This window comes from Juglans regia, chromosome 11 (assembly GCF_001411555.2).
Source record: "Juglans regia cultivar Chandler chromosome 11, Walnut 2.0, whole genome shotgun sequence".
Classification (NCBI taxonomy): domain Eukaryota; kingdom Viridiplantae; phylum Streptophyta; class Magnoliopsida; order Fagales; family Juglandaceae; genus Juglans; species Juglans regia.
In genome coordinates this window covers 22598695-22670783 of record NC_049911.1, presented here as the reverse complement: position 1 = coordinate 22670783, position 72089 = coordinate 22598695, and the positions used below count along the sequence as shown (strand labels likewise).

The 72089-nt window shown below is 38.3% G+C and overlaps 3 protein-coding genes across 6 annotated transcripts; 2 read left to right on the top strand and 1 right to left on the bottom strand.

The window, feature by feature from the left end:
• Window positions 1-17577: 17577 nt before the first annotated feature.
• Window positions 17578-43508, top strand: LOC109010917 (protein HUA2-LIKE 3). 3 transcript variants are annotated; one of them, XM_035695629.1, is made up of 17 exons: window positions 17645-18094; window positions 18653-18735; window positions 28248-30359; window positions 30527-30992; window positions 31828-31936; window positions 32036-32148; window positions 32355-32542; window positions 32623-33091; window positions 33199-33625; window positions 33745-33911; window positions 37331-37364; window positions 39360-39421; window positions 39528-39604; window positions 39724-39785; window positions 40314-40432; window positions 42938-43105; window positions 43197-43508. In XM_035695629.1, the coding sequence occupies exons 1-17, from the start codon at window positions 17972-17974 to the stop codon at window positions 43227-43229; spliced, it is 4812 nt and encodes a 1603-aa protein (XP_035551522.1). In that variant the 5' UTR covers window positions 17645-17971; the 3' UTR covers window positions 43230-43508. The 3 variants fall into 3 exon arrangements, with proteins under 3 accessions (XP_018847428.2, XP_018847427.2, XP_035551522.1); XM_018991882.2 differs by lacking the exons at window positions 37331-37364; window positions 39360-39421; window positions 39528-39604; ... (2 more) ...; window positions 42938-43105; window positions 43197-43508 and adding exons at window positions 35650-35699; window positions 35826-36206 and having other exon boundaries at window positions 17579-18094; window positions 33745-33924; XM_018991883.2 differs by lacking the exons at window positions 37331-37364; window positions 39360-39421; window positions 39528-39604; ... (2 more) ...; window positions 42938-43105; window positions 43197-43508 and adding an exon at window positions 34823-35608 and having other exon boundaries at window positions 17578-18094; window positions 33745-33924.
• A 5656-nt stretch (window positions 43509-49164) lies between these two features.
• On the top strand, window positions 49165-49816 carry LOC118349855. The gene has a single exon (XM_035695628.1). It carries the CDS (start codon window positions 49401-49403, stop codon window positions 49536-49538), a length of 138 nt encoding a protein of 45 aa, XP_035551521.1. The 5' UTR covers window positions 49165-49400; the 3' UTR covers window positions 49539-49816.
• A 920-nt stretch (window positions 49817-50736) lies between these two features.
• LOC109010916 lies at window positions 50737-67399 on the bottom strand. Of its 2 annotated transcripts, none has more exons than XM_018991879.2 (9): window positions 67273-67399; window positions 66622-66684; window positions 65841-65982; window positions 64765-65591; window positions 53315-53488; window positions 53089-53205; window positions 52270-52449; window positions 52135-52181; window positions 50737-51549 (listed from the first exon to the last, which is right to left on the bottom strand). In XM_018991879.2, the coding sequence occupies exons 2-9, from the start codon at window positions 66667-66669 to the stop codon at window positions 51099-51101; spliced, it is 1986 nt and encodes a 661-aa protein (XP_018847424.2). In that variant the 5' UTR covers window positions 66670-66684; window positions 67273-67399; the 3' UTR covers window positions 50737-51098. The 2 variants fall into 2 exon arrangements, with proteins under 2 accessions (XP_018847424.2, XP_018847425.2); XM_018991880.2 differs by having other exon boundaries at window positions 64765-65588.
• Window positions 67400-72089: the final 4690 nt, after the last annotated feature.

Here is a 72089-nt window from a genome sequence, read left to right as displayed (position 1 = left end):
TTACTGAATGGACTTACGTACGAACACCGTACCACCGTTCCGAACTACTGTTGTGGGCTCTAGACGTCACCGACCTAGGTCTGAACTTTCACCGGGGCCAAAGATAATTCCTTTTCCCTCTTCAGCCTGTCGTTACAAAATTGCCCTAACATTTGTCATATGCAATATGTATGGTTTTTTTCCTTTATGCAAAATCAATATATATTTAGATATTTAGTTATTTTGTTCAAGATCTAGCCCCAATTCTTAAAGAAAACAAATATCTTTAAAACTTACAAGTTTGGCATTAAGAATTTTCTAAACGATATTTTTATCTGCCTTCAATCCCATTTCAAACAATTTTATTTTTTCAAATTTTTTTGTTGAGTCAACATAAATGTTTTTATATTTTTTGGATGGTTTTCTACCTTCTCCATGTCCATAACTTCAAAGAGAAACACCATATATACAAAGTGTTTTTTTATTTATTTAATGGAAAATAGTTTTATTGCTAAAAAAAGCTTACAAAGATTCTTGCAAAATATTAGAGTGAATACACTCAGGAACATCTTCAATGTCAATTAAATCCCCTTGGAAATTAAGAGCATCCCTCGCCAGGTTGTGAGTTGCACCATTAGTTTTTCTCCTCGTATGTTTAACAGTCCATTGTGCATAAGAGTTAAGCATAGCCTACGTATCTTCAACTAATAGTCCAGCTGAACTCCAATCCTTCACGGCCTTATTGAAAAGATTAGCCACTTGCAATGCATCTCCCTCAAAAATAAACTGCCTAATCCCCATATCTTTACAAAATTAAGTAGTCATCTCCATTGCATAAGATTCAGCAACAAAAGCTTCGCATAGAGTGACCGCAAGGCTCTAAGGGAGCCTAAGACTTGGCCTTTTGCATCCTTAAGGACAACTCCAATCCCAATCATGCCTCTGATTTTATCAGTAGCTGCATCCCAGTTCACCTTGTACATATCCTCATGAGGTTTCTTTCATGACTGAGTCTGTGGTGCATTACTACTTTGTAATAAATGCCTCTCTAGATGGCTATGCCCTATGAAAAAGTTGTAGCTCCTCCCTGGCTCTTTGGATGAGTTTGTTAGGATGAAGGAATTCTTTGCCATGAGTAACATAATTCCTCCTCATCCATATCAGCCTGGTAATTAAAGTTGCTTCTTCTAGATCTTCCCTCTGCAATCTTTGGGCCAATTGTCTCCATATCTCAATAAAAGCATGACTTTGGAATGAAATCTTTTGAATTCTAATACCACCTTAACTCCAAACATCCTACAAAGCCACACAATTCCAAAGTACATGGCCTCCTGATTATGGGAAGGCTTTGCATATTGGGCACAAGTCATCATCTACAACCTTCCTTTTGAATAGATTGGAGAAGGTGGGGAGAGTATCTTTGCAGACTTCCCAGATAAACATCTTCACAGAATTTGGAACATTCAATCTCCAAATAGATCTCGAAGTACCATTATTAGATCTCCCTATAGAGGTTCCTACATCAAACCTAGTAGTGAGCTCTCTATGAAGATGGTAAGCATTTTTGACAAAAAATTGGCCATCCTTAGAGTAAAAACATACAAGTTTATCCTCTATTCCTCTTAAACTTATAGGGATTTTTTTTTTAATCAAATCAACTTCCTGAGGGGTAAAAGATTGTAGTAAAAGACTTTCACTCCACCACTACAAATCAGCATCAATAAGTTTTTCCACCTTAGCATCCTCTCCAAAATCTGAAATTGGAGACTGGATTCTATGATTGTAGGGAACTAGCAGCCACTTATCACTCCAAATCTTCACACTCTTGCTATTGCCAATTCTCCAATATAATCCCTTTTCCAACATACTCTTTCCTGCTACAATACTTTTCCATACATATGATAGTCCGTGGCCTAATCTTGATTCCAAGAAATCATATTTTGGAAAATATTTTTCTTTGAAAATTCATACACGGAGGGACTCTGGATGGTGCAATATTCTCCAAAATTGATTGGATAACATAGCAATGTAAAAGCTATTGAAGTCCCTAAATCCCAAACCACCAAACTCCTTAGACAGCCTCATTTGTTCCAAACTCACCCATTGGATCTTAGAATGGTCTTCATTATAACCCCACCAAAATCTCTTCATCATTCTATTCAATTTTTGGCAAATGGACTGAGGAAGTAGAAATATCCCCATGGTATAAGTGGAAATTGCTTGGAAGATTGCTTTGACAAGAATCTCTTTGCCTATAGTAGATAATAGTTTTGTCTTCCAATTGGTTATACGAGCCCATGTCCTATCCAGAAGAGAATGAAATGTAGGTGCTTTTTCCATACCAATAACGGAAGGAAGACCCAGGTATTTCTCAAAAGAGCCAGTGGATCTTACTCTTACAATTTGCAAAATGTTTTGTTGGATTTTTGGTGGGATATTCTTACTAAAGAACGAGGAAGTTTTCTCTTTGTTGAGCATCTGTTTTGAAGCCTTTTCATAAGTCTCCAAAATATGGAGGATACGACTCCATTCAAGAGAGACTGCTCTACAAAAGAGGAGGTTGTCATCCACAAATAATAGATGGTTGATACATAGAGAGCTTTTCCTAATAGGAACACCAGAAATGCTACCCTTAGCTTCTGCAATATTAAGAAGAGAAGTCAAAGCTTATGAGCACAAAATGAAGAGGTATGGGGAAAGGGGATACACCTGCCTCAAACCTCTAGTAGGAATAAATCTAGCATATGGTTCACCATTAATCAGAATCAAGTAAGAAATTAATGTAATTCATCTCATAAGAAGAGAAATCCACCTTTTATCAAATCTCAGTTTGCACATAACTTCTTCAAGAAATTTCCACTCAACACGATAATAAACTTTGTTCATATCATGTTTAAGCGCCATAAAACCTGATTGTCCATGCATTCGAGAGTTCATCAAGTGGAGGGTCTCATATGCCACCAAAATGTTGTCAATGATCAATCGACCTGGCACAAATACACTCTAATTGGAAGAGATGATCTCAGGAAGAATTTTCTTCAGCCTATTTGCAAAAACTTTAGTAACAACTTGTAAATCACATTGTAAAGACTGATAGGTCTAAAATCAATCACCTTCTTAGGCTACTTTGTCTTTGGAATCAGAGTAATAAAAGTGTCATTGACATTTTGGAGGGAGCCACCATTCTTTAGAAATCTCAACACAAATTGATAGACTTCATCTCCAACAACATCCCAGTTTGCTTAATAAAAATGGGCAAGGAAGGCATGAGGACCAAGAGAACTGAGAGGAGGCATTTGAAAAACAACTTCTTTAACTTCCATTTCATTGAACTCATGCAAGAGCTTAGAGCTCATTTATATTGTCACACAAGCCTTCAATCCATAAAGACAACTACATATTTCAAAAGGATTAGAGGTACTAAAGAGATCAGAGAAAAAACCTATGAAAATGTCCCCTATCATGGATTGATCTGTTATTGAGTGGCCCTGATCATCCACAATTTGTTTGATCGTATTTTCTGTTCTTCTCTTATTTGTATACACATGGTAATACTTTGTATTCTTGTCACCATGATGCAACCATCTTTGCTTGGCTCTTTGCTTCCATTTGAGTTCATCTTCCTCGAGATAGCTCTCCACTTTCCTTTGAAATTGCTGAATTATACTAATATGCTCACCATTTACTAAAGCCTATAAATCTGCAATTTCCTTCATTTTGTTTATAATAATTCCTTGCTTGTTTCTAGCAATAAAGGAGTTCCACTTCTTGAGAGCCTGTTTGCACTTAAAAAACTTGTCTCTGAACCTTAAGCAGCCTTGATCTCCATTAGAGGCCAACCTCCATGCCTCTCTGATAGTGTCTGAACAACCTTCTTTTAGCTGCCATGCAACTTACCATCTAAAGAGATAATGCCTTCTTCTATCTTTACAATTGTTGTAACTAGAGTTGTAGGTATTAGAAGTAACTATATGGAGGGGACAATGATCATATTTGATGGTAGGTAATACTGAACAGATTAAATTATTGAATTTTTGATGCCATTCAACGTTACCAGCAGCTCTATCAAGTCTTTCTTTGGTAAAGCCTTGATCTCTCCTATTATTGGACCAAGTAAATTGCTGGCCCATAGTATGAACATCACTTAGAGAATAGAATTCAAGTGCTTTCATAAAATTCTCTATTTGCTTGTAAGGCCGAGAAGTAGCTCCACATTTCTCATCTTGACATATTATCTCATTAAAATCCCCAGCACATCAGCCATGGAATCTCATTGAAGGATCCATCTACTTTCCCTTTTAGAAGTGTTTGGATGACCATATAATATAGTAAACTGCCAGGAAGAAACATGGTGCGCCTCTGTGATAATAGCATTAATATGCCATCTGGTATAACTAACAACCTGAACATCCAACATATGGTTCCACAAGAGAGCCAGACTTCCACTACAACCAATAAAACAACTATCAAAATTTAGTTTAACCCTTATATTCTCAATTCTACTTTTATTGCACTTGGTTTCCACTAAGAAAACCAAGTTGGGAGACTTTTCCTTTGTAAAAAAGAGTCAAAAGTCTAACTGTCCGAGGGTTTTCAAGCTCTCGATAGTGGTGGGGCTAGGATCTAGCCTCCACCATTAAACATTCAAGTCCACTTCCTGAAGAAAAAGAGTTCTTTCCTTTCTTTGGATTGGGGCATTCCACCAAGTTCATTAATGAGGCTTCCAAAGATGAGGTATATGAATTAGATGACATTCTTTTCCTTGATAAAGTTATGAGGCTATCAATCTGAGAATGTTCTTCTTTTGCCCTAGCTCTTCTCTTCCATTTACTGACCCTCGTTGGATTGCCATTAGATAGTACTTCACCTGTTGAAACCACTGGTAGCTTTTGCACCTTTTCACACGTGTTATCTAGAGAGTGAACTTCATCGAATTTGGCCTCATTAAGCTCCTGAAATTCTGGTGTCATACTTTCTAAATGAAAGCTGTCGCCTTGATTTTGATTTGTATCTAGAGAATCTTTGCCCAAAATGGGCTTAGCAGGATCCTTTGATTGTTCGATAGGATATCAAGTAGTTTCCTTTTCAGATAGTTGACTAGTTGTGTACTTCTTGTGTGCTAGATGGAAATTTTCCTTATTTATGACATTCTTAAAGGGTTATCCGACAATTCAGCCACCTTATCTGTGATAGAAAAATCCTTGCCATAATTTTTAGGGTCCCTTGACATGTCATCATCTTATTCCTACATTCAGTAGGGTTTGAATTGGCCTGTACGTTGTCCACTTTGCCTCCATGCTGCTTACCACTACTTGTGTTTTCTGAGAAAAGGGGCTCTAAGCCAAGCACCATATTGGTTTTGATCACCCAAATGCAAGGACATGTTTGTAGCAGCCTTCATACACCCAGATTCACCATGCTTTATAATTCCACATCTAAAACAAAAATTTGGTAACCTATCATACTTAAAGGATATCCAATATTGATTACCTTGAAGATTTAAGAGAGTCCTTCTCATTAGTGGATGTAATATCAAGTTCAACCTTGATTTTAAGGTATGGACCCCATCCAACACCATCTTCATCAACATCAACATCAACTTCCACCACAATCCCTATCTTATTACCAACTTGTACTCCTATCTCCCGAGTCATCCCACACAGAGGCAAATTATGAAGTTGAATCCACAATGTTTTTGTACTAAATATCAGATCTTTTGGCGATAAAGAACCATCAACATATTTCAAACAAAACAAGTTGCGATCAAAAGACCATGGCCTACCTCTTTAAACTCTCATTAAATCATGATCATTATGGAATTCAAGTAAAAGCAAATTGGCACCAACCTCTCAAAAATGAACCCCACCTTTTGGCTTCTAGATGCTCAGCATGGTAGTTCTAAAAGCTTCTTTGTTCACAGCCTTGTCCACCACCAACAGTCCAACCAGACAGAGTTTCCCTCACTTCATGATGACATCTTCGTTGGAGTTGTGTATGGTGACCTCTAGTAGTTCTTCATCTATCAACTTAAGGTTATCCCACTTGGCTATGATCTCCTCCGACATCTCTACATGCAACGTGATCAACAGTATTATTTGGTGTTCAACTACTAAACAATCTTCTCGACAAAAGCCAGAAGACCAAACTTGCCCAAAGCAAGAGAAAAACCTTCTTAGCAAGTGCTAGGAGACCCCAACAAGAAAATGAGATAGTACTTAATTGCACGATGCGGTTTTTGATATATACAAAGTTTTTGGTTGAAGATGAAAACTAATATTTGTAATTTGTGATCTTATACTATCCCGAGATGCATCATATTTACTAAGTTTATGAATACTTGTATACTGATTTTTATTTCTCGGATTTCATGTGCAATTTGTGTTTTGTACTATTGCATATAACAAAATATACAACGAAAAAAGCTATTACACTATTGTTACGTTTGGAACATGAAAGTAGCTGAACTCATCTGAGTTGAGTTCAAATTTAAGCCTAGCCCAACATCCAAACACACAACCACTAGATATCACTCAACTCAAGACCTCTTTACATATTAGACTCACAACTTTTTTCAACTCAAGACCTCTTTATACGCGAGATCCACAATCTTTTTCAATTTCTCATAAATACATCTAAACTCATATTAACATTCAAATATATCTAAACTTATCTTAGTTGGGCTCCACAAAACTAACTCTACCATCTCAACTTACTACTATTTATTAATAACTCAACTCATTTCAGCTCAGCTTAACATTCAAGCGTAACCTAAGCCTCGCAATTGCTTGAGACACTGTGGATCGATCCTTTACACAAGTAACCTGTGAGTAAAGTTGATAATAGGAGTGTAAACTTGGATGTGGATTCAGGCACTCAGCTATACCATAATCCATATTTGGGTTTATAATGCAGTTCAGATACCCAACCTTATCCGATTATAAAATTTCAGTATCTGGTTGCCTGGATTGTAATAAGATACCGAAATTTTCCAAAAAAAAAAAAAAAAATTAAATAGAGAGATACAAACATATAATAATGTCGTTTTAAATATCATAACAATGTCATTTCATCTATAAAGCATAATTTTTTAAAACAAATATGAAACTTGGAACTTGGTTATGGGTATTGGATATCAACCTGATACTCGCATTATATACTATACACACATCTAGATATAGACGGCTATGAAATTTGGATACCCACATGAATTTTCCAGGTAAATACTCATTTGGATGGATCCAATTTTTCGAGTTTCAGACCAAATAAAAAGAAAAACTAGTCCAAATGATGAGCCCAAATTGAGAAGTAAGTTCATAATAGGTCTAGAATATCTAGAGTTAGGGGTTGTTTGGATATTTAGATGATTTCATCTCATCTTATCACATCTCAACATCACTCAAACATACACTTTTTAATTTTTAATTTTTAACTTTTTCATCTAATAATTACCTAATCATTACAAAATTTTCAAGCTTTTAAATAAAACACAAAAAATAATTGAACTTTGTCAAATCCAAAAATAAAAATAATATTAAAAAACTATATTCTAACAATATTTTAACTTTATAATATTTTTATTCAACATTTTCTCTCTCATTTCTCAAAACTTCATAAAACATCATAAGTCAAATAATTTAACTACTATTCACAAACCATTTCACTAGTATTCATAGATTTCTCATCTCATTTCATTCTCCAAGCATCCCTTACTAAAAATTTCTCATCACGTACTCGATAAGATTTTGGGCTGATTCTTTGTTAATAAAGAGTTTTTTGTTTTTAGTTTTCATTACAAGTGACAGTTTATTATACCCATTGTATCATTGTGTCATATACACATTGTTAACGTCGTGTTTCGCACACCTTTGGGTTAGGTTCTGGCAATTGAGGCTTTCAGAAATGGACCTGCAAAAGATGGAGAGTAGTGCAACTTAGAAAGGGTGGCCTTGGGGCCAGGTAACCTCCGATGCCAAAGTCAGTAAATATTCTTGGAAGTTTGTAAATAAGTAAAAGAATCTAGGGATCAGAAGGATATCCTCGTACCTGAGATCTGCTATTTATACTATAAATCTGGGGGGACAGATCGTGTCTGCCCTCATGAAGTCCATGTCCTTTGTACTGTTCCCTATGTCAGAATCTTTAAATACGGCGTGGCTCTGCAACGGCATCATTAATGTGGCGTGTTGCCCGGGTAGTAGAGCCATTAATGCGGCGTGATTCTCCAACCTCTTTTTCTCAGACTGTCTTCTTGATGGTCCGTTGATATCTTTCCTGTTAGTAGATCAAATGTTTCTCGCACATTACACCTGCTATGTGGGCGGGTACTTGAGGGCTGGATACTATTTGAGGAGCCTTCAGATCAACGAGTTTCATCCCCTGTAGTACCATCACTCCTGCAGGTTGCATTCAGATGACTCTTCTCGTGGGTCGGGTTGGGGACTATTTGCCTTGGACTGGGCCTTTGGTCTTACTTCTTTTTCATCCACAGGCTTCTTGGGCTTAGTAGGGGAAAAATTCTCATACAGTTATCCCTTAATTCTCACCGGACGAGTACGATGGAAATTTCATCATTATTTGAACTTGCCTTATTACTAAGGCTGGGATCCCCTCATCGACCTATGCATTGCTCTGAAGTCCCCTCATCGACCTATGCATTGCTCTGAAGTCCGTGGAGGCTCTCGTCGGTTGGCAATCCTGGCAACATTTCCCATCATCCTTGATTGGCTTACCTTTTGATGATATCTTTTCAAGTTCATTAATATGAGGGTGTTAGGCGGCTCTGCGTGTTCTCGTCGCTTCATAGACTACATTCCCAAAATCTGAAGCGGGGCATACTTCCCCTTCTGCCAGGGTGTGTGAGAGACTAACCGTCACCTTCCTCCTATATAAAGTTGGATGGGGTGTGATTTTTGTCTGTTGCGTTGTAACTATCCTTCTATTTTAGTTTATTCGATTTTTCTTTCCTTTGTCCAACCTTTTTCACTATCTCATACATTGGTGGTGATGGCCTCCGAGAAATCTACTTAACCCAATGTTTTCGGTGTAGGTTCTATTGATACTGGGTCATTGTTTGGAGCTAGTGGATGGCACTTAAGCGTCACAATGCCAATGTTGGCTTCATTAGTCTCCAGGCATTTGGCTTCCTTGCCTAGAGTCAGTATTTTTTTAAGTTCCTTGTCCCAACAAAGGTGCCGTTGATGCGGAGGGTCATTCCACAAAGGTGATCCTATTTTCTTCCATGTTTTTGTGTGGCCTAAGGCTACCTTTCCCTCGTCCTATTCGTGACCTTCTGGACCACGTGGGCCTGGCCCAAACCCAATTGCACCCAAATGCCTGGAGACTAATGATATGCTGCAGCATTATCTGACGGCATGCTCTGCTGGAATCATACCCAGACGATGCGAATCTTACTGGCTATGAGTTCATTCTTACCAATAAGGTGCTATGGCAAAAGGGTAATGTCTGCAGCTTTTGGGTGACACGCGCCTTAGTCACCTTGGAGTTGAGGTACCGCAAGGTGAAAGACTGGTCTCCCAAATTCTTCTTCGTGTCTGGCTGGGGGTGGGAGTTCTTGGTAGGCAAGTGAACCGCCGCGAGTTTCCAATAAGAACGAATTAGGGAAAGGTCTTGGAGGAGAAGGTTGTGCGTCCGTCAACTACTTCTTATGAAGTGCAGTGTATTGCGATTATCCGAGAATGGGTACAGAATAACCCCGAAAGTGTCTTCTCCGAAGTCCTTCTTTCCGAGGAGAGTTTAAGGAGTTCTCTGCCTCCCCTTGGTCACCTTCCTTTCGATGATAGGGTGATCACAGACCGACCTCAAGTTATCCTTGCTTGGAAACACTCCCCAGACCTTCCCTTGTCGAACAAGGGGAAGAAACCTCGCCAAAGGGTGTCCGGATTGAGAGCATACCCTCTTCTAGGGCCTTGCCACCATGGGAGTTGGCCATCCTAGAGGCCAGGCGCCCTTTTGTTACGAAAACTCTGATGAAGGTGCCGGCAAGTGAGTCGACTGGTGACCCTCCCATGATGTCATTACCGGCTGTTACTGCTGAGGCGTCCGTGGACAAGGTCGAGATGGATGCCCTACTCCAGAGTCTTTTCACGACCACTATTCCTGACGAGGGGCAGCATTCTTCTTCCTGGATCATCCCTCTTTCTTCTCGTTCTGTCATTAGTAGTCATTCCCTCGAGGCCGTTGACGAGGGGGCGGTAACAGCAACTTCCAACAATTGCGCAGAGATACAGGGCCGAGCAGGAGGCAAATTCGTTTCAAATGTTATAGTCCATGAAGGTTCAAGGAGTCTGGTCACTAACCCGCTTGTCCAGACTGAGATCCTTGAGGGGGTGATTCTCCTCTAGATGTTATAGTCAGCGAGGGTCCTCATGGCGAGTCGCCCTTCCAGGCCGAGTGCCCAGCTGGGGATGATCCCCTTCTGAATGTCGTAATCAGCCATGCCCGGAGGGTTTGTGCGAAGGTCAAACTGCTCTTCTTGAAGTAGCCGTGAGATCATTTGAAGCCGAGGGCTCTGTAGAAGTTCTCCATCCTTTATCCCAGCTGGCAACGGAGGGGGGTCGTGAGAAGGCTAACTGTTTGTCTGGTTTCTTCCACGAGGTTTAGCCTTTTATTTCTTGTCTTTTCCTTTTTTCTTACCTTTGAGTCTTCATTTAGTGATTGTTGGACGTCAGTTCTTTTTGTTGCTAAGGCACTTCTCAGTTGGTGGCTTTTATCGTGGACGGTCAAAAGGCCGTTGTGCAAGAGAACTTGGGCTTTTGCTTGATGACTAGAACTTCCTTTGATTGTGCTCTCGGCGAAAGGGAAGAGAAGAAGTTGTTGGATGAGCGCAAAAGGGTGAGGAAGCTGGAGCGCCGCTGGAAGAAGCAAAAGAGGAAGGCAAAGGAGTATAAGGAATAATTGGAGCAGCTTAACCAAAGTCTTCAGGATGACTTATCCCAAGTGTGGGATGTCGCCCTTTCCTTAGTGATGCAGCTGAAGTTGTTCCCAGGAATTTGTGACTAAGTGTGGGGACTCGGGGTCGTCGAGGGCCGCAAGTTGATGTAGCCATTCCTCTTGGAGAGTCCAGAGTTGCGTTTGAGGTCTTTCACAAAGTACCTGCAGGGACTTGCGCTTGCCAAGATTCTTACCAGCACAACGGCCTTTAAAGCCAATCGCGACCTGGGAAGTAAAGAGATGCCCGATGTTTTCCCAGATCCAGTTGTTCCAGCACTGGTTGTTGCAGAGCCAAATAATCCTGCTCCTACTGCTACCAAGGCTAGCTTTCCCAGCGCTAAGACTTGACGATTTCATTGCTTTATTCTTCTTTTCTTTTTCTTTTGATTGCACACATGTACCTGCACTTTGTTGCCCAATGACTTGTATATATTAATTAGTAAAAATACCTTGTTATTTTTATTTTTTGTCTTTTTCTTTTCCAAGCATTCTTTTTTCTTTGTTTTGTTGACCGGCCTAGGCAAATTTTGTCGTAGGAGTCCGTAGGGCTCCTACCCATCCTGCTAGCCAGTCGTTCCCTTGCCCATAGTACGCTTATTTGTCTTTATTGGACAGTCATCCTCAGACACAACTCTTGAGTTTTATTGTCTATGCCTTCCTGATTTAGATGTACCCGCTTGCTTTAGCTACATCCCAAAATCCTTGTTATTTAGTCGGCTGCATTTTGTTGTTTTGATGATCATACTTGATCATGTGCTTTTCATCATTTCCTTCTTTCTTCTCATGTGACTGCAACTTGGGGTCGGGTTTGAGGACTCTGCGACCCACCTCGCTAGCACCCTGCTTAGACCTGTTGACCCATCTATCTGCTGGCTTTCTTGTTTATGCTATTTTGGCCAGCCTTTGCTACATGGTCGGTCTCTCAGGACCTTAAAGGCTTTGCCTTATGAAGCCGGAGTTTTCCCTCTTTGTCCTAGTTTCCTTCTCTCATCTTTCAGGTGCATTTTACCCCACTTTGCTGTTTTACTTTCCCGCTTCATCCTTCCTTTATTATACCATTTTTCGGTGGGGCTAATCCTTGACCCACCGCAGGGAGGCAAGACGGCCTCAGGCTAGATCCGCCTCCTTTTTCTGCATTAATGGGGACTTGTTCGGTCAGTTTGAAGCCATATCTGCCCTTCTTTTGTTTGGCCTTTCGTATTCCTCCTCCTCATCAAATATAGGCGTTATCATTACTCTTCTAGGGATAGTAGTCAGTATTGCAAACCAGAGCTTTTTGGCCCATATCGCGTCATACTTGTTGTTCTTCCTGTCGTCCCGTTATCGTCCCTGATTTTAATGCCTGTGCCTTTTGTTCTAGTATTCGGTATTCGAGAGGTTCATAGATTTGGCTGACTCCTGCTTGTTGACACTATGTAGCTTTTTGTGTGACGTCGTTTCATTTCTGGAGACTTTTTCTACTTCAGGTAGTCGAAAGACTAAGCCCCCACTCTGTTGGGGAGAGGTTGGGATGCCTCAAGTTAGCCCGCCCCTTTTGGTTCCCCAAGGAGGTAATTTCTTCGGATGGTTGCGGGGCCAATCCGCTCTTTGGCTATAATTGGAGTCAGGGTAAATATTCGGACCGCCCCAAGGGCTAACTCACTCTCCTCCGCGAGAGGGATAAGACAATCTTTATGCCTACCTTTCCCTATAGTATCCGGCATGAATGTAAGTCGTTCGGGCAGTTTACTACTGAACCCGCTCCCGCTCATTGACGTCATAGGTAAAGGTAACATTTTGAGCCAGCTTGGCTCTGGACCCACTCTTCGTTCGCAGCTGAGGTTGGGTTAAGTATTCGAGTCGCCGCAAGGGCTAAACCCGGTCTCCTTCGCGGGAGGGATAAGGCAACCTTTAGGCGTACCTTTCCCATAGTATCCTGCAGGGAGGTAAGTCATTCGGCCAATCTGTTACTGAACCTGCTCCTGCCTGTTGATGCTTACGAGAAAGGTAAAGTTTCTAATTTCGGGTAGCCGAGTACTAACCCGCACTTCATTGCGAGAGGGACTAGGCAACCTTAAGGCCTACATTTCTCTGTGTTTTCCCGCAGGGAGGTAAATTTGGATAGCTATAATAGTTGGCCGCTCTTTGCCAATAAGAGTCTAGGTAAGCTGTTCGGGTCGCCGAGGGGCGTGGCTCTTTCTCCATCGCAGGAGGGATAGAACATCATTCGGCCTAGCTCTCCCCCTATGACCCCACGAGAGGTACATTGTTCGAGCAGTTTGAAACTAAACCTGCTCCCGCTGGTTGATATCACAAGGAAAGTAAGTGTTGGGTCATGTTGGTACTAATCCCACTCTTAATTGCGGTGGAGGTCGGGGTAATTCATTATAGGAGCCATGAGGCTGACATTGCTCTCCTCTGAAGGGGGAATAAGACAACCCTTAGACCTACCTTTTCCCATTGTATCTCGCAGGAAGGCATGCTATTTGGGCAGTTTGTGACTGGACCCGCACACCTTGTTGACGTTGGCAAGGAAGGTAAGCCTTCGTCCTCAGCATGCCCGAAGGTTGACCCGCACTACGCCGCAGAAGGGATAAGGCAACATTTAAGCCTACCTTTCCGTATGGTGTCCTATGGGGAGGTAATCATTAATCTGTCGATGACCTTGTCGTCGTGTAGATTTTGTTAGTCGCAAATTGTCGTGTTGGCGCTTTGCCGATAATACGAAAATTTGAAGTAGGCATTTTGCATTGTACTGAAAAATCGCATTTTCATTAAATATAAAGAAATTTACATGTTAGATAAAGAGATATTACAAGATAGTAAGAAATAGAGTTTTCGGCCAAGGAGGCTGTCGTCCTTTCTTTCTTCTAGGGCCAGACATCCCTTCACTCCCCCTCGAGTTCAATAGAGTGAGTTCTAGACTTAGGCCTGCTAGGGCTCTTTCAGTTGTGCCCGGCCTATTCTTTCCCGGCATTTCTATCCAAGGCGGATCCACCATCCCTCTGTTTTAGCTCTTGGATGTAGCATTCTCTTGCAAGAACCTATTCGCCTTAGACTTCTCCTACCCTTTGGGGAGTTGGAAACTTCATTTTGAGGTAGTAGGTTGATGTGATGGCCCGCAAGTTGTTGAGGGTGGACCTCTTGATAATGGCGTTGTATGACAACGAGGTCTTGACTACTAGGAAGTCAACCATGACAGGGGCAGTGTAGGGGCTGCTACTAATGAGAACCGACAATGTGATGGTTCCTACATGCTGAACCATACTTTCGGAGAAACCTTTCAAAGGCATGGGGGTCGGTTGCAGTCGAACAGCATCTGTGTCCATTCTGGTGAAGGCTTCCCAAAATAGGATGTCTGCAAAACTCCCGTTGTCAATGAGGATGATGTGGGTGATGAAGTTGGCGACGAGCATAGTGACTACTAAAGCATCATAGTGGGGATACATAACATCTTCCTCGTCGTCCTCTACAAAAGAGATGACTGGGGTAGGGTGATGTTTGGCAGGACGATACTCGGCTGAGTATACCTTGTGATATCGGGCCTACTTGGCTTGTGCTTTCCTGCTTGAGGAGGTAACACCCCCACCCGCAAATCCTCCCACTATAGTTCGAATTTCTCCGATGGAGGCCCCTGCTGCGGCGGAGAATGAGGATGATCTTATTGTGGTTCTTGTATTGGTGGTCGCTGTTGAGGACTGTTTGCCTGCCTGTGCCCGTTGCCTCGATCCCTGCTCCTTTCTCTTGACTTTTCCCTTCTTCCTGCTCTAGTATTCGGGCCGATGAGCGTCATCTCCTGTCCTACTCCTCATACTCTCTCCTTCCTTGTTAGGAGAGGCTGTCCTCAATATTGTACAAGGTGGACCGATGGTACGTGCAATAGCGGCGCTCTACTCCTCGGTCATACCATGGTGAATGTCATGTGAATGGTGAATGGTGAATGGTGAATGTGGGCCGACCGTACCGTGGTCCTGGTCCCCTTACTGAGACTTCCTCCCATCGCTTTACTTGGGACTTTTTCTCCAGTTTCTCGTGGGGCTTAGCCTTGGTAAGGGCCTTCGTCCTTTTCTCCGCCCGCTCCCTTCAGTGGATCCGTTAATGCTCGAAGAGTGTCTTCTACGTTGATGAAGTTTTCGGGCTGGTCCATGAACTCTCACAATGTCACAGGAGTCCTTCTGGCCACCTCAACCATAAACTGAGATCGTGGCCAAACCCCTTCTAGAAGCGCCGTCAAGGTTATCTTTTCTTCTTAGTCTTCAGTGGTCATGTGCTCCTTGTTGAACCGGGATAAGTAGGACTTCAGGCTTTCATTCTCTGTTTGTTTGATGGTGAGGAGATACTCCGCTGACTTCGACTGGACATGAATTGGGTTAGGAATAGTCTGCCAGCTCGCCAAAACTGTCCATCGATTCGGGTGCCAGTGACCCAAACCATACACGTACCGGCCCCTTTAGGGTCAGTGGAAACACTTTACAGGCTACTTCTCCTAGGAAGTCATGTATCGTTATGTGAGCTCTAAAAGTTTCTAGGTGCTCAAGAAGGTCCATTCCTTCGTCATATATCTCTATTGTAGAGACTCTAAACTTTGGTGGTAAGGGCACCGTCATCACTTCCTCTATATAGGAAAGACCATTGCTTGTGAGCAATTGGTCCACAGTTGACGATGTACCCACTTTCCTCGCTATCTCCTTATACTTTCCTTTAAGGTTGTAAACCTCGTCCTGTATGTTCTTCTGCTCCTCTTCCTTACTTGGTCCAACTTGTATCTTCCGGGACCCTGCATGCTCACTGTCGCTAGACCTTGCTCTGTCGTCCTATTCTTGCCGAGGTTTTTTGAGTTCTTCATTTTCCTTGCGAAGTGTTTGCACTTTGCCAATTAACTTTGTTACCCACTCTTCCATAGTTTTTAGCCTTACTTCCATGACGTCACCCATGTTTCTCCTGAGTTGCTCGAAACGGGTTGTAGCAGGCATGAGAAAAACACGTAAGATCTATAACAATCTCACATACGGCGCCACTGTTAACATCGTGTTTAGCACACATTTTGGTCAGGTTCCGACAACTCAAGTGTTCAGAAATGGGCCTGCAAAAGATGGAGAGTAGTGCAACATGAAAAGAGCGGCCTTGGGACTGGGTAGCCTCTGATGCCAAAGTCAGTAAATATTCTTAGAAGTTTGTAAATAAGTAAAGGAGTCTAGGGATCAGAGGGATATCCTCGTACTTGAGATTTACTATTTATACTATAAGTCTAGGAGGACAGATCGTGCCTGCCCACATGAAGTCCGTGTCATTCGTACTGTTCCCTGTGTCAGAATCTTTAAATGCGGCGTGACTTTGCAACGACGTCATTAATGTGGCGTGTTGCTCGGGTAGTGGAGCCTTTAATGTGGCGTGGTTCTCCGACCTCCTTCTCTAAGACTGTCTTCTTGATGGTCTGTTGATATCTTTCCTATCAGTCGATCAAGGTTCCTTACACATTATGCCTGCTATGTGGGTGAGTACTTGAGGGCTGGACACTACTCGATGGGCCTTCAGATTAATGAGTCTCATCCCCTGTAGCACCATCCCTCCTGCAGGTTGTGTTTAGAGGACTCTTCCCGTGGGTCGGGTTGGGGACCATTTGCCTTGGACTGGACCTTTAGTCTTACTTCTCTTTCATCCACATGCTTCTTGGGCTTAGTAGGGGGAAATCCCCTTACATACATGTTATTGTTTTTTTTTTTTTTTTGGAAATAAAGAAGTTTTATAGTTTGACCTTTGGAAATTTATGGGATTAAGAAAAAAAAAACAATGATAGATATAGTTTTATGTACCATTTTACTCGTCATCTCTATATCACATACTATACATGATTTTATATTTTTATATTTTGTTCTTACTAAACTAAATGAATTCTTCTACTTACCATCATAGACCATACATTTGATAAGGGGAAAAAATCATGTGTAGTGTGTGATGTATAGATGATGAGTAGAATTTTTTTAGTTGTATAGTCTTACCATTAATTTTCTTTTAGTGGGTTCTAAAATTTTCAGACAGTTAGGCATTAATTGTAAAACTAATACATGACTTTTTACGCTTTTGCATTTCAAGATCCAAGTTTTAAACTTTTACAAATTCGATATCTAATTTCAAGAAACTCGTAATTAGATATCTTTGTTAATTTTCCATTAGAAATATGTTAGTCTTAATTAACTGAAACGTGACATCAATATCCACTTCAGCCACTCAAAGACTAATAGAAAATTGATGCAAGTACCTAATTATAAATTTTTAAAAGTTCATATGTCAATTTTGCAAAATTGAAAATTGAGGCATCGGACGGCAAAAACATAAAAACTCAAAGCACTGATTTTGCAATTAACTATTTTTTAAATGAGTTGCACGAAATAATTTTGTTAAAAAAAATGTTAATGTTTAGGAAGACTATATAATGGGCCTAAGCCCATGAGGATAAAGCAGAAAAGTTGGAGCTCAGACTGAGTTTAGAGTCAAAGCCCACCACAAGGGGCGGAAGGGCAGCACAGAACAGAACCTATCAGCTTTGGAATGATGATTCGTTGGTAAAAGTGGGTGACATGCACATGCACTCTGTATTGCCTTCCAGACAGTATCTAAAGCCGTAGATTCATACAAGGCCACACCCCCGCGCATGTTAGCCCACTCCTCTAAATCATTTGGAAATTACGCTCCCACCCAGCGTATACTAGCCTGCCCAGTGCCCACCACCTAACCAACTCATATCTTTCCGTGAATCCCCTTCTTCCACAACATCCAGTGATCCACCTCTCTCTCTCTCTCTCTCTCTCTCCTCCCTTCCTCCCTCTCTTTGTTTGTGCTAAATTAGGGTTTCCTGCGGAATCAGCCATTTCTTTCTCTCTTTATATCTCCCCCTTCTGAAACCCTCTGTGATATCAATGCCTGGAAATTTCTTCCTTGAGGATTCCGTACACGGTGCCAAACCGCTCCATTTCACGGGCTGTTTGGCCTTGTCTTTGGATATTTCGGTTCAGTCGGCTTCGACTCGCTTTCCCTGATTTATTGTTTAGGGTTCGAGTCCCCGATGCCGCCCAGCAGAAGGAAAGGGGTTAGCAAAGCCGCCGCAGCTGCTGCAGCGCGCCGGCAATGGAAGGTTGGCGATCTTGTGCTCGCCAAAGTCAAAGGGTTTCCTGCCTGGCCTGCTAAGGTATGCACTCTGCTTTATTTCTTTGAAAATTTTGGTTTTTTTTTTTTTTTTTGTAGTTTCGGATAGTAAGGTATGCTTTATTTTACTTATAGAGAAAAAGTAAGGTGTGCACTACCTTAGTAATGGCTTTGGATAGCATGTGGATATATTTTGTGATTTTTTATTTGCTTAATTATGTTCTACAGTTTGGGTATTCCCTTGTTTAGTAGTGTTGTGGATTTGAAGGACAAAGGTGTAAATTTGTGATGTTCATTGGGGTTCTATTCACGTGATCTTGGTATGAATATTTTGGAACTATTTTTAAGCTAAGATTTTTCTGGGTGAGTTGGTATCAGGCTCCGGTTCTGGTTTTATGCCAATATACATTTTTTTAAAGGTTAGTTTTATAATATACGAACTATCTAATCACTAATATTTGAAGTTAGAATAAATTTTGTATGTAAATTGTTTGATTTGGCTTGGGGTTCTTGAAGCTCACTTGAAACTTCTTTTGGAAGGCTTTAAGAATAGGGGCGGTGGTTATTTAATTTGGCTTATAAGGTTGATATCTGATCGCAGGTAGGAGAGCCAAAGAGATTGGGTTTCACAGCTGATTGGAAGAAAGTGGTTGTCCACTTCTTTGGCACCAAGCCGGAACAGATGTAAGTACTCTGGGCAATTGATATGATTTGATACATAGCTTTTGGATTTCTGGTAAGTTGTATTGTGGAATGCTTCTCTCCCTCTCCTCTTTTCCTTTTCAATCCGTGCTCTTTTCAATTCTGTATAGAAGGCATGAAAAGTTTTTCAGTTCCCCGCAATTGAAAGGAGTGGTTTCATCACATCTGAAGCTACCAATGGACTATATATATTTTCTGTATAGTGGGGGCATTATTGGTCCTTTGGATATCTACAAAGGAAGCTGTCCTCTAGTTGGTTTGTAGTGGTGTTGGCATGGTGAAAGGAGGTTGTCTTTCGTGCAGCAGATAAAAACATTGCTTTTTTCTACTTCTATAGTTGAGTACACAACTCATGCACACTGGATTGGAACCGCTCTTCTAATGTCAACCCTTCAATTTTGACTGTGTTAAGAATGGTTCTGATGCTTTCATGTATGTTGGTTGGAATATGGTTCCATTACTACTTTACTGATTATTGATCTCGTCGTTAACCTTTTGCTAGGGAATATCTTATATTGTGTTGTACTAGGTGAGTGTGCTCGTTGTGAAACTAATATGTTCTGATCTTTTGTTTCATAGAATAGGCTTTGCCATCACCCTCTATGCTGCGGCAGTTTTTTTGGTGGTTTGAATTCCCTGGAACTGCCCAGGAGCAGTTGGTTGATCCACAAAGCCAGTGGTAACTCCAGTAAAATTGTAACAAGCTTTTCTATGGATCTCTAATACAACAAAGTCTCTTGACATACATGCATCAATTTGGGGATTTTTTGCGTTCATATGAGAAGATTTGCTTGCACTTTGGAAATGAAGTCAGTCCATTTCATTTTTCTACAGGCTTTTGGAACCTTAAATCCTTTTTGCATAATAAAAACTTTCTGTGATTCTGTTCTGGTTTTGTTTTGGTGACCCGAATTCATCTAAAAACTTGTCATAATGATAAGCAGTATATGATGTCACTGTGTGGAAACTTGGGAAGTTATTTTATTAAATGTACAGAAGTATCAACTAAATTTTGAATTGCTATGAATAGCTTAGTTAAATCACCAAATGCAACCTGTTAATTGAAAATTCATATCTCCAAATACAATTTTGTTGTTGGACTATTGTGAATGAGATTCCCCTTGGGTCTTACTATTTTACTTATAAAAAAAAAAAAGACTTGTGAATGAGCTCAACTCCTCCTTCTAACTGGATGGAGGATGAAGACTTGGGTTTAAGATTTGCTTTCCAATCTCATAATGGGGTTTTTTTGGGTTAGAAACTTATTGACGTTTAAGAGCTGGTTATGGAGGTATGCCAAATGGAGGGAAGCTTTGTGGTTACTGGTGTTGGAAGCCAAATTTGGTAGTATATGAGGAAGGATTTTCAAATGAGGTTCAGCTCGTTGGGTTTGGAGTGTGGGTCAATATCAGAAGGGGTTGGGGATTTTTCTCATTTTGTTAGTGTTGAGGTGGGGGATGGGTTAAGAGTTAGATTTTAGTATGTTGTAGGAACAACCTTTGAAGGTCTCCCAGTTTTGTTTAGTTATTACTAGTTGTAAGGAGGCTTCATTAGTAGGACTTATGCAGATTTTTGCTAACAGACCACTGTGGAACATTACTTATATCAGATCACCACATGTTTGGGAGTTGAAGCAATTTCGTCATCACTGAGTATATTCTGTTAGGGTGAGCGGGCGGAGGATAAAATACTTGGATTCCTTCCAAAATTGAACATTTGAGGTCCTATCTTTTTTCGTTATGTGCACCCACCTGTGGGTAGCCCAAGTGGTAAGGGCAAACTTGTGTGCATGTGCCCCATGCCACATGTTCGATTCTAGCTGGGATCAAATTGCGATTTAAGTGGGAGGTCATGGCGGTGGGTTGCTGTGCTAGTCTTCTTGGGAGTTTAGGTTCCATTGGTGAGTCCTAAGAACTCTGTTGTGGGGTCATTCCCTTGTCATAAAAAAAAAAATATTATGTGCTCAACCCTTGAGTCAAAGTCTCATTCCCTTTGAAGGTAGCATTTTTAGGGTTGGATGGAAGCCCTCAGGAAGATTCCTATGGTGGATAATTTGAGAAATAGGCGACTTATAATAATGGGTTGACGTTGTATGTGCAAATGGATTATGAAAAGCACTAATTATCGTCTACTTTGCTGCAAGCCTGCAAGGTGGCTAGAGACTTATGGGTCATGCTGCAAAGGGTGATGGAGATGTTGATGTGTTGGAAAAACCTTTTTGGCAAGCCACGATAAGGATGGTTCCTTTGCGCTTAATGTGGTGCACTTGGTGGAGCGCAATGCTAGAACCTTTGATGCTAGAACCTTTGCCTTTGCCAAGTCTAGGAAAGAGATAGCCTCACATCTTGTACTCTTTTCCTTTTTGGTGCTTTTTATGCGTGCATTAGTAGCTTCCTTCCAATAGGTCCTAGAGTTATTAAAAAAGAAAAAAACATATGAGTTCTAATAATAATAAAAAAAGGAAGACCCTAGCTACCTTGTTTTAATTGAGATGGGGTACTTGTCCTATCTTATTAGGCCATAGCTGGGCCCATACTTGTCCTACCTAAATAAATGCCCAAATAAGTAAAGTTGCTTTTTATTTATTTATTTTTAATTAATAAGAATTTTATTATCAAGAATAGGCACAACCCAGTACATATGAAGTATACAAAGGAAATACCTACTACGCACTAGAAAGCAAGAAACTACGACAGAAGCAGATTCAGTACATTATCATCATTCTTTACAAAGATCCTAGCCCACAAACTCAAAAGTAGAAAAGAAAAATAACGAAGATCTTCAAAAGAACGCTCTTTGTTTTCAAAACATCTCTCATTCATTTCCAGCCATATACACTACATTAAACACAAAGGAATCATTCTCCATCTGGCAGCAGCACGTTTCCTTGCCTCGAAACCACGCCAACATGCAAGGAGATCTACAATTTCCTTAGGCATCACCCAATATAAACCTGTTCGACCAATAACCTCATTCCACAACGACTTTGCCACCTCACAATGTAAAAAATGATGATTTACATATTCACCATCCTTCTTGCACATGACACACCAATCAACTATACACAAACCACGTTTTCTAAAGTTATCCATGGTCAATACTTTCCCTAGAGCAACCACCCAATTGAAGAACGCCACCTTAGTAGGTACCTTCACCCGCCAAATGCTTTTTCAAGGGAATATGCAGCCAGAATGACAATTAAGCTCCTTATAATAAGAATTGACTGAAAACCTGAAATTTCCATCATGATTCCACAATAGCGTGTCCTCTCTTCCCTGCATCACTTTTGAGTTATAAATTCTTCCCAGAAAATCTAAAACAACATTCACTTCTTAGTCATTTCCATCTCTAATAAAGTCAACATTCCATATAATATTAGTATCTGTACATTGAAGGTAATCTGCCACAGCAACATTTTGATCCCTTGCAATTAGGGGTGTCAAATTGTGTTAACGGGTCTTGTTCGCGTCTTATCAGGACATGTATTTTTTACTATATGGGTCAATCCAAACACGACCCGTTAAGCTTATCGTGTCAAAATCTCAAACCGTAACACGACCTATTAACATAATGGGTTGACATGACATGATCCATTTTGACCAGTTAGTGAATATTGCTAAATAACCCGGCCCGGCCCGACCCGATTATGTAAATGGGTTGAATAGACCCAAAATTAATCCGTTTGACCTGATTAAGTTTAGCATAATTTTATATAAATGTTAAAATCACAATATCTATAAAAAATATAAAACTAACTACAAATCCAAAATTATAATCCAACAATTTTACTTTTAGGTATAAGGTTATAATTGTAATTTTAATTTTCTTAATTGGTCATAACGGGTCAAAATGGGTTGACCCGTTATCAACCTGTTAAGTAATTGTGTCTTAACGGGTCAATCCGTTTTGACCTGAACCCATTAAGACTAAATCTAAGTTCACTATTATCATGTCGTGTTCGTGTTGGGTTAACGGGGTGTATCACATATTGCCACCCTTACTTGCAATCCTGTAAAGGGATAGAAAATCTTATTTAAGAGCTGATTCCCCACACCAAATGTCATGCCAAAAGAGAATCTTCTTCCCTTCCTCCACCTTAAATTTAATATGTTTAGAAAACTCCCCCCAACCTTTCCTAGTACCCTTCCATAAACTCACCCCATACGCTTCTTTAACTTCATTAGAACACCAATCCCCCCACCCACTCCCATATTTAACAGCGACAACATTCTTCCATAAAGCATCTCTCTCTTCATGATATCTCCAAAGCCATTTTCCAAGGAGTGCTTTATTAAACAACCTCAAATTTCTCACCCCCAATCCTCCACAAGAAACCAGTTGACAAACCTTATTCTAACTAACCAAATGAAACTTATTTTCCTCTCCAATTCCTCCCCATAAGAAATTACGATAAATATTCTCAATTCCACTAGCAACCCTAGCCATTAAAGGGAAACGTGAAAGAAAATAAGAAGGAAGATTAGACAACGTACCCTTTATCAAAGTACTCTTTATCAAACTTTTCCATCCAGCCAACCTTATCTAAATCTTCTCAATAATCCCACCCCATATCAAAACAGATTTGTGAGGAGCCCCCAAGGGAAGACCAATATACTTCAGTGGCAGTGAAGGAATCTTACACCAAAATATTAGCCAAATCTGAAATATTACCTATGGCACCCACCGGTACAATTTCAGACTTGTTTAGGTTAATCTTGAGACCCGAGACAGTTTCACAACATAACAACATTGCTCTCAAAGATAAATTATGTTCTTGATTGGGCTCACTGAAAATCAATGTGTCATCAATGAAAAGAAGATGAGATAATTTCATGCTATTTCGTTCCTCATTGCCCACCTCAAAACCCAAAAAGTACCTTCCTTCTACCGCCACTTCCAACATTCTACTCAATGCATCCATGACAAGGGCAAAAAGAAAATGAGATAGCGGATCTCCTTGTCTCAAACCACATGAACTATTAAAAAATCCAACCGGAGTGCCATTCACCAAAATAGACAATCTCGATGTTGAAATGCAATGTCTGATCCATATACACTATTTCTCTCCAAAACCATATCTCCCAAGCAAAATACAAGAGAAAATCCCAACTAACATGGCTATACGCTTTTTCCATGTCCAATTTAATCAAAATTCTAGATTCATTAGATTTAATTATGCTGTCCACATACTCATTAGCAACTAATACCGAATCAAGAAATTGTCTCCCTCTTACAAAGGCATTTTGAGATTTTGATATAATATTTCCCAACACGCCACTCGTACAATTAGCTAACATCTTACTATCTTAGAGATTATCTTGTATACCCCATTCACCAAACTAATAGGCCGAAAATCCCGCATCTCCACAGCCCTTACCTTTTTGGGAATAAGTGCTATAAATGTAGCATTGAAATTTTTCTCAAATTTCATAAATGTATAAAATTAATGAAAAACCTTCATAATATCCTCCCGCACTATATCCCAACAAGATTGAAACAAAGCCATTGAAAAACCATCCGGACCCGGAGCCTTATCCCTTGCCATTCCTCTAACCACATTGAGAACTTCATCCTCTTCAAAAGCTCTCTCCAACCATTCTGCACTTGCCTGATCAATAGAGTCAAAAAACAGTCCATCAAGCTTTGGTCTCCATGAATATTCTTCTCTAGACAACTTCTCATAAAAATTGACAATGTGATCCTTTAATGACCTCTTGATCTGGAATGATGTTTTCACCATCATGAAGAACCTCAATTGCATTATTTCTTCGATGAAAGTTCGCCATACGGTGAAAAAATTTCATGCTTTTGTCACCTTCATTCAGCCAAAGGACTTGGGATTTCTATCTCCAAGAGATTTCCTCCATTAAAGTGATCTTCTCTAAATCATCCACCACCACTTTTTTTTCTCTCCAATTCCTCACTGGATAAGTCCCCCAACAGCTCCCTTTCCTCCAGACTTTGCAACTGCTGCATCAAAAGTTTCCTTTTATTTTCCGTGTTCCCAAACTCCTAAAGATTCCACTTCTTCAAATCTGTTTTTAATGCTTTAAGTTTACCAGCCAATACAAAGCTCGGAGTACCAGAAAAAGAGTACGAAGACCACCACATTCTCACCCTATCCACAAAACCCTCAGCCTCCAACCACATATTTTCAAATTTAAAATACCTTAGTCCTCTAAAAGTGCCCCCACTCTCCAACATAATAGGATAATGGTCAAAACACAATCTCGGTAACCCAAGAACCTGAAACTAGAAATCTGTCTAGCCTAGACCATGCCCTTCCATTGGACCACGTAAAATTTCCATCCACCGTCGGAAGATCGATTAAACAAAGCTCAAAAATCAGATCAGAAAAAGTATTCATGGCATGAGAGAAATAATTATCCTCCACTCGCTCACTAGGGAACCGAGTAATGTTAAAATCCCCTTCAAAACACCAAGGAACATTCCAACAGCAGTAAACACCCGCCATTTCATCCCATAAAATACTCCTACCATTATCCACGTTAGGACCATAAGTCTCCGCAAAAGCCCATTCAAATCCATCATCCACACATTTGAATCGACAAGCAACCAAAAACTCTCCCACATAATGATCTACAATCTCCACTAACCTCTTATCCCACATAATAATAATACCACCTGAAGCCCCTTTCGAAACTAATACAATCCATCCCACACATTGACAGCTCCGTAAACTGTTCACAAGTGTCTGATTAACCAACTTCAGCTTGGTTTCTTGAAAACAAATAACATCAGCACTCTGCTTTAGAATCATATTCTTTACCCGAAGACATTTTCTATAATCGTTCCGCCCCCTCACATTCCAAGGTAAAGTTGCGACTATGGTCATGCCAAAGGAGAGAGAGTTTCAACCTCTGGTTCCCTCTTACCGTTTTTTGCTATTTCTTGTTTTATAAAAAAAAAAAGGGTACTCTATATATAGATAGACATATGAGTGGGTCTTGAACCCAAGGTCTCACTGTCACTTTGATCATATGGGAGAAGGAGATGTCATTTTTCTAGGACCCCAGGTTCGCAATGTGACTTCTCATTCCTCTTCTTTTTTATGCTCAAAGTGACATTCTAGTAATTATTTTACTTCTTTCTTCTCATAATATCTTAGTTGCTAAATGCACAATTTTATGGAAAAAAAATCTTTCGAACTTTTAACATAGTTCTCCAAAATTGTCTGTTTAAAAATATGTAATGCATAAATTGAGGCACATAGGCTTCATTCTATTAATAAGGGTATTATGGGAAGTAATAACACATATAGGACAAGGACCAAGCTAGCCCTTCTTATGAAGGAACTATAAATTCCCAGGTGCTATGTAAGCTGGACTTTAGAGTAGGTCTATGATCACGTGAATTTGATATTTTTGCTGTATCTAGGAACGATGGTGTTGGTGGATTGCACACTGCATCTATATGACGCGATTCTTGGTTTTAATTAATGGTATCCCTTCCTGTTTTACAATTGTTCCCGTGGCTTGCAACAAGGGGACTTTTATCCCCTCCATTTTTTGTGGTGGTTATGGAAGCTTTGAGCAAAATGTTATGCGCAATGGTGGGTAGGGGGTGCTTATTTGCTTTTTCAGTGGGAAGAAGGAACACGAATGGATTGCAAGTGTCTCATCTTCTTTTTGCGTATGACACCGATATTTTGTAAGGATGACCAACAACAAATCCATCATTTACATTGTTTTTTTTTTTTTTTTTTGATGCGGTATCAGCTTTGAGGGTCAATTTGGTCAAGTTAGAACTAGTCCTGATTGGCAATGAGGTAGACATTTGGGCATTGGCAAGTATCCTTTGGTATAGGGTGACATCTTTGACCCTGAAGTACTTGAGTCTTCCCCTGGGGGCTTCATACAAGACAGTCGATTTGGGATGACATTATTGAGAAAATGGAAATGCAACTAATAGGTTGGAGACATCTTTATCTGTCAAAAGGGGTTTGGATCACTCTCATCAAGAGCTCTTATCGAGTCTATCCACTTATTTCTTGTTCTTATTCCCAATCCTAGTAGGTGTGCAAGGCATCTTGGAGAAGCTCTAGCTGGACTCTTTGGCTTGGAAGATACACAAACATCACCTAGTCAGGTTGCCCTTAATTTGGGCTCTAGCTCCTAGCAATGGTTTGGCAGTCAAAAACTTGTTCATGTTTGACAGGGCATTGTTGGGAAAGTGGCTATGGCATTATGTAATGGGAGAGGGGCTTTATGGTGATTAGTCGTGGAGGTAAAGTATCGAAGCATGTGCGGTGATTTGTGCACTAATGTGGTCAATGGGCCATTTGGAGTGGTGGTGCGGAAAAAAATTCCTCGAGGGTGGGGGGCTTTTTTATATGAGGTAGGTATATGTCAAGAATCAAGTTTTGGTAGGATGTGTGGTGTGGGGATCAGGCCCTTAAAGAAAATTTATCTAGATTTGCATAGTACCTCATCATGCAGGGAGGTCTCAATGGTTGATTTTTTTAGCTGACTAATGACTTCCCACAAGGGAATCTCCTTCATCATATTGGTGTTGGATTGGGAAGAATCCGGCAAGTGGACTCTGTCACTTCACTCCGCAAATCATTTTATCATGTCCTACATCTGCTGGTTATACAGTCCTTTCCCTTGAAAAGTATCTGGAGGAACAGGGCTCCCTCAAAAATGGCTTTCTTCATTTGCATGACGGCATAGGGTAGATCCTAACAATGGATAATATTAAGAAGTGACACATATTGGTGATGGATTTGTGTTGTATGTGCAAGAAGAGTGGAGAAATCGTAGATCATGTATTGCTTCACCATGAAGTGGCTATAGGACATTGTGGCAGCAATATTCCAGTTTCTTGGAGTGGAATGGGTGATGCTATGCCGTGTGGTAGAGCTAATGGCGGCTTGGGGGGGCTGTAGAGGTGAACCATAGGTTCAAAAGTTGGAAGGATGGCGTGTTTGTGTTTGTGTTTGATGTGGAGTATATGGAAGGATTGCAATGCCCGAAATTTCAAAGATTGATAAAGTACTTGAAACACTGCAAAATTGTTATTTTTTTAACATCTTTTGTGTTGTGTGGTCTTTACATGTTTACTATTCAGCTGGTGCAGGGAATATAAATATATAACCTTTTCTGAAATAATGTCATATTAATATGTCACCCCAACGTGGTATACTTGTAATAGTGACTTCTACTTTTTTTTTTGTAAGAAATGATGACTTCCACTTTTATTTGAGGTTTCTTTTCTTAGTTACTCTATATTGAGAGCTAATGCAATATGGATTCTGATATAGGAGTTTGTCATTGTAACTGTTGCCTCTTGCCTTGTATCTCTTTTTAACTTTTAGCATTTTCATTTGGTGGTGAGTTTACTTGTTTGCCTTGGACATCCATTATTTGGTGATTTTAAAACCTCTGATTTTTTTCATTCAGGTATCTTATACGAGTCTAATGTGAATTTAGGTAGTGACTTTCCATTATTCTAATGGATATTTTTTTATTCAGAGGCTTCTGCAATCCTGCTGATGTTGAAGCATTTACTGAAGAGAAGAAACAGTCTCTTCTGGTCAAACGGCAGGGCAGGAGTGCTGATTTTTTACGGGCCATACAGGAGATTATTGATAGTTATGAGAAGTTAAAGGAACAGGACCAACTCAACAATTTTAACTCCAATGATGATTTGACACCAGCAAAGAGCAGGGATTCAGTAGATTTATCGGCCAGGCACCTTGGAGAAAATGATCAGAAAGAAGCTTCTGAAGCAACTCTTAATTCAGAGTTAAAAACTTCGTATTCTACAATAGATAAAAATGAGCCAAGTCTTCCGGTTGAGGGTACCTTAGATGCAACACCCAACTTTGATATGCTTAATAAAGAAGCCTTGGGGGAGGAATCCGCTGATACCGCAGTGGTTACAGAAACACCTTTGTTGACTACTTACTATTCAAAAAAAAGATCTAGTCTCTCACAACCACGGAGCAGTGTCACACAAACAAAGGCTCAAAGGTCTAGAAGCTCATCAAGGCTGGAATCCCGTCGATCCCAAAGCTTCATGATGGCATGTAATGGAGGTGGCAAGAATGCTGGAGACATAATAGCCAATGTAATTCCAGATGGTTCTTTAAGAAGGAATAAGAGGATCAGGAAATCATCAGATGTGTCTGAGTCAGATGATGTTGATTCTGCTGCTTTTGTTTCAAATGGTAGCATTGAAGGAAATAGTTCTGAAATTGCCACAGTTGACTCTGATGCCTTCAGTCTAAATGAGGGTGGCACAATAGAGTCTGGTTGTAAACTTGAGCACTCTGACATGGTTGTTGAATGTTTGGATGGAGATTTTAAGTTGAGCAAAGCACTTGATCTTCAAATAAAGGCTGTTTTCATTAAGAAGAAAAGGAAACCAAACAGAAAACGAGTAACTAATAATACAGCTGGGCCTCCCGCTACATTGGACAAGGACATGGGTTTGGAGGTTTTGGCACAGAATGCCAGTCTAAATTCACAAAGTTATGAAAAATTGAATGAAAGATGTTTGAAGGAAGATGGAGATGAGCACCTACCTTTGGTGAAACGAGCAAGGGTGCGGATGGGAAAATCATCTTCTGTGGAGGAGCTCAGCTGCTGTTCACAAACAGAAGGGAGAACTATGGAGGAATTGACGGTTAATCGATCAGAGCAGATTGGCATTGCTGCGAAAGGTGAAAATAATAATCTTGCTGACGGGGACTCATGTTTAGTGAATGGAACTCTGGATAATGTATCATCACCTTCAGATCGTTGCAATCAACTTTTGGCAAATAGAACTCTGCCTTGGAAAGTTTGGAATGAACAATCATTTGGCTGCTCAGTGGATGGTGAAGCTGCTTTACCTCCATCTAAACGGCTTCATCGTGCTCTGGAAGCCATGTCAGCCAATGCTGCTGAAGAAGGTCGAGTATGTAATGAAGCATCACCTACCTTAAAGACTCTAGATAGCGGCTGTTATATCCCTCACATGGCTGGGGAAAGCAAAGTAGGGAATGGTCTGGATTTGCTGTGTATGGACTCTCACGGCAGTATTTCTACTCAAGTTGGTGGTTCTGGATTCGCTACAAGTCTAAATCCAATAATCTTGGAGGAAAATATTAAATCATCAATGGATATGGACTTCTGCAATCAGCCGGTTGATATTTATAAGACCCAAAAGGATAAATCTTCCAAGGATGTCTTCCCTGATGCTGGGGACCATGTTGATTTAGGGTCTTTTGGCACTCATGCTGTTAGAACTACAGTTCCAACACAAAGTCCAGGGTATTTGTCTCCAAATATTGGTGAAAGACAAGCTAATTCTGGTTTTAATGAGACTTCATCGGTTCCTTTGTCATCTCCAAAGAATGAAGGAGATACGGAAAATACGCAATCGAGCAATTGTAAAACCAAAATTTGTGATAAAGGTGTTGGTCCTTCAGAGAATACTGGGGTGAGTGCAGGCCCTATCTCCTGTTTTAAAGAGATTCTTAAAGCTTCACCTAGGAAGTGTTCCTTTGCACTTCAGTACAGGGCAGAGGTGGGTGCCAGTTGTGAGGATGATAAATGTTCGGAGCGTTCGCTGGATGAGAAACAGAAAGTAAACGGCATGTAAGCATATTTTTTATACCCTACCATATTAAAGATCACATGAGCTCTATATTTCTTCTTAGAACTAAATCTAAATACTATAGTAATTTCTGCTCTAATTACTTATAAAAAAAAAAGAAGTATTTTCTGCTCTAATTGTTCGTTGCTTTCGCACTTGTTTGTTTTAGGTGTGAGGTTGTTAAAGATGTCAAACATTATCATTCAAAGGAGCGTCCTAGTTCTAGTTCCTTTTCTGATGATCACCTTGGTGAAAAGGACATCTTGGGCATCAGGTCAAGTCCATCAACAACAGATGCGGGAGATTCTCTTGCACAAGCATCTTCTCTCCATACCTCAAATCATAACATGTCCACTACAGATAGTAGTACTTTTTTTCAAAATAATGGCAGCTGTACTCCTGATTTGCATCTGCATCTGCATCGCAAGAAAACTTTGTGTGCTTCACTTGTGGAAGAAGAAAAAATTGAGTCAGCGGCAACTCAAAGACCAAAATCTGTAGGCAATCATGGGGAGGCACATGTTGCTCTATCATCTTTTGAGGCAATGCTTGGAACATTGACAAGGACAAAGGAGAGCATTGGTCGGGCCACACGCATTGCTATTGACTGTGCAAAGTTCGGTGTGGCTGCTAAGGTAGGATGATGTTAAAGCTGTGGAATGCTCTAATTTAATTAGGAAGGGTATGAATTGAAGGATGTGTCCTTTGTTTTTTCCCCTTTTCCCTTTGAACTTTCCTGTCGGCTCTTGTTAAGCAATTGGCACTTTTTGTAAAGTGACAATTCTGTCAGGGATGAGGTAAATAATAAAATTCTTATATAATTGTTTCTGGGGTGTAAGAAGCTTATCATATGTGCTATGAGTATCTCCTTTTGAAATTTTATATGCGCAGTAATTGATCCAGTCAATCTTTTGCAGAGTTCTTCCTAGGTTGATTTTTGTTTTTTGGTTTTTTACAATTTTCACTTTTTGTTTCTTATGGTATAGTTTCTGGGGTGGATGACCCTTATCAATGTGTGCTGTGAGTACCTCCTTTTGAATTTTTATATGCACAGTTATTGAGCCAGTCACTCTTTTATGGAGTTCTTCGACTGAATTCTTTTTTTACAATATTTTTTTCCTTATTTTCTTTTGCTCTGAATTTTTCATGTGTAGGAAGAACTTCAGAAGGGTGAGTATATATGATATACCACGATTCTTGTTTATAGATTACTGACTAGTTGACAAGAACTGCAAATTTAGTATGATTATACACCATTCATAAAGCTTGCCAGTTTATTACACACTTTTACAATCATGCTTCTCCAGGCTGTAAAACGCATCTTATGTTATCTGAAGAGTTCTCTTGGCCCTGGCCTAACCCCCTGGATTGTCTTTCATTGCATTATTTTAAGTTGCAGTTGAAGTATAAACTGCTGTATGGACTGTGTTTCATTCGATCCATTGTTTACTTTTTTATTTTATAAATCAGGTGGTGGAAATCCTTGCTCGAAATTTAGAAACGGAATCAAGTTTACATCGGAGAGTGGACTTATTCTTCCTTGTAGATTCTATTACTCAATGTTCTCGAGGTTTGAAAGGTGATGCATCTATTGTTCTCTTATACTACAAGAAAACTAGTTAAATAGATGCAAACTGTGAGGGATTTGTTGACGTTAAAACGGAGTTTGAATTTTCAGGTGATGTTGGTGGTATCTACCCTTCTGCTATCCAAGCAGTGCTGCCACGCTTATTGTCAGCTGCTGCTCCTCCTGGAAATACGGCACACGAAAATCGTAAGCAGTGTCTTAGGGTAAGTGAAATTCTTTTTAAATAAGAATGACAAATTCATCTCAAATTGTGTCCTGATTTGCTTTATGGTTCATTTTTTTTTTGATAAGTAAGAAGATATTTTATTGATATAGAGATAGGCATAGCCCAAGTACACAGGAGGTATACATGTGATTACACCTATTTAGGATCTAGCATGCTACTTAGCTCTTCTCTTTTTTGGTTTAGGTTTTGAGACTTTGGTTAGAAAGGAAGATCCTTCCAGAATCCATTGTACGTCACCATATGCGGGAATTGGATTCCCTTAGCGATTCATCTTCTGCTGGTCCCTACTCTCGGCGCTCATCAAGGACCGAAAGAGCCTTAGATGATCCTGTTAGAGAAATGGAGGGTATGCTTGTTGACGAATATGGAAGGTTTGAATTTACTTGATATGTTTTCGTTTTATCTCATTTACTCTCAAAATACCTGTTTCAAGATTTTTTATGTTTTACAGCAATTCAAGCTTTCAGCTTCCTGGGTTTTGTATGCCCCGTATGCTCAAGGATGACCATGAAGGAAGTGATTCTGATGGAGAGAGTTTTGAAGCAGTCACGCCTGAGCATAATTTCGAATCTCGTGAAGAACATGAATCTATCCCTGCAATCAAAAAGCATAGACATATCTTGGAAGATGTTGATGGTGAGCTTGAAATGGAGGACGTGGCTCCCTCTTGTGAAGTGGAATCAAGTTCATCTTTTCAAGTTGCTGAAGTCAATGCTGTTCAGACTTTGCTTAATCAGTATGAACAGCATATTCCACTGCCCTTTGCTCCCCCACTTCCTCAAGATGTGCCACCTTCATCCCCACCACTACCATCATCCCCTCCACCTCCTCCTCCTCCGCCACCCCCTATCCCCCCTCCATCTTCTACGTCTGATACCTACACCAATGGTGTTGATTCCCAGCTTTACATGGATACACATGTGCGTCCCTGTTCTTGGTTGTTTTTTCTTTCTTTCTTTTGAGTGTTAATATAGAACTGAACTCATTATTTGCTCTTTACTTTTTTGATTTGGGTATGTTCATGAAGAATATCCGAGACAACTTAGTTCAATCTGTGGTTCAGAAGCCTGTTGCACCAAGAGTTGACCAAACAGTACATTACTGTTCTCCTGAATGTAGAGATCCTCAAATGCAGATGCCTGAGTCTGCCTCCTGCTCTTTCAGCAATTTTTCTGTACAACCAGTGAATAACGGTCACCAAACTAATGGTGATACCTTGCGTGATAAGGCCTACTCTTTACAACCACCTCAGCCTGCACCATCAAATCAGTTCTCTTATTCTCGGGGAGATCAGCGTGTAAGGCCTCGGAGGGATGTACCTCCGCCTTCCTACTCCAACAGATTCCACCATGTGCAGAATGTTGGTAGAGAAAACTCTTATAATAACCACGAGAGAATGAAACCGCCCCCATATGAGCTTCATGAGCGCTGGAGGTTTGCTGCACCCTTTTCAGGCAAGGTTCTTAAGTGCAGTTACTGAAAAAAGCAGAGCTCTGTGGGAATGTCATTTTTTGCTTGGGTATCTTTTAGTAAAATATTTTAATTAACATTTCATGCTTTTCCCTCCACCCAGGTGCAAGATATCCCGACAAAGGAAAAATGTCATATGCGCCTGCTCCATTTGATGGCCCTCCATGTGAGCCCACAAGATTACCATGCCAGGGATGGAGATTTCCCCCTCGCACAATGAATCACAGAAACTCCATAACTTTTAGACCCCCATTTGATGGTCCAATTCCAGTGGCAGGCAGAGGTATGTTGTTATTATATTTTTTGGAATTTATTTAATAGGGTAAGTGACAGTTAAACAATCATAGTTGCGTAGGTGGCAAAGGTTTAGGTTGGATGGGATTAGATGGGGACCATGCTTGGTTCAAATCTTGTCAGATAGAAGAATTTCTTGGAGGCGCTTTTTTCTTCTTTTCCTCCTTTGCCTCATCTGATTGCTTTACTCTCAACTAAAAGTAGAGAAGTAATTCTGGAAAAATGGAAATTTCTAAAGTAGTTATCCAAAAAGTAATGTTCAATGGTCTGCTGAAAATGGAGTTATTTGAAAATGAAAAGTAGTTGTTCTTGATGTTACATTTGGGCATGAAAGAAAAAACTAATCCCTACAAAATAAAAAGTAAGAGAAAAAACCAAGATTCTTCTACTTTATGAAAAATAAGAAATCTTCAATTTAAATCAAGTTATTGTTATTGTCAGTCCACCTGCTTATTTTCATATCTATTATTATTTTCCATTTTTCTCCCATCTATTTTCTTCTTCTTTCTCTTCTCTCTTTCCTTCTGTTAAAAGTGGACAGGACAATAGGTAGCCATAACCATTAACCACACACCCAAGATAAAAACCAAAAGCACTTAGAGCGCCATATATATGCCTTCTTTTTCTGATCCCCACCAGCATACCTAAAGTTGAACCTCTTTCCCTCCCTCATTCCTACTTTCATTCTGTCCTGTTCTTTCTTGTTCCTTAAGTTTCGTTGTCTTTTGATGATCTTCTGATAGAGTAGTATTAGAGTTTGGGTGTGGTCTTGTGGTTTTATAGCAAGGATTGGACTGTTATATTGGGTTTGTGTGTGAGAAAGGTTTTTTTTTTTTTTGTGTGGGGGGGTTGATTGCCACTGACGCTTGGGATGAATGCATGTGCAGTGGCTCAGTGAGAGCCAATTTTGGTGGAGAGGGGCAATGGCCAAGGACCTATCTAGTTTGGGGATGGAGATGGGGTATGAGGTGATTGGGTGAGGTGGGGATATTGGCTTTGCAAATGAGGAAACAGGCCAGGGAAGGGCGCCCGAGATCAGTTGTTATGTCTCTATTCAATAGATATCATTTTGCAGGCCCATTCCCCTGGCAGGAACTGCTCCTTTCCTTGAGCTCCCTGTTTAGTTCCTCCCAGTCATTGATGTGCCAGTGGGCCTCCATCATGCCCTGATTTTGTGTTTGCTGCCACAGCTTTGCATTCCCTGGAGAGATGCGTTGTTTCATAAGTCGTCGTGTTTTTGGCAGTGGAGTGCAGAAGTAAACAGTTTGTTAGTATCAAATTGTGTTAAGTTGTGTTGACAATACACACTCAACTCACTGTTTTCACCTGCTTCTGGTAATCTTCCTAGTGCAAAGCTAGCAGCAGAGATTGTGGTTTCCATGTCTGGCACTGGCACAGTGATTGAGGGTGGGCTGGGGGGAAGCAAGAAAGAAAGAAAGCCTCTTTTTATAAGCAGTGAAACCAAATGGGGCTTAGCTATTGGATTTAGTGTTTCTTAGAAGCTATTTGATTTAGTGTTTTTATATCTGTACCAGTGCTGTACTTGTAAAAAAAAATATGTGCCAGTGCTATCTCCATAATTGGATCATGAGTTTACTCAAATATTGTATTGCACTGCATGCAGGTTTTTTTTTATATTTTTTTTAATTTGTGCATCACATGTAGGTTACTAAATTCTAGTGTAAGGATATAGTCAGCGTGTCATTTGTTTCAGGTCCAAGCTTTTGGCGGCCAAGATGAAGTTTAATCTAGCTAATCGGACTGGTATGCCATTGTTATATCTACATCAAAAGATGGAAGTTTCCTTTCTCATTTCTCCCCAAAAGATATCATATGTGACCAATATTTGCTTGAATTGCTCACATTGTTGGTTTGTCTCATAACTGTTAGGTATGACCCGTTTTTTCATCTGGGTTATGCGGCTTGTTCAAAAGGATCAGTTCGGTATTTTATACCATTGTGTTTACGCAGCAAGGCAGAGATCTTCAGAAAAGGGTTTGGTACAGAAGAATGGCATGTTGGCATGCCCGATATGTATATATGTATTCTGTTCTCTCTTCTGCAAATGCAGAGTGGAAGACGTTCATGTTAGAGATTTTGGAGAGCTGTAACTATAGGCTGCTGTCATTTATCTTTTCCCCCTTCCTTTTCTTTTTAAATTTTCTAGTATAATTTATTTCCTGGAAGCCCTTCGTAGGGATTGTTATCAATATATATATATATATATATATATAAATATATTTCGGGGCCAGTTGTTGAAACATTTTTACTTTTCAATGCAATCATTTTTGGGTATTTCTGATTTCTCCTTCACTGCAATTAGTTCATACACGGTAGGCAACACATTTGTTTTCACAAAGAAAACAAATGAGATGAATTGAGATTAAAATTAAAAATTAAAAAAAAATATTGTTAGAATATATTTTTTTAATATTATTTTTGTTTTGAGATTTAAAAAAGTTGAATTGTTTATTTTATTTTGATAAGAATTTATAAAAGTTGTAATGATTAAATGAGTTGAGAGAAATTGTGAAAATAAACGAGGCCAAATTCTCAGTATTGGTTGGTTGTGATGTAGGCAACGAATTTTGTTAAGATTTTTTTTTCTGTATTTTTTTTTGGGGAAGACTACATTTAATTTTAATATTTTTTAGGAAAAATTATGTTTTGTATCTATCAACTATAAAGTGTCTCCACCATTTCTAGATTTGTAGCTTAATATACCAAATCCGGTAATTGGCTTATTAAATTATCAACTCTTGATAATTAACACTTGGTTAATATATTAAGAGCAATATTACGTATAGTCGTGGAGTGCGTAAGTCGTTCTGAAAAAGAGTAGGGTTTACTATTAAAAAATTAATTTATTTTTATGTAAGTTTCGTATTTATTCATTTTTTTAAAGCGACTGCACGACGTTTGTACACTCACGAATGTAAGTATAATTTTTCATATATTAATTAATAGAAAATAATAGGATTCGAGTATACCCATAATTAATATATACAAGAAATCACGCCAAACTCCAGTCTCTTTTGGAAGATAATTAGTTGATTTATTTCATCAAACAGGTTGTGCTCACTTATCTATAAACAATGGGAAGAACTCATATATTGGTTGACTCTTTATCTCCAAAATTACAAATCTAGCATTACACTTATCTCCAAAATTATTGATCCAATGCACACAAGTCCCATCTTGAAAATTGATCACAGACATGTTAGCACTTATCGGTTGTATTAACATAAGAGAAAAGAATAGTAGAAAAAGAATATATGCAGAGAGTCCGAGACGGGGAATATATATATATATATATATAGACCAATTCTATTTTTTATTTTATTTTATTTTATAAAAATATAAACTCCTCAATATTGACCATCTGTCATTTAGAGGTGTCAAATCGTGTTAACGGGTCGTATTCGTTTCGTGTCAAGACATATATATTATACTATATAGGTCAATCCTAACCCGACCCGTTAAGTTTATCGTGTCAAAATCTCAAATTCTAACACGACCTAATAATATAACGGGTATTGTCGTGTCAACCCGTTTTGACCTATTTATGTAAATAGATTGAAACAAACCCAAAATTAACTTCTTTAATCTAGTTAAGTTTATCATAATTTTATATAAATGTTAAAATCATAATATCTATAAAAAAATATAAAACTAATTACAAGTCTAAAATTACAATCTAAACAATAAAAATATCGAAATTAAAATCTCAACAATTTTATTTTTTAGGTATAAGGGTATAATTGTAATTTTAACTTTCTTAACGGGTCATAACGAGTTATAACGGGTTGACCCGTTATCAACCCCTTAAGCTATCGTGTCTTAACGGGTCAACCCGTTTTGACCCGAATCCGTTAAGGGTAAACCCTAACCCGCTTTTATCGTGTCGTGTTCGTATTGGGTTAATGGGTCGTGCACATATTGACATCCCTACTGTCACTAAACATTTATTATTAAAATCTTAGGAATTTTTGCAATATTTTGATACAAGGGCCTATTTAAAACTTCAATTAGATTAGACAAAAGCCAAGCACAAAATTGCTATATATAGGCCATAGCATTATCATGCGGTAAAGGCATGAAATGGCAGGGAACTGTTATCAATTTTTTTTTGAAATTTAAATTTTATAATTTTCAATATATCAATGACTGACACGTAAAAAAATAAAATTTTTTTATTATATATTTTTCTTAAGTAGAATTAGCATTTCTCTTTTGTATTTATTTGTTGTCACGTGGTGAGCGAAATGGTGCAGCCAGACTCTACCGATATAATTTCATTAAACGGTGCACACCTTCACAATTTTCAATTTGTTTTAAAGAAAAATTCTATTAATTATTCCTACATCACACACCACAAAAGATTTTTTTTTTATTTTTTAATTTTTTTCTTACTAAATACGTGATATATGAATGATGAGTAAAAAAATTCCTTTAATTAAGTAAGAATAAAAAAAATTATAAATTCATATTTTTTACTTAGTTCTCATATTTTTCCTACTTTTTTCATAAAGAATGGCAAGACTTGCATATTCTAGAATTATAGAAATTATTTTCTATTTTTTTATTCTTGAATTCAAATGCCTTTAATAGTAGTTGTGAATTATAATTCAAAAAAGTTGTTTAGTAGGGACCAGTTATGATAATAAATTCATAAGAGAAATGCTTTGATCACAAAAGAATTTCATAAAAATAAATCTATAAATTGACGTGATTTGATATGATAAGTTAAGTTATAAAGTTACTTTTATTATAAAGTAAATCTAACGTATCAAATTGATTAATGTTATATATGAATCTAATTTTGTAAAATATGTTTGTGTTTGTAGCACTTATTAATTCATAATATATTATTAAGTGATATAACTAAACTTAAATTAACTCATATAAACTTATTAGACTTTATATTTATTATTTTTATATAATTAATTTTAATTTACAATGATAATATATTAAGTATTAAAAAAAAGGAGAAACGTTAAATGTGTAAATCTTTATGAATATTGAATATAGTTATTAGTTATTTACATATATTCATTCATATGTGATCTATTTGTCTTGTTTCAGACAGACGATAATAAAAAGAAGGTTTTTTTTTTTTTAAATTTTTTTTATGAATTTGTGTTTTTTACTAGAAAAATCTAAAAATGGAATGCAAATGGCCCCGTGGGAACTGGGAAAGGATAGCTCCCGGGATTTTGAATTCAACCACCCGTAAGGTTCCAACACTACGAAAATCAAGCTCCTCAACGTAAGCAGGTGCTGTAACGTGAGGCACTCCCGAAGTCCCCCCCCTCTCAACCTCAGATCTTCTTCTGGTGCTCCAATCTCAGAAGGAAAATCCCGATAAATCGAATCAGCGTCAAATACATAAAACAAGAAAGGTCAAACTTTTCCATTCCAGAGACGCAAACATGGGTGCTTCTCAGTCAGTCACAGAGCAATCTATCCATGAATTCACTGTCAAGGTAACATTTTTACATCAGTTCTTTCACAAAACCCATCACCTTCTTGGTCTTTTCTCCCTATCCAACATAATCTTTCTCTGAAAATTTCTTTGTGGGAATTGGGCAGGACGCGAAGGGTAAGGACGTTGAACTCAGCATATACAAAGGGAAGGTCCTTCTTGTGGTTAACGTTGCATCCAAATGGTTCTTCACCTTCCCTTAATATCCTTCTTCTAATTTGGGTCCATATTTATTAAAATGCTGTACAGATTTATTTTTTTCCTTCTTTTTTAATTCTGGGTTGGTTGATTTTTTATAAACAGTGGGTTTACAGATTCGAATTACACCCAGTTGACTGAGCTTTACAGCGGATACAAGGACAAAGGTTTGTGCATATGTATTAATTTTTCAATTTCTCTAATATTTATATATAAGCATGCATCTATGGCCGTATGTACTTTTGTATTCTGTGTGGCCAGAGGAGCTTTGCGACCGCCCATTATTGATTTTACTGGATTTTCATATTTTTGTCAGGAATTATGAAAACTCCATGAAGAAGTCTTATTTAGTCTCGTTCTTTGTCAAAGACCCATGTCAGATTTTTCTTGTTACTGACTGCTATTCTTTGAGGTCTTATGAAATAGCCGCATTATGATATTGTTATAGAATTGCCTAAAATCTAATTTATTGGCATTTTTAAAGGAAGTATCTTGCGTGATCGCAGGTCTCAGATAATTTTGTTATGGTCATAGATAGTTGTTGTTATGGCTTATTTAATATATTCATTAGTGCTTAAGTTTTGTAGTGATCAACTAGGTGATCAGATTCGTGCATGAGACCTTAAGTTGAAAGTTTATTTTAGTTTTTTCTTTAAATTTGTGTATAGTTGACAATATCTTTCGGATGGTTGCAGGTTTGGAGATCTTGGCATTTCCATGCAATCAGTTTTTAAAACAAGAGCCTGGGACAAGTGAGGAGACGGAACAATTTGCATGCACAAGATACAAAGCTGAATATCCAATATTCCAAAAGGTAACTGGGTTTTCTTTTCCATTGTATAGTGCTCAATTCAACGACTCTCCATAATTACTTATAGATCAATTCCTAACACGGCCTGTGTGTGACTTAGCAACTGTCTACGGAAAGACTTCCCAATCCAATCCAATCCAATCCAATTTAAATATCTGATTCTGCCTAGTATTTAACTGATACGAGATTTTATGTACACCCATGAATGAGTTTAAAATGAAATCCAAATTCTGAGGTATCACATACAGACACAACTTGGATGCTCATGATGTTTGGAGTTCCTTTTTTATTAATTGCAAATTGAAGGGTTATTATCACTTTATTTTTTGGAACTCCATTTCAAAAGGATGAAATTTCATATTGCACCTCTGAACTACCTCTGTATTTTCATCTTGCACGTTGAACTATCACAACAGCCACTGGCAACTGGGATCCTAGATTACCAAATTTTGAAAATTTGCACCATTGGTAAGATCACACTAAGATCGTGCCACATCCTATTTGTCAGTAATCTTAACAATCAGATCTTAATCTGTGGACAGATTGTCAAGATTCGATAGTTTAGGGTGCAAAGTGAGAAAATGATGATAGTTTGGGGGTGCAAAATGTAGTTTCCCTTTCAAAAGATATGCTTTGTCATAAAGATACTTTTAACTTGTAAAAAAGAAAAAAACTTCTGCAGAAACTTATTCTCCTCTGTCATATGCTTTTATAAGTTCATGTGAATTATAAACCCCTAGGGGTTGGCTCAAGTGATAAAGGCCTTGGGCTTGGGGGTGTGCTCCCCCCAGATCTAAGGTTCAAATCTCCTTGGGTGCAAACAATCTCTAGGGACCATTGGACTGGGGGATTTTTCCCTTGAATTACCCGAGGTGCACTTACGAGAAACTCCTTGTCAAGGGCCTGTGCACCCCCGGGATTAGTCGGGACGCTATTCCTGGACACCTAGTGCCAAATAAAAAAAAATTTCATGTGAATTATTAATTTTGAAAGAGAATGACTTTAACTAATAAGAACTGACTTATAAAAAAAACTAATAAGAACTGAAAGTGACGGCTTCAGTGACAATTATTGTTTGAGATGGAATCATTGTTTTCCTATCGGTATGGACAGTTCAAAAGATATGTCTCTGGCATCCATACTATCTATCAGGTCATCCGCTTCTTATCATCTAGACCCTTGAAAATATCCTTTTTCCAAGGTTAATTATGTATAATTAGGAAAGAGAGATGCCTCTTTATACCCCCAAAAGTTGTGACGTTGAGATCAGGTTCCGTAGATACCGGTTGCTGTTTATATGCTAGAATTTATCGTAAGTGAGTCAGATCTCTTGCGTATTCTGTCTTGGGAGAGGCACATGCTACCTCAAAAGAGCTTTTTGTGGTGCATGATTATTCTGGATATCTGATTGATATTCTTGCACAAGACAATGAAATTACTCGGGTATTTTTTCTTTTTGATTATGCCAAAGAGTTTTTTTATTTTTTATTTTTATAAAGATTTGTGCCAAACAGATTTCTATCTAGCTTTGACCTTGATCACTTAGAAGTAGCAGTAGGTTTCGTAAATAGATGGGCCAGCTTAATGCCCTGGACCACAGTGGAGAGAACCTACTCCATTTGCTGATAAGATGGTGGCTGTATCTCCTCTTCGTAACATAATAGAAATCAGCAGGCGGTGATGATCAATTTACCTGCTTGGTATCTGCCTGCTGCACTGCATTGTGATGTTGGCTCAAGACCTGGCCCGTTGCATTTTGTTATTTCTTATTTTATTTTTTCGGGCAAGTACTGGCAGTTTGCATTGCAGTCTTCTGTCAAATATGATCATTTTGAGAGATGTATCTCTTCTTTCTGTTAGTACCAATTATGAAAAACTGTGCAAAGGGAGGTGTTCTGGAGACATTCCAATCGAAGAGTGATCGTCACTGTTTGCTGCCACAAAATATGGGTTACCCATGATGGAACAAAGGAGATGGTTACAGTTTTAATTGAAGTTGAAATGGGAAGGATAGCACTGTTCTTTTACTAACACAGACTCAATACGTTTTCTTGTTTCCTGAGTTATTTTAAAAATTATTCTCTCTCCCCGTTTCAAATTCAAGAGGGTGAAGGACCAGATGCATAGCTCAGTTTTATTCTTTTTTAGAAATTTCAAAACAATGACTGAGGGAACCACCAAAAATGGACTATATGATTGGACTCCCAAAACATGTTACAGATGCAGAACAAATTAGTTTTAAAAATGGCTTTTTGTATTACTTCATGGAGAAGAATGTAAGAGTTGGCATTTCATCAAAACTATTTTGTTTAACTTTCATTTATGCAATTGTGAAAGTTTATCATGCGATTTATGATCCTTGTTCACCCATGCTTATTAGATTAACTATTTTGCAATTTGTGATACTCACACCTTGGGTTCAGCTTTAATTTGGATTAACAATTCCATAATTTATGTATGCCTTGGATTCACTTGTTAACAGTGGATCTCACTGTCTTTTCCATCCAGGTTCGTTGCAATGGGCCAAATACAGTGCCTCTCTACAGGTTCCTCAAAGCAAGTAAAACTGGATTCATGGGGTCTAGGATAAAGTGGAATTTCACCAAGTTCTTGGTGGATAAGGAAGGTCATGTCATCGAACGCTATGGTCCAACCACTACTCCTTTGTCCTTTGAGGTATCTCTCTCTCTCTCTAACCCACACACCATTGTGTGCTTGCCATCAAGTATGCTCATTACCCTATTGTTTATTGGTATGTTTGACGCAGGCCGACATCAAGAAAGCGCTGGGAATTGCATGAGACTTAAGTAGTTGGTTCAGCTCGAATGAAGAAAGTTAATTATGGACATCAATAAATTAGCAAATGTACTATATTGGAGCCACCATCCTCTGCTGTTACCTTTTAGACATTCTCATGTCACATATCTGTATTTTCTTTTTGGTACCCCACTTCAGCTGTCTAGTTTTTATTGTAATTGCCAGGTTCTATGTTTTTGTATGGTTTGAATGGCATCAGAACTCTGTTCATTTGTTCAATGTAAGTGCAAATTATTGTGTTTGGAACAATGTTCATCAAGCATGTGCATTTGTCAAGGACTTTATTAGAGAGCTTGAACACAAGGCCCATCTCCACCTTGATAACAGGATCAGTATTCTCTAAGAAGTTCCACAGTAATGTTCAAAACAAACAACGTTGACCACGTTCTCTCTCTCCTTTTCAGCCATTCTTCTATATTCCTTCCCCGTCATCTTTATCTAGACTCCAGCTAGTACTGAAGGCTTTCCCTTCCTTCTTCACAAGGGAGGATGTAATGCTCGTATGCCTCTTTTCAAAAGCAGAATACAATCTTACCAATTCAAACTTGATTTATTAATGCCAAACAGCTCACATGGGTCGAAGCCTTTTGCACTTCATAAGACTAACCATCCTCATTACTGGACCAAAATAAAAAGAGTAATGGTACTTGTTATCTCAATTTTCATAATGTTCTCATCATCTCATGATGTAGTATTGGATGATTGGAGACTATTTATTATATTTCACTTGTAAACCTATTATCTAATGTCACATCATGGGATGATGAGAAAATGGGTGATGAATAGATTTTTTTAGATTTTTTCAAATAAAAAAAGGAAGATACTAATCACTGAAATGTCTTAAAAGTATTTTTTTTAAAAAGTTAAAGTATTTTTTGTATATTTAAAAAAAATACAAAAAATTAAACAAACACAATACTAGAAATTAAACAAACACACAAAAAAAAAAGGTATAAAAAATCGATACTCTCCCAGTGAGTTTATCATTTTCCAATAAAAAAAAGAAAACATAGAGGTGTTCATCAGAGTTTCAACCCGGGTTTGGGGTGGTCCGGGTCAGACCCGGGCCGAAACCCGGGTGAATCCAGGTTTTGAAAAACCCGGATTTTTGTTTTTTAACAAAAGCTTTTTTATTATTAATTGGACTTCAAATATTTTGTCTCCATTTAGAATTTCAAATCATATTCTCAATAGAAAACCAATATAATCTTTTAGTCTTACTTCTTAATACAACATAAACCTATAACACAATTAATTAACTTTTTAACTAAATGCATGTAAAAATAAAAAAATCAATATTCATCATGTAAAATGCATGCAACATACAAGATGCAATCAACTACATATTACATTGTTTGAACTAATTTGCTAAGAATATTACAAAATACGTAATTGCTTTAATCAAACTATATTACACAACAAATTGTTTGCAAAAAATAAGAAAATTTTCCAATAATTAACTCTTATTCCAACAATTACAGGATATTGATTTTGACAAACTCTCTTGGTTGAATCAGAAACTAGTATTTGATGCTGTTGCACGCCATATGAAAAAGGAACATTTGTTACAACCTGTATAAACTAGAAGCAATATAATAGATGTACATAAACTTGACAAAAATAAAACTCTAAAAAACTGAGTTTGATATGATTAGATATTTTTGGTGGTCTACAACTTGCCTGAGTTGCCTCTCCAGAATCAAAATTGATAAAGTTATTTCAGTTATGCAGAATGCTAGTTTTATATATTCAGATTCACATTCTCCATTAAACATATTTCGGAAACAAATATACTACAAAAATGAAAACTTACAGCTGCATGGTCAAGAAGTCCCCAAGAAATCATATTTTCAGATTTCATGTCTTGTTTGATCAAATTTCCACAGTGTTTATTTTAGGTGACAGATGGAATATACATCTGTCATCTAAAACTTATTTATTTATTTTTTGGAAAAAATATATTTTCTATTATCTAACGGACACACTTCTTAGTGTGCCTCCGAAACTATTAAAATTGACACATTGTACATTGGTGCAATTTAATTGTTTAGAATACTCATTGCAAAGCATGTGTGTACTGTTAGATATATAGTTGAAAGTGTATTTTTCTATTGTTTCTTTTCAATCTCTAGTTGTTTTTGGCCTTTAAAACTTGTCTACTCCATCATAAAGAAATCTTCCTCCCCGACAGCTTGGATTTTTATTGTTTCATCTAACAAAGTGCATTTAAGGTTGCACCAACACCACATCATCATTTCTCACACCATTTTGTACCTACATATAATGTGTTGCTAACACCTTCCCTTCTTGTTTCCTTCACACGTATGAATTCCATGATCATCACATGCACAACGTGTCCACCATAAAACCTTGTATTCGGAGATCACATCTCTCACAATCCATCAAACCCAGATTCTTATAGTAACGTTAGCTATACTCATGATAATTTTGGATAGTGCAAACGCTACACACTCATTTAGAAAAAAAGTGATATCTATTATTAAAAAATTAATTTTTTTATATAAATTTTATATTTATTTATTTATTTATTTATTTTCTATAACGAATGCAAGCACTTACGTACTCAAATTTCACAAAGAATACACCGGACTTACATGCCAATGATACCATTAAAAAAATATCATTTCCCAGATTATCTTATAAATGACTTCACATTGTCTCATTCTTCCACCACACAAACCTTATCCCTCTGATTTTTCCTCCATTGGGATAAAGGGTTCGCACGTGGGCTGGGCCCAGAAATAAAGAATTATTCATTGGGTGGGGTCCATGGACAGTGACTAGGAGCACACGTGTCGCAATCCAAACCCAATAACTTGAATAGGAGGTACCTCAGATTGGCCCAAGATGTCCACCTTGGAGGTCACAGAAGACTGAGTTGTGTTGCCCTAAAGATGAACAGATAGAGCTTTCAGGTTCAAAGAGATAAGATGCATGGAAATGACTTGGAACTGGTTTGTCACTGCCGGCAATGATAAGTGGCCGGCATGTCGGATTGACTTGGACAAGGTTTTGGTTCAGCTTAGCAGGACATGGTGCACGTGATCATGGAGTTTTGTGAGAATACAACTGGCCCTTTACTTTGGTTTCACTTTCACATAAGGTTATGGATTGATATCATGAATGATGTTTTCGCCAGTGATTAGCTAACGATATATACCTCTATAAACAGGAATGAGCTAATGTCATTTTGAAGGTTGCGGAAAATGGTGTTGGAGCTCAGGTCCTCATTTCTTGGTATTTTTTTTTAGATGAATCTCTTCCCTTGTATACTTTTTGTGTACCGGAGTTTCACACTCTTTACTTATTGATAAATGTCTTATCTTATTATTAGGAAAAAAAAGAAAGAATAAATACCTAAAAAAAAGGAAAGGATGTCTAGTAAGGTCTCGTTGTAACTTGGACTGAATTGAAATCAATTTAATTTTAAGTTGAATCTAACATTTAAATACACAACTCTCAAATTACTAAACTCATCTCAACTGATCAAAGCCTCTTTACATGTGGGATCCACATATTTTTCAACTTAATACCTCTTTACACGCGAGACCCACAATCTTTTTCAACTTCCATTAAATAAATCTAAATTCATCTTAACATCCATACACATTTATCCTTTTCTGGATGAATGGGATTGCGAGATTTAGTGGTGGAGTCAGATTCTCAAGTGATAGTGGGGTGGTTGGCTTCAGGGGTATATTAGTATTGGTTTTTATGGAATTTTTGGGAGGAAATTACAGAGCTTGTTTTTGAGCTTAATGTCAGGTTCCATCATATTTTTAGGGAAGTTAATATGACCATCGATTTCCTTGCTAAACAAGGGACTCAAGGACATAACAAGGATTTTTGTGGCGAGATTTCGTTACAAGGAAAATTTAGAGGTCTTATTCGTCTCGACAAACTGGGTCAGACGTTAATGGTTGTGGGGTCTTTTGGTGTTCGTTTGGTTGGGGTGAGGTTTTATTGGCATATGAGTTTATTTTTATTTTTTGGTTGATTTTGTAAATATTCAGGTGCTCTTTGAATTATTTTACACGGTATTCTTTCGCCATAAGTGAGGATTATTGAATAATATATGGGAATGGATCACACTATTGGACATCTGATCTCGTCTTTTTTAAAAAAAAAAAAAAAAATCTAAACACATCTTAGGTGAGTCTCATAAAACTCACTCTACCATCTTAACTCACTAATATTCATTAAAAACTCCACTTATCTCAATTTAGTTCAACATCTAAACGCAGTCTAAGAATGCCAAATTTCAGGTCTTCATATTGAAATATACGTGTGTAAACACAAGATGTTAAAATATGAAGTCTTATAACAAAAACAAAATAATGAATAGTTATTACTGTCTCAAACTTGTAGGATTATTTTTTGAAAAAAAAAATAAATAAATAAAGAGCATTCATATATGATATATCAAGATTTCACTTAGTTCGATCATAAAGATTGAAATTTGGAGGATTGGAATTTGGAGGATAATGATGATTGCACATCAGCTTTACTTTTCCTATTTAAATCTTATACAAAATATCTTCTTTTTTTAATAAAAGTTTTGTGAAAAGTTGAAAACCAGCTTCCCCCTTCCACACCAGACCCAACTGCCAGCTCATATAATCGAACAGCCAGGTTGGGGGGTTTTGACTAATTTTGATTGATTATTGGTTCTGTTTTATTTCGGCTCTCAAAGTTTAAAAAATACAAAGGATTGAACTTGGCTTGGTTTTCTATCTCGTCTTTGTAATGCTGGCCTTGTGATAATCTTTTTAATTATTTTCGTATTATTTAAATTACCAGTAAGTCCACTTTGACATCTATATCTGCATACCCTCACCACTTCTATAATATCGAGAAATGCAATTTTTTTTATTTTTTAAATATCAATGTAATTTATTATTCAGCAGTTACTCCTCTTGACATTTAATAAGAATTTTGATTTGAAAATAAAATGAATAGCGATCTCTGACAATTTAAAAGCATGTAATAAGCTAATAAATGGTTAAATGTAATTATATTTTGGAATAATCGACTGAGTAATACTACGTACAGTCGTGGAGTATGCAAGCATCGCGCAGTTGTTTTGAAAAAGAGTGGAGTCTACTATTAAAAAATTTATTTCTTTTCATGTGAGTCTGTATTTATTCATTTTTTTCAAAGCGACTGCACGACGATTGTATATTCACGACTGCAAATTTCATTTCTCTAATAGACTAGATTGGTTTGCGTACAGAATTTTCTCTTAAATCAAAATGCTCCAAAAAAAGAAGAAGAAGAAGAATGCAACATGTGGCCCCAACATGTTTCCACTAATTATATATATATATATATATTTATTTATATAAAATAATACCTACTTAAAGATGCCCATAAGTTTGGATGTAGAGGGAGGGGGTTGGAACTTGGAGTGGATAGGAGAGAGAATCTGTTTGGTAACATGTACTAATTTGCTAATCCTTTTATTTTCTTCTCCTTGCTAATGGGTGCCTCAATGCAAATTCATAATACTCAATGTTACTGTTTTGACTAAAAGTTATACTCATCGTTATTTTATCTAAATCATCATTATCTAACTTATCTTATCATATCTTATCGTAAAATCAAATGATTATAAAATTATTTATTATTATTATTTTTTGATGTCATATTAGAAGATGTTGCGAGGATGATATCTCTTTTAATTAAATATGATTAGTGTATGAATCATTGAATATATGGGATTTAAATGAAATCATGAAACAGGGTTGACACAGTTAATTTTTAAGAAAGAACTTGCGCTTGTTTTGAAAAAGGAGGGGGGGTGGGAATATATGCATGCGCGTATTGCATTTATGCAAGACAGGGGTGACCCTCCCTGAGCATAGGTTGATGGTAAGTCCTTATCAGGTGGGTTTGGCATGGGGACAAGCTAATAGCAATGCATTGTCATCTTACTTGGACACTGGGACAAAGCCCATTGGCTCAACCAGGTGCCAGCATTTGTCATCCACCACACATTGATTCTCTCTGTATCTTCCACTCCTTCCCTATATAAGGCTCAAGCCCCCATGAGCTCTTCAAACCACAATTCAACTTCACAACATTTCAAGTTACAGCACAAGACTCTTGTTCTTCATTCAACTGTAGCATCTACATGGCAGCTACCACCTTCTCCACGAGAAGTTTGAAGCTCCGATCATGGCACCGGTGTTCGAAGCAAGCTAGAGAGCAGCGGGCACGGCTTTATATCATATGGAGATGTGCTGTGATTCTCCTGTGTTGGCATGACTAAGCTGTTGGAGTTCAGTGAGAGCACCAGTTTGAAGCCTAGTTTTCAGTTCCTTGCTAAAAACTAGCTAGGTGGGAGCTCTTACACCAGGGAATTTTGGGTTATAGAACAGAGTTAAGGAGGATTGATGATGTAGTTTTTGTTAGCAGACAGAAATCAGATGGAACCGGGAAGGTCCGGTCGATGTATAATACACATGTACCATAGGGACAGCTGAATTAGTAACATGTTTTGGTTTTCATTTACTGATGTATATCATAGCTTTTTAGACTTTGCAGCAACCTTCCCAATCTAAAGCTAACCTTTAATCATATCTCAATGGAGGCATTAACCATCAAATATGCATTCAAGTCTGTTGTTCCATAAGCATGTCTGCCAGAGTTTTCCTCCAATTACCACATAATAGAAAGTGCTTCCTACACCTATGGGAGCAATTTTTTTTTTTAATATGAACCTTTGGACTAATGGAAGAAAACCTTTTTAATTCTTCCAGTACACTCTTTTATTAATTTATCCTTTACTTAGATAAAATCATCTTATAAACTTGACCGAGTCGGGCCGAGGAGGGACCAACTTTTCAACTATGAGAGTGAGGATTGCAGAAGAAGCTCCAGCTCCAAGCCCTCACAAAAATATTCCAAGTAAAAATCAGCTGGAGAAAGAATGGAAGAAAAATAAGAGCCAATGGCCTTTGGTCATATTGGCACCTAGCCTTGTATCTCACCGTGAAACTTTTAGGTAAAATAGGTAAATTTAGGATGCAAGTGAAAAACGTGCGTTGATTGCTGGTGAAAAATCTATTTTCCCAATGCAAAATCGAATGTATTTTTCACCTCCCAAAGATCAGGACTCCATGGAAGGGCATGGAGTAGCAAATTACAGTGCTTAACGAGGAAAAAAATGGGGGCAAACTACAAAGTCTAAAATGCCAAGTTCGAATAAGAGGACAATCTAAGAATTGATAGCAATACTATGATGGCATCTAACGCTTTTTGAGTGTGGAAACTTAGTATCGCCATACCCACTTCACAGAGGGCTGCGAAGGTTCTTGTGATTGCAGCACTGTCGAATAGGGATGAAGAGGAAGATTGCATTTGGTGCTGGAGAGTTTTATAGGATATTCAAACTTCAAACACCAACTCAAAAGAATCGATTCTCACCACTGAAACTAGCGAATGGACATCCTCAACAGGCACTCATTATTATTATTATTATTTTATTGGCACCAACTAATTCCGGAGGTGCACAGACCCTCGGCAAAGAATTTTTTGCAAGTACATCTCGGATAATTCAACAGGAAAATCCTCAAATCGGATAGCCCCTAAAGATTGTTTGCACATAAGGAGATTTGAACCTTAGCAGGCACTCTTATAAAGTTCTCTTGATTGTTGTTTTTCACTCTACAAACAAAATCTAAAGGCAGTAATCGACAACGAATTCAAGGTATGCAAGATTGTACACAATCCGCAATGGCAGTAATACTAAAAGCCTAATCAGCGATTGAAATGAAAACCGGTTGACAGCTATCTGCCACACTCGACTTGTAAAGAACTTTTCTGAGATTTATTCTGTTGTATTCGCAATATATGCAACTTGGCTGTCCAATTCTGCATCTTTGTCGAAGAAATCCCACCCATCATCCAAAAGAGCTTGGTGATCAGTTCTGGCACTTTCCTCTTCATGTCTGCTTTCTGTTGATAGGCTGTGAACAGAGGGTGTGGGGCTCAATTTTTCCTCAGGATCCAAAAAAGGTGGCACACTTTTGAGAGATGAGGTTGAAGAAGCTAAGCTGCGATCGGGAACCAAATCAGATGCTATGCTTTTCATGGACGAGCCTGAAGAAGCTAAGCTACACCGGGGAAGCAAATCAGATGTCATGCCTTTCACAGATGCGCCTGAAGTAGCTAAGATGCAACTAGTCTGGCTTGAGGAAACAGATTTACTTAATGGAACACGGTCATCAAACTTCTCTTTCAACAGCCTCACATCCTGACATATAACAGATATTTCTCCTCTGCACAAAGGAAAAGAACACAACAGTTAAATTCTTGAATATCTCACAGGTCAACAACACTGCAGATATATGAAACCATGATACATAAAATAGGAAACTCCACACCCCCCCCCCAAAAAAAAATGTCAATAAGAAAAATGGGAATTGGAAACTGGGAAAATAAAATGCATAATAGTAACTAAATTCAGGGTTCAGCTAAGTTGATAGTGCAGAGGAAAAACATTCATGGCCCTAGAGAAAAAACAGTATTCAATAACAAAGACTCTCATTTGTCATTCTGCATGTAATAGAGTGTGGACTGAGTATGGCCTCAGAATAATGAGTGCATTGATATCTTTTCTTTGACAAAACATTTCCAATAACAATTTGAAAAAAAAAACAAAACCCAAGAGCTGCACGCCACACCAGTTTGTGTTAGTGGAGGAGGGAACAAGGATTAATGTTTCAAATATTTAGCACAATGATTAGTAAGGATGGGGATGGAGGTCCACTATCTGTCTGAAAAGTGAAGTGCCGATCCAAATTTCATTTTTTATTTTTTATGGTCTGAGCCAAGGTTCATTGGAAAGAAATAGACACACTTACTGCAATATATCAACAACCCGACCTCGGTCCATCAGAAATTCGCGTAACTGCAACAAAGCACAATTGATTGTGTCATAAATCATTTTCTCTTTACTTGAAGAAGAGAACCGTGGTGAGTCAGAAAAAAGAAGCTACCCTGGAATTTTCCTCTGCCTCCTGTTCTAGCACCTTGGACTCCTGAACAACCTTCTCCATGATTGCTTCTTCAGCATCAAGATCATTTTGAGCAGACTCTTCTTTTTCAAGCCTTTCCCGCTCAGCTGCCTTCCTCAACTCTTCTGCCATGGCCAGTCGTGTTTGTAGAGCTTGGTGCATCTGGATGGGGAAAAAATCATTTTTTAATGTCATTACATCTAGTTTTACCCTTTGTACAATCTGACGTAGACTCATCATCATTCAGCAATAATCTAGTTGAAATCAATTCTATCTTTCTAATAGCGTAAGATCAAACCTTATTAATGATTATGCAATTGCTGGTGAAAGAAGACAGGATTCACAACTTCCTTCGGAGAGTGCAAACCAAAATCAATAATTTTGTGTTAGGCTAAGGATACAGAGTAATCTTTCATTTCTTGGCCGTTACTGACTTCTAAAAGAATCCTTCAGCAATTATGAGATAATGTATTTTGCAAACTTCTCATGACAGCTTCATTTTTTTTTTTTTGGTTTAAAAAAATATTGACAAGTAACTTCTCATGACATTTTAAGCATAAGATACGATTCAAGGATAAATAGTTAAAAAGGGAGAGTCATAGGTATTTTAATTTCCCCCTTTGAGGGAAAATCAGAAGAGTGGTATTTAAGGTGTTCCTGGCGGGCCAAAGACATGGTAGATAGGCAATAATATTATAGTTCAACAGATAGTTACATAATAAGCAAACACCACTATATTAGTGACCATCAACTCGTTGTAAAACAAAGCACAGTATTTGGAATTAACAAATTGTTAAATACCTCATCAAGAATCGCAAGGGATTTATCCCTTTCATCAGATAAGCAGAGCAGGCGAGATTGAAGCTCTCTCACTTCAGTTGCTAAAATTGCCTTTTCTCCATAAACTTCTCCCGCATGCTGCAAAGGTAGCAACTTAGGCTCAGATTTCATTGTTATTAACTAACAATGTATCAATTCAAAAAGTCAGTAATTCTAAATACTATGTTTTCATTCTGTATTTTACAACCATGTTATTCGCTTCCTTAGCATGTGCCAACATCTGTTTCATTTCTTCCACCTTGACCAGAATATCCAACCCTCCCCTACAAGCTTCCTCTTTGGCTTGCGCTGCAGCCTTCTCCTGAAGTTCCACTTCTCTCATCATATTGATCACTCTCTCCATAGCCAAAAACAAGGTTTTCTGCAACAATGATAAGTGATTCGTATCCTTCAATTTAAATAATCTTATAACATACAGGATAGCAATAAAAATGTCATCAGTTATATCTTACTCAACATCCCTGTATGCATTGAATAGAACTACATTGGTTATGGGTTAAGTCTGTATCAACAAGCATAAAACTACTGAGAACCCTGCCTGTTTAAAACATGCTGAAAGATCACCAAACCAGAAGCACTAACTTGGTCAGAGTAGACCTAAGTCACATCATGCATCATTTCCTCTTCACAATATCAAAATCAAATTGCAATAACCACCCAAATAAAAAGTATGATCATATTCTAATTTTAAGGCAGCTCAGCTGGTTAGAGCAAAGGACTGAAAATCCTATATGAGTCAATGAAAGTCCAAGGACCCTCCACAGTGAACACAAATAGCCTTCCCCTTTTGTTGTAAAGAGAAAAGAAAGCAATTTAAGGACTCGACGAGAAGCCTCAACTACTGGCCAAAAATTGTAATTGCACAAAAAGTTCTCTCCCTGAAGCTGGCGAGTACAGGCAGTGAAACACAAATAGCCTTCTCCCCTTTTGTTGTGAAGAGATAAGAAAATAATTTGAGGAATGCTACTATGCTGCCCCAGGTGGCGACTTGTGGTTTATTAAAAAAATTAAAAACACAAATATAAAAGGGGTAGAGGGAACTTAGGGTTTTAGTTTTTCTCTTTTTGTGTTTTCGGATGCCATTTTGTTTTGAATATATTTTTTTTGTTTTTTCAATAAACCACAAGGAAGTTTTTTTTCCAAGTTTTTTTTTTCCTCTCTCCTCCTTTTTCTCTCCGTACACTTTTCTGTTTTTCGTTTGTTTGGTTGGTGATGCTGTTCATGGGAGGTTGAGTGAGTGATTATTGCAAGTATGAGTAGGAATACGAGCATGTTGAATGCTGTTGTTATTGATCATAAGTTCTTTGAGGTAGTTAGGGATAAGTGATGGGTGACCATTACAGAAAGGGGGTGGAAGTTGATGAGAAGTCTTCACTTGGAGTTAGCCTCAGCCTGGTGGTTCACTAAAGCTTTGGAGGACTGCTTGAAGGTGGGAAGAATGGAGTTTAAAATTCAGCTCACAGAGAAGGGGACAGGGGCTTCATAGCCCAAAGGTGTGCTAACTCCCAAGGGGCATTCATGTCATTGGTGGAGTTCAAGCAAGGGGGGGTTAGGGAAACAATATTCTCATTCCTGAAGGGAGAGATGGGAGGGGGTGGAGGAAATTGTGGAGGTTTTGAGGGAGGCAAGCAGAGAAGGCCGTGTAGCTGGGTCGACTCCTCCAATGGTGGTAGCGACATCGGCAGCTCAACCCCCGAAATCGTATTTGGAGGCTCTCAAAAAACCGAGGGCCTTGGACCCATCCCGTCAACCTGTCAGACTGAGAGGAGCTGCGCCGTTGCAGTCTGGAGATGCCGTTGCTTCAGTAGAGGTCTAGAGCTTGGAGGGGGCTAGTAGTGGAACTATTGGTCTTAATAAGGAAAGTCTCCTGCTGGTTGTGATGGAGATGCAGAGGAAAATAGAAGACTTGCAAGCAAATTTATGTGTTTTGAAATGGTGCGTTGAAGAAGATGCAGGGGTGGAGGTGGTTAATGATGAGCTCTATCAGAGTCGTGGCTATGAGATAATGATGGTCCCAGAGACTTAATCTCGCACTAGTAATGATGTGGTTGAATGGGAGGGTAGGAACTTTTTTTTTTTGGGGGGGGCGGGGGGCGCTTCCTAATCTGTAGTGAGCTTCCAGTGAAGGGGAGCCTATCTCTTTAAACCGTTTGCTACCAAATGAATCGAATGTTTCGGATTGGGTGTTTCAAAAGGTGAAAGAAATGCAACACTGGATAAGTATGGAATGTGTGGGTTATGAAGAGCAGTTTTTGGCTTTACTAATTGCCATTGAAGCAGGTCATACACAATCAAAGAAATCAGGGTCGAAAAAACAACGGGAGCTCAAGCACCTAACTTGGTCATTGAATTATGAAGGAAGCTCAAGACGTGAAAGATCCAAAGGCAAGGGGCATGCTTATTCTTTATGGAGCCAAAAATTGTGTCTTAGAATGTCTGCGGGTTAAATGAATCTGTAGTGGGCTACCAGTGAAGGGGAGCCTATCTCGTTGAACCGTTTGCTACCAAATGAATCGAATGTTTCGGATTGGGTGTTTCAAAAGGTGAAAGAAATGCAACATTGGATAAGTATGGAATGTGTGGGTTATGAAGAGCAGTTTTTGGCTTTACTAACTGCCATTGAAGCAGGTCATACACAATCAAAGAAATCAGGGTCGAAAAAACAACGGGAGCTCAAACACCTAACTTGGTCATTGAATTATGAAGAAAGCCCAAGCCGTGAAAGATCCAAAGGCAAGGAGCATGCTTATTCTTTATTGAGCCAAAAATTGTGTCTTAGAATGTCTGCGGGTTAAATGAGGCGAATAAGCAACTTCGTATAAAAAATTTGTTGCAAGAGTGGAGGGCGGACATAGTATGTTTACAAGAAACTAAGCTGAAAAATATTTCTAGAAGGTTAATTCGAAGTGTTTGGAGTTGTACTTATGCGGATTGGGCCTATCTAGCATCGAATAGGGCTTCGGGTGGAATCCTAGTGATGTGGGATAAAATAGTTGTTGAGAAAATGGAGTTTGTGGGGGAGTATATAGTGGCATGCTCTTTTAAAAGTGTGGCATATAATTTTGTGTGGGCTTTTGCAGGATTATATGGTCCAAATGTAGACAACAATAGACGTTTCTTATGGGAGAAACTTGCTGGGTTACGTAGCTGATGGGAGCTGCCTTGGTGTATAGGAGGGGATTTTAATGTCATCAGAGATTCCCTAGTGAATGATCTGGTGAGAGTAGGATGTGCCCAACAAGGACAGAGTTCTCAGATTGTATCTTTGACTTAAACCTGCTGGATATTTCTCTATTGGGGGGTTCCTTTACTTGGTCAAATAATCAAACATGGTCCTGATTGGACAGATTCCTAATCTCACCGGAGTGGGAGGTGCACTATCCGGAGGTGTGCCAAAAGAGGCTTCCACGTCTTTGCTCGGATCATTTTCCTATATTGTTGGATTGTGGTGGCATTCGAAGCGGGGCGTCGATACTTCAAGTTTGAAAACATGTGGTTGAAAAGTGAAGGCTTTGTGGATAAGGTTAGGCAATGGTGGTCTTCTTACCAGTTTTACGGTAACCCCTCATACATCCTAGCCTGTAAGTTAAAAGCTTTGAAAAATGACCTTAAGCTTTTAATCAGGCACTACTTGGGAAATGACTTTGGAGATACAATTTGGAACCGGAAGCCCTATGGAAACTAGTGGTTGATTGCAAACATGGTAGGTTATGGGGGGGTTGGTGTACCAGAGAGGGGAATGGGTCCTATGAGGTGGGAGTTTGGAAGCACATAAGACGTGGGTGTGGGGGGTTTACTCGTCATACTAAATTTATGGTAAGGGAGGATACTCATATAAAATTTTGGAGGGACATTTGGTGTGAGGAGGAGGCTCTAGCGGACGCTTTCCCATCCGTTTTCCGAGTGACATGTGATTAAGAAGCTTCGGTGGCGAATCTCATGGTTAATTCAAGGGACCAAGTCCATTGGAATGTCACCTTTAGTAGAGCAACTCAAGATTGGGAAATAAACAGTTTTGAGGCTTTTTTCAGCCGAGTGTACTCTTCGAGGATGTCTGGACTGCGTGAAGATAAGCTGTGGTGGACACTTGCAGGTAAGGGTACCTTCTTAATTCGTTCCTTCTAAGTCCCTTACTTTGCTTCCAAACACTCATTTCCCTTGGAGAAGATTGTAGAGGAATAAGTCGCCTCCCAAAGCACTATTTTTCACTTGGACAGCGGCCTTGGATAAGATTCTAACTACTGATAATTTGCGGAAGCACCGGATAATTATTCCATAATGGTGTTGTATGTACAAGAAAACTGGTGAGACAGTGGATCATCTTTTGTTAGATTGTGAGACAGCTAGAGCTCTGTGGAGCGACGTGTTCACTCGAATAGGGTTAATTTGGGTGATGCCTGCTACAGTGGTCGAGTTATTGGCTAGTTGGGTAATGCCGGGTGGTACTCCACAAATCAAAACTGTGTGGAAGATGGTTCTTATCTGCATTATGTGGTGCATACGGCGAGAGCGTAATGAGCAGACATTTGAAGATAAGGAGCGGACAATAGAGGAACTTAGAACTTTATTTTTCCGCACCTTATTTCTTTGGGCTATTGCTGTAGATTTTAATGGGCTAACTGTACATGATTTTCTTGTTTATTTTATAGCAAACTAGATAGGTTTTATCTCTTGTATACCACCTTGTGTACTTGGGCTTTGCCTGTTCTTATTTTTTTTTTTTGACAAGTAAGGAATTTATTGATTGAAAGAACCTAGTCAACACCCATGTACACAGGAAGTATACAAAATGGACTCCTAATCACATTCTAGAAAGCTGAAAAGAAAATAAGAACTCGTGAACATTCCCTCCCTTTAGTACAATAGCAGCCAACCATTGAACTAAAGAAAACACAAAAAAATTCCATAATTCCCCCACATTTCTCTCCTTGTTGTTGAAGCATCTCTCATTCCGTTCCATCCATATACACCACAATAAACACAAAGGAACCATCTTCCATGTTGCTTCTAGTTGAGGACAATGATGTTGCCTCTTCCAACATGCTAAAAGTTCTGACACGCTCTTAGGCATGACCCAGGACAGGCCGGCTCGACTGAAAATACCCGCCCATAACTCCCTTGCCACCTCACAATGCAAGAAAAGGTGCTCAATTGATTCGCCATTACTCTTACACATGTAACACCACTCCATCACGATCATACCACGTTTCCTCAAATTGTCAGCCGTCAAAATCTTTCCCAAAGCAACAGTCCAAATAAAAAAAGAGACTTTTGGTGGTACGGGAGCTCTCCAAATACCTTTCCAGGGAAACCGAATGGGCTGATGAGCTGCCAACACTTTATAGAAGGACTTAACAGAAAAAATTTTGTGCCTTGAATGTTTCCACAGCATTCTATCCCACCCATTTTCTCCTAACTTCTTGGAATATAAAAGGCTGTAAAAACCTGCTATTTCATCCACTTCCCAGTCTTGCGCATTTCTAGATAAGATCAAATTCCACAGAACACTCCCATTGTTAGTGCACAATACATCAGAGACAGCGGCCTGCTGGTTTTCAGCCAATCAGAAAACAGTTGGAAAAACAGTAAATAGAGCACTCTCACCACACCATACATCAAACCAAAAACTAATTCTAGTCCCCACTCCCACCTCAAAACTAGTGTGCTTTACGAACTCCTCCCACCCCTTTCTGATAAATTTCCATAGGCTTACACCAAAGGAACCCCTACCCTCCGTGGAACGCCAACCCCCCCAATCACAACCATACTTCCGAACAATAACCAATCTCCACAAAGAATCCTCTTCCATTTGAAATCTCCATAACCACTTCCCCAAGAGAGCTTTATTAAAAACAGATAGACTACACACCCCCAAACCTCCCAACTCCTTCGGACGACACACCTGCTGCCAACTCACTAGATGAAATTTATGTTCTTCCCCCATACCACCCCACAAGAAATCCCTAAACAATTTCTCCATCCTATTGGCCACTCCCATCGGTAAAGGGAACAAAGATAGAAAATAAGTAGGGAGATTGGATAGAGTGCTTTTGATGAGGGTAAGTCTCCCCCCTTTCGATAAGTATAGCCGTTTCCAACCTGCCAATTTTTTTCCTACCTTCTCTACAACTCTGTCCCATATGTATTTAGCCTTGAAAGAGGCTCCTAAAGGGAGGCCCAGGTATTTCATCAGAAGAGAAGCCACTTTGCACCCCAACAAACTTGCTAGCTGATTGATATTGTCCACCACTCCTACTGGGACCAACTCCGACTTTCCCAAATTCACCTTGAGACCCGAGACAGCTTCAAAACACAAAAGAACAGCCCTTAAAGCTTGCAACTGTCCACTCTCAGCATCACATAGGATTAAAGTATCATCTGCATACAATAAATGAGAAATGGAAAAAGCACCTGAGGTAGAGTTACCCACTGAAAAACCAGCCATAAAACCTCCCCTAACCGCGGCCTCCACCATATGACTCAAGGCCTCCATCACTACAACAAAGAGAAAAGTAGATAACGGGTCCCCTTGTCTCAAGCCCCTCGAACTCGAGAAGAAACCACAGGGTTGCCCGTTTACTAAAACTGAAAACCGAGCGGATGATACACAATGTTTCACCCAACCGCACCACCTTATTAATACTATTGTTTACTTATCAAACAAAAAATGACCATAAGTTTTGGAATGCACAATCCTTTGGAGATATAGGGGAGCAAAAAAAATTCATGGTGGAGGAGTTGCAACAGTTTGAGCGGATACTTGAAGCTAGAGCCATTTTACCGAAAGAGCTATTGTGCAAGACAGAGTTGGTTTCAGAATTAGAAAGAAAACTATCCTTAGAGGAGATTTCTTGGCACAAGAAGTCGAGAGCATTGTGGCTAAAAGAAGGGGATCGGAGTACTAAGTTCTTACATAGAGTTGCTAACTCTCATAGAAGAACACACACCATCGAAATGCTGAACATTAATGGTATGGGGTGTAAGGAGGCCCCTTTGATTCGTGATCATGTGGTGGATTTCTATGAACTACTTACAGAACGTGAGAGATGGAGGCCAAAACTGGATGGTCTTGTTTTTGACACTATTGAGCCCCAGGAAGCCTCTTGGTTGGAGAGGCCTTTTGAAGATGAGGAAGTGTCTGACGTAGTCAGACGTATGGATAAAGATAAAGTTCCAGGTCCAGTTGGCTTCTCGATGGGCTTTTTCAAATCTTGTTGGGAGGTGGTGAAAGTGGACATTATGAATGTGTTTCAAGAAGTATCCTTGGTTGGAAAGTTTGAGAAATGCCTAAATGCTACTTTTATTTCGTTGATCCCAAAGAAGATTGGAGCGTTGGAGGTTAAGGATTTTCGACTTATTAGCCTTGTGAATGAGGTGTATAAAATTCTTTCCAAGGTTCTTGCTAACAGATTTGGGCGGTTTTGGGCAATATCATTTCGAAGCCACAAAATGCATTTGTTAAGGGGCGAAAAATTTAGGATTCAGTCCTTATAGTGAACGAGGGCCTGGATAGCAGATTAAAGGCTAGCTCCATAGGGATTATTTGCAAGTTAGAAATTGAGAAGGCATATGATCATGTAAATTGGGATTTCCTCTTGTATTTGTTGGGGAGATGCGACTTTGGGGCTAGGTGGTGTACTTGGATTAGTTGGTGCATTTCTACAGTCAGATTCTCAGTATTGATTAATGGCTGCCCTATCGGCTTTTTCAGCAGCTCTTGAGGTCTAAGACAAGGAGATCCTTTGTCCCCACTTCTCTTTGTTATCATTATGGAGACCTTGAGTAGGATGATATCGGCGGTGGTTACGCATGGGTTTGTGGCTGGATTTCTGATTGGTGATCCCAACAGAGGCATTATTACTTTGTTTCATTTACTTTTTTGCAAACGACACGCTCCTATTCTGTGAGGCAAATCAAAACCAATTGAGGGCATTGAAGGCTTTGTTATTATGCTTCGAAACAGGGTCAGGCTTGAAAGTTAATTTTGACAAGTCAAAGTTAGTGCCAATGGGGAACGTGAGTAAAACTAGGCAGCTAGCTAGTATTCTTGGGTGCAAGGTAGCTTCTCTTCCATTAACTACTTGGGCTTGCCGTTGGGGGCTGCTGCAAGGGCCTCATCCATATGAGATTCAGTCATAGAGAAGATAGAAAGGAAATTGGCAGGGTGGAAGAGATTGTATTTGTCGAAAGGTGGCCAGTTGACTCTTATCAAGAGTACCATTTCTAACTTACTTACGTACTTCTTATCTTTGTTCCAAATACCTGCCAGTGTAGTGGCTCGGATCGATAATCTGTATCGTGATTTCTTATGGAGTGGGATAGGGGATGAATTCAAATTTCACCTGGTTAGCTCGGATAAGGTGTGTAGACCAATCTCGCCAGGTGGTTTGGATATTAAAAATCTGAGAACATTTAATCGGGCCTTGCTTGGGAAGTGGCTATGGAGGTATAACATGGAGATAAAAGCCATATGGAAACTAGTGATTGATTGTAAATATGGAAGCATATGGGAGGCGAGAGGCGCTAATTCTGTGAGAATATATAGATACAAAGCGGTGTAGAGGATTTAGGCTCCCATTAGGAGGGGGTAGGGGGATTTTAGTAGCTATTCTGAATTGGTGTTGGGGAGGGGTTCTCGCATTAAGTTTTGGAGGGACATATGGGTGGGAATGAGGCCCTAAAGGATGCTTTTCCAGCTATTTTCCGAGTGGCACGCAACCAGGAAGCTTCAATAGAGGACCTTATGCTTCTATCAGGGGTCCAAGTGCAGTGGAACGTCACGTTTAGTAGAGCGGCGCAAGATTGGGAAGTGGACATCTTTGATGCTTTTCTCAGCCTTCTTTATTCTGTGAAGCCGAATAGACAGCAAGTTGATAGGATGTGGTGGACTCCCGCGGGTAAGGGCATTTTCTCAGCTCGATCATTTTATAATTCCCTTTCCCAGGCCACAAATATTTAGTTCACATGGAGGAGAATTTGAAGAAATAAGGCGCCTCCGAAAGCGGTTGTCTTTACATGGACAGCAGCATTGGGGAAGATTCTGACTACCGACAATCTGAGGAAACGTCGGATAGTTATACTAGACTGGTGTTACATGTGCAAGAGATCTAGCGAGACAGTGGAACGCCTCTTGCTACACTGCGAGACAACTAGAGCCTTGTGGGTGGAAGTCTTTAGCTGTATAGAGTTATCCTTTGTTATGCCTGCAACTGTGGTAGATCTATTGACCAGCTGGACACTTTCAAGAGGAGTTCAACAAATCAAGGTAGTGTGAAAAATGATCTCGATCTGTATGATATGGTATATATGGCAAGAGCACAATGATCGGACTTTCGAAAACAAGGAGCGGTCTCTGGAGGAACTTAGAACTCTATTTTTCCGTACTTTATTTCTATGGGCCATTACTTTAGATTTTAATGGCCTGAATTTTCATGACTTTCTAGTTTCCCTTACTTCGACCTAGATAGGTCTTATCTCCTGTATACCATCTTGTGTACTTGAGCTTTGCCTATCTCCATTATTATTTATTATTGATTACTTATAAAAAAAAAACCACATGTCATCAAGCGTTGTACCACGTCAATGGGGCAAAGTGAGTGGTATAACTTGGGCAATACAGTAGCAACTCTCAAATAACTTAAGGACTCGAGGAGAAGCCCTAACTATTGGCCAAAAATTGTAATTGCTCATAAAGTTAACTCCCTGAAGCTAGAGAGTACAGGAGAGAATTTTTTTTATAGCTAACCAACATTTTTATTGGTAAGAACAATAAGCATTAGCCCAAGCATGCAAGGTGTATGAGAAAAAAAAGAACCAAATTAAGAAATAGATGCAGATATAAGGAAATAATGGAAAATTATCTATAGCAATATTGCTTATAAGGAACAAAGTATTGAAGAAGAAACTTTTAAGTTCATCTATTGTCCGTTCAAGATCTTTAAAGCTTCTATCATTCATTTCCCTCCCAATACTCTACATTAAGCATATGTGGAGCCATCTTCCACACTGCTACAATTTGGAGACTACCATATAAACCTCTCCAATTCGCAAGAAAGTCTACCAATCTACTGGGTATAACCCATGCTGATCCAACCCTACCAAAGTAATTATGTAGGGTTTTGGCAACCTCATGGTGAAGTAGCAACTGATGTAACAGATTCCCCATTCTGTTACACATGCAACACCAATCATGCACGATGATTTGGTGTTTCATTAGGTTGTCCACTAGTAGAATTTTCCCTAAGGAACCTGTCTAGGCCAAAAACACTACTTTAAAGACACCTTAGTCCACCAAATACTAATCCTCCAAGGAAAGGAATTGCTATCCTAAGTAGCGAAGACCTCATAGAATGAACGTATGGTAAACTTCGTTTCCTTAAAAGGGTTCCAAATAGTCTTGCCTACACCTTCAGCACTTAATCTGACAATAAAGTAAAGAATTCTGAGAAGGCACCAACTCTCAATCATGAGCTGCTCTGAGGAAACTGACACTCAATTATGGAGAGCCACTGAAGATTTCCAATAATTCATCCATCGAAACTTCCTGCTCAAATGCAATCCTATAGTTTGTTGGGAAAGCTGCCTTGAAGGCCCTTCTCCACACCATAAGTCATGCCAAATTTGATCCTATTGCCATCACCCACCTCAAATCTAGTGTGCCTAGAACATACCCCACCTCCTCTAATTATATTTGTCTACAGTCCCACCACATATGGGCCATGTTTTTCATTAAAGCACCACCCCCCAAGTGCCACTGAAATCTAAAACAACTTTTCACCAAGCCTCCCTCTCTTGTTGATAACGCCACAACCACTTCCCTAGCAAGGCCCCATTTAAACATAAGCAAGTTTCAAAAACCCAACCCTCCCCTAGAAATCGGAGAGCATACGTTCTCCCAGTACAGGGGAAATTAAAGACATAATAACACATATAAAAGTAAGAAGTCTTCATTAGAAAGCACAGAGGAAGTTAAAAAAAATCATATCCCCAGGTCTTCATAGATTTAATCTATGTTAGCCTTTCAATTCGACTTAACGAAACAACTGATTTAATTTAATTTCAATCTAACATAGATTTAAAAATAATATGCTCAGGTCTTCCTTTATATCCTTTTAATCTGTTTTATCAGCTTGCTGTGTGTGCATCACTAATATAAGAACTCAAGATCTTGGTGATTTCTCAAAATAGAATAGGGTACATAAGCTACCATACAGTTTATGATTAGCATCGGTGAAGGTTGACTCTAACTGCCTCTACTTATTGCAATCTGCTATAACACATTAAGTATCTTCATCATTTCAAGGTATTTGAATTTGACTAGGCATAAAAATCTGACTAAATATAGCCAAAGGCAGAGCACAACTGGCTGCCCAACTGGGAGCAATAAAATTTACAGGACTGTCCAACTGCTTAAATAATATCACTGCATTGAAAGCAGGGAAAAGCCAAAAGGAACTGACTTACAAACAGATTAAATAATTGCAAGATTCATAGTAAAAGTCTATCAACTAAGCGTGAACAAAAGTATCAGGGATCATTTACTAGCTACTAAGACAGCACAGATGGAATTCTACATAATCAAAGGCATCAATTACTATTTATACTTCACAAGCTTAGAAAGACTAAATCTAATCATACCTTGTTATTTTTGGCATCTTCAATAATCTCTTCAAGAAGATGAATTTTACATTCTTGGCCCGAACCAGAACCATTAATTACGGCATCTGCTTTAGTCTCATCCTTGATATCACTCATTTCACTGACAAAATAGTGTTGCTTGAAGGTAATGTCTGAAGAACCACTGGCCAGTAAAGTATGCTCTTTGATAGATGTAGGAACAAACTGAAGCACAGAACTTCCCGCCTCAGAGATATTTGAACACGATTCTGCTTTCGGGCTTTCTCCATGAACAACATTATTAGAGTCATTAGCCATAGGAAAGTCAATATCTCTCCAATCATAATCCAGATCATTAACCGTAGTGCCTTTGACGCCATCTTTTTCTTTTACCGAAGAAATGGTCATGCCAGGGAGGTTTGTCTCTGACCCCATTTCAATCTCATTTTCTTTACAAATCCCCAAAGAAGTCAGTTCTTCACTTCCAGTATTTCCACTCTTCTGATCATCATTTTCTCCATGCGACAAAGCATTTAATGAGGTATCAATCTCACTCAACCCCACTTTGACACATTTTTCTTGAGAATTCCCCAGCAAAATCACTTCTTCATTTTCAGTATATCTGCATGACTGATTGTTGTCTTCATTTGCATCATAGAAATCCAAAGCTGTGGAATCATTTAGTGCCTCAACCAGAGGTGTTGCATCAGCATGAAGGACACCACAGGTATGATCCCTCTCCTTGGCTTCATCATAAGCTATTGATTGAGGTTCTGAAGAAGGCCCGGCATCTACTTTGTCAATTACCTGCGGCTGGCTTAACAAGTATCTCTGTTTCTTAAATCCTGCTGCATTTTCATCATGTATTATACAATAACTAAGTCAGTCCAATCAAATCAGTTCATCCAATCAATGGAAATTCAACTGCATGCATGAAAAAATTCAATAAGAAAAAAAGAACAAAAAAGAAAATTAAAAATGAACCCAGGTTCAATCTAAGTCAGATGCAACATATAGGACAATACATCAATTACAACATTCAAGTGGATCACGATTCTAAATAATATAAAGGGGGAAGGTTTTCAATAACAATGCACCTTCACCATCCTCAGGAGGACTGGAAGAACCAACTGACCAACCAGACAAATAAGGGATAATCTCACTACAAACAATCTCCACAGCTAGATTGGCATCCTTGGAATGCTCAATAGAAACTGCCTTCAGCAAGCGAGAATCAACCTATGCAGAATGTGATGCAAAACATATATTTAGTCAGAAACAAGAATATAAAATTATAGATAAATTAACACAGATAGGGAAAAGAAACTCTATACATGCATAAGACAATCTGTGGACAAAAATTGCAATTTTTTATAGGCAACTTTTAAACCTATGAACTTAGGCTTGTAACTAACACGGAAGGCCCAAACATAAAATCTGGGAAAATCAAATGGAATGGCCCATGCAGCAAAAATTGGAGATTTTTTCGTTGCCAAATAAACCATTAATTAGACTTTAAGGATAGTTAAATGAAAAAGAAAAGGCTCAGAGCTTTTAAAGCCATGCATTTTGAAGAAAATTTCACCAATAATTAATAAATTAAAATCTTATTCATATAAAACTCAATAGGACGACAGTCAGGATCTTTGAGACTAAAGAAAATGCCGCTCAATTAAGCTACAACACTTTTTCACTCAGCTGCAACGAAACCAAAACATAACTTCTCATTCATTTCAATCAAATACATCAATGTCCATACAATTTTAGACCAAGAACAGAACAAAATACATGACCAAATAATGAAGAAAATTAAATAGAAGATACAAAAAATAGTAAACCGATTAAGATACCAATTCTTCACTGAAATAAGAGCAATACCGTTGGAAAGAGTTCCTGCAAGCATGGGTAAACTGAGTTGCAATCCATTTCCGAGTTCTAAATCTGCACATGAGAAACAAAACAAGCAAATTTTCAAATTTAAATTGGGAACCTAACAGCAAAACCGCAAATTACAAACAATCAAGAAAAGGTCAATGAAAAAAAAAGAAAGAGAGTCATCAAGTCAACATGGGCGAATTATTCCGAACTAAAGCAAAGAAACACAGAAACCCTTATCCTCTTTTTGGTTTCCAAGAACAATATTAGAAACAGGGAATATAAAAGGAAATAAATTTATGTTCCTTTACAACTAATTTTGGGTAAATGAATTCAACAAGAAAAAAAATACTGGCACTCAAGTAAACCCAGAACTTAACAAGAACAGCTGGACAAGCTAAGGAACCATAATGCTCTTCTCGGATGCCTAGAAAAAAAAAAGTAGAAAAAAGAAAAGAAAAGAAAGAAAATAACTTGATTTCAGGGTTTTCAATAATAGAGGGCCAGAAAGTCGAAACGGAAAAACCACATCATGGGAAACGCAAAGGACAAAAAAAAAACAAAGAGTGATTAAAAACTAAATCTTCCTCTGTTTCATTTTCTTCCCCGTTCTCAGAAACCAAACAGAAGCCCTGGCCCAAGAGAAACACTGACCTTTCACACAGAGAGTTAGAAACAGAGACAGGGAGAAAGGAGGATTGGAAAGGTATTTGTAGCGTTCGATTCTCGGTCGGGAGAATAGTCGGGGGAAGGACGGACAGGTGGTCGAGGAGACCTATGCAGCTAAGTAATCATTTGGATACGGGCGTCATTTGGGGATTTACGCGAGGGTTTTTCGTCACGCGGGGCCAAAAGTTTACATGACGTAGAGCATTGTATTCTTTTCTGTGACGTTAAAAGGCCGTTGCCATATAGTTTTAGTGGGACCCACCGCCGCAGTATGGATGGAGGATGGAAATTTCCCCCTTCATAGTTCATACTGCCTCTGCTGTTAATTTCTTGTTCTTATCTTTCTTATGTTTACACGCAAATTCTTGACCACTAATATTTGTACTATTTCGGACGCATTTTAAATAAATAAATATGAAATTTATATTAAAATAAATTATTTTTTAAAGTCGAATCTCACTCATTTTTAAAATAAATATACAGTATTTAATTATATCTAGTTTTACTGTTTGGAATTCACAACCGAAAAAGAAATAATTAATAGACTTATTACAATCACAAATAGATCTCACAAAAATAAATACATAAATTGACATGATTGATATGATACAGAGCATTTGTAGTGAAGTGGCTAAAATTTGATTAGAATTTTTTTTTTTTTTTTATTTTAGCTAGCCACTTCTCATAAATATCAAATAACAAATTCTCTAAATCTATTTTCATTTTATTAAAATCTTTATATTTAATCTTTATTTCTGCTTTTTAATCATCATGGTAATTTGAATATTTATTCTCTCTTAAAAGAAGCACACAAATTAAAACATGACATTTTCTAGCAAATATATTTTTCTAAGTTCAACGTCCCAACAACGTTTGATTATGTCTCAAATCCATCATGTGAAATACCTTCGATTAGAGCACTCTTATTGGATTAATCAAAGTTAAAGGACAATTTTGATGAATATAAAAGAAATTTGATTTTTAACTATTCCATTTACATAAATCTCTACATTAGAATAGCTATTTTTTCATTATATAATAATAAAATAATATAAGATGAATTTAATTTTAGTTATTCATATCAAATCTCCACATTAGATTATATATTTATTCATTCTATGGTAATGAATAATTAATAATTTCAAAATTATTTAATTTTTTTAATTATTAATTTATTTAATTTTATCATATTTTACTATTCTACTTATTATATGTTAATTAATAATTATGTTCTTATTAAATTAATATATCACTAAGTCAAATTAATATATTAATTATGATAAAATATGTGATAGAAAGAAATGGAGAGATAAATAATTAATAAAATATGTATTTGATGTATGTATAGTAACCTTTAAATTTGGAAAAACTTTTAAAAGTCACTGTAGCTAAATTTTAAATATTTGAAATTTAACTAATCTAATGTGAGCATATTTTACTCTTTAATAACTAAATACTCATTAATTTAACTTTTAACTAATTCAATGAGAGTGCTCATAGAATTAATAGAAAAGAAGAAACATTTCTAAGAGGTTGGGTTGATGGTAGTGAGATTGTATAGTTTTGGATCTTCGCGTATAAATAAAAGGAGCTCTGCTTTACTGAGTTTACAGAACAGTAGGTGCAAATGGTAGACATAAATGGAGGAACAAATGGTAGAAACTTGTAGAACAATGGGCAAATGGAAGAACAAAAATACAGCGCTAAAAGTAAACGAGCTACTGTGCCAAAATGTCTGTAATAAAATAATGAAAAACAAATAGATGGCTAACCACACTAGCCATATTTGGCCAGCTGAAATAACCACATATAAAAATATTGTTAATTTACGAGTTAGATATTTGGTATGTTTTGAGTTGACTGGTCAAAGTTTGATTAGATTTTATCTTTAGCTAGCTCACTACAAGTGCTCTTAGATCTATTTTACAATGAAATTTAGGGCAGTAATCGATCTAGTCCAATCGGTCTAAAGGGAGATTTTTGGACTAGATCAAAACTTTTGGTCTATTCATTTTCTATTTCAAGACCGGACCGATAGCTATCGGTCCATTCAGTTTGAGCCTTTGCAAAATAGATTGCTTTTTGTTAAAGGCTATTTTCTTGTTTATTTCGGCTAGGGGTGCGACTCGGGACAGGTTTGCCCCCTTCTTACACCTAGCCCTTGCATAGGCGGTGGGTAGGGTTTTCCCCATGGCAATCTGCCCCCACATCTCGGGGGTGGCCCTGCGTCTGAGTGTCGTGGGGCAGGGGCAGACTCCTGATCTATTTGCCCTCCCCTAACCATTGGGTCCAAAACCTATTTCTAGGCCTAAAATGACCAAGAACACGTTTTTGGGCTTAAAAATGGTCCAAAACCCCATTTTGGGCATAGATTCCATTCCAATTTCTACTAATACAATAATGAATAATCTAAGATATTATAATAATACAAATTTATAACTCAGTAACTTAAACATTGTAACTATTAATTATAAGCTATTATAATAATACAAATCAATCTAAGACAATTACAAAATAATCTAAAAAGATTACAAATGGTCACATAATTTAAATGAATAATAATCAAACAATTAAAAAACAAATTGTAGTAAGATTACAATTCACTTAGATCATTAGGCATTGACTTTGATATTGGAATTTTGGGGTGTTCACGAGGGTGGGCAAGTGAGTGAGTTGTGAGATTATAAAAGTTGGAACATTAATAAGAAAACAAATTAGAATTACAAACAATAAACGAAAATTATAAATACAAACAAAAATCATATATAGATATGTAAAAGTTACAAACATTAAAATTACTAACCAATGTGAGATTGAGATCAAGCTGAGATCATTGGGATTAGGATTAGGTATATGATAGTGAGACTATAAAAGCTGAAAAAAATAATACAAGAAAAACAATTAGAATTAAAAATATTATATAAATACAAAAAATAATTAAATGACAAATTATACAAACCAATGGTAATGGTGGGTCCAATACACACAAAATCATATTGCGGCTGATGTAGACGTAGCCTCATGTATTGCAATTGTCCCTACAACAATTAAATTTGAGATTAATACCAATTAAATAAATATAAATAAATTAAAATAATAACAAAATATATTATAAGTAAAAGCAAATCAATGTATTAAAAGTGATTATCGAATCTAGACTGATCAACAAATCTTTTTGTACACCATAATGTTTCATAATATCATTCGCCACTATGTGGTGAGAAGAAAAGTTAAATCTAGGTTCCAAGTATTTAGAATATGCTTGAAACCATTCATTCTCAACAAACCGAAATGGTAGTTCGTTCATTATGACCATACGGGTTAGGTGTCTCCTACACTCCTCTGGATCATAATTTGTAAACCCCTTCAACGTTCCACCCCAGTAATCCCATCCACAATTTCTTTAAGTTCAATTTCTAGTCTATATTGACTCTTTTCTTATAAACATTTTAATACTAGACTCATTTTGCTATATTGGACTCATTTCTAAGTGGACCTTCAATTTGGATATACTATGTCTCCAAAAATGACATTCATACATTTTACCATAATGGTTACACTTAAATTGAAGACTATTGGGATCACCACCCTATATTTTGGTGAAGTGAGACTAAACAACTGAAACTTATTTCTTGCTTGTGGGGGCAAAGGTGTAGCGGTAGTGGTAGTGGTAGGGGTAGTGGCAGTGGCAGGGATACGGGTAGGGGTAGGGGTTTGGGTTTGGGTAGGGTAAGAGAGCTAGCACTAATACTTCGATTTGACTGACTATACATTCTCGTTGACTCATAAAATCCTGATATGATGCAAAAATCATACAACAATTAAAATCATACAATTATTAACATCATAATAATTTTGGGGTTTCAATATCGAATCCCCAAAATAGTTTGGGTTTCAATATTTAATCCCCAAAAAAGAATGGGATTTCAATATTGAAACCAAAACATAATTAATATTGACTAAACATAATTAGTTTAGTGTTTCAATCTGAAACCCTAAATTTAGGATTTCAATATTGAAAACCCTAACATAAAATTAAGGGTTTCAGATTGAAATCCCAAACATAATTAAGGGTTTTGAATTGAAACTCTAAACTCAATCCGAAATCTTAAATTCACATACACAAATTTTATCACACAATCACATATTCACACAACAAACAACCCAATCTTCGCAACACACAATTCACAATGCCATCCTTCAAATCCTCAAATCAATCTCGTCCTCCATAACTAAAAAAACTATAAAAAAAAAACGCTTGAGAGTCGGGATACTTACAAACACTAGAGAAATTAAGAGAAACGTTCAGAGACGAAGCTAACTTCAGGAGGCAACAATGACGACAATGGAGACGATGTGAGATTAAGAGTGAGAAAGAGGGTAGAGCTGAGAGATAAGAGTGAGACAGAGAGATTTGAGAATGAGAGATCATGGGGGAGAGTTTTAGGTATATATATATATATATATATATACACACACACACACACACATGTATGTATAAACAAAGCAGGGTAAGGGAAAAATGGGTTGGGCCCAACCCACTCCCCGCATCTATTGGGAGCCTAGATGCTGGCAGATTACCCCGCTGCCCCCATCTAGCGGACAGGGACACCGCCTCGCCTAGGCAAGCTCTCATTGCCCTCCCTTAATTTTGGCCCAAATACAAAAAAGTCCAAAATAACTAAAGTTTTGAATATTATCCAAACTCCAAACAAAAGAAATAAAAATGAAAGGAAAAAAATATACATAAAAATTATCCATATCCATGCATGAAGGTTAGTAATAATCATAATAAAATTAAA

What these genes read in the sequence shown, in the direction of transcription:
- LOC109010917 (XM_035695629.1), top strand. Translation starts at nt 17,972, where the DNA reads ATGCCGCCCAGCAGAAGGAAAGGGGTTAGCAAAGCCGCCGCAGCTGCT. An exon ending in GGCACCAAGCCGGAACAGAT is followed by an intron (nt 18,736 to 28,247) that starts GTAAGTACTCTG and finishes TTTTTTATTCAG; the next exon opens with AGGCTTCTGCAATCCTGCTG. An exon ending in CAGCGGATACAAGGACAAAG is followed by an intron (nt 39,786 to 40,313) that starts GTTTGTGCATAT and finishes GGATGGTTGCAG; the next exon opens with GTTTGGAGATCTTGGCATTT.
- LOC118349855 (XM_035695628.1), top strand. Translation starts at nt 49,401, where the DNA reads ATGGCAGCTACCACCTTCTCCACGAGAAGTTTGAAGCTCCGATCATGG.
- LOC109010916 (XM_018991879.2), bottom strand. Translation starts at nt 66,669, where the DNA reads ATGGATTGCAACTCAGTTTACCCATGCTTGCAGGAACTCTTTCCAACG. An exon ending in TGCAGGAACTCTTTCCAACG is followed by an intron (nt 65,983 to 66,621) that starts GTATTGCTCTTA and finishes CATTCTGCATAG; the next exon opens with GTTGATTCTCGCTTGCTGAA. An exon ending in AAGATGCCAAAAATAACAAG is followed by an intron (nt 53,489 to 64,764) that starts GTATGATTAGAT and finishes TCATTGTTGCAG; the next exon opens with AAAACCTTGTTTTTGGCTAT.